The sequence below is a fragment of the Eubalaena glacialis genome, chromosome 11, assembly GCF_028564815.1.
Source record: "Eubalaena glacialis isolate mEubGla1 chromosome 11, mEubGla1.1.hap2.+ XY, whole genome shotgun sequence".
Lineage (NCBI taxonomy): Eukaryota > Metazoa > Chordata > Mammalia > Artiodactyla > Balaenidae > Eubalaena > Eubalaena glacialis.
Window position 1 is genome coordinate 21,589,111 of NC_083726.1, and position 72,089 is coordinate 21,661,199.

The 72,089-nt window shown below is 38.7% G+C and overlaps 1 protein-coding gene across 2 annotated transcripts; it reads right to left on the bottom strand.

Moving 5' to 3' along the window:
- Nucleotides 1–5,179: 5,179 nt before the first annotated feature.
- On the bottom strand, nucleotides 5,180–49,391 carry NR1H4 (nuclear receptor subfamily 1 group H member 4). Of its 2 annotated transcripts, none has more exons than XM_061204864.1 (9): nucleotides 49,283–49,391; nucleotides 43,468–43,833; nucleotides 24,197–24,337; nucleotides 22,118–22,251; nucleotides 20,520–20,618; nucleotides 20,095–20,194; nucleotides 14,912–15,058; nucleotides 7,271–7,384; nucleotides 5,180–5,519 (listed from the first exon to the last, which is right to left on the bottom strand). In XM_061204864.1, exons 1-9 carry the CDS (start codon nucleotides 49,389–49,391, stop codon nucleotides 5,281–5,283), a joined length of 1,449 nt encoding a protein of 482 aa, XP_061060847.1. In that variant the 3' UTR covers nucleotides 5,180–5,280. The 2 variants fall into 2 exon arrangements, with proteins under 2 accessions (XP_061060847.1, XP_061060846.1); XM_061204863.1 differs by having other exon boundaries at nucleotides 24,185–24,337.
- Nucleotides 49,392–72,089: the final 22,698 nt, after the last annotated feature.

The following is a 72,089-nucleotide window of genomic DNA, read 5'->3' on the forward strand; positions in this document are numbered from 1 at the left end:
TGGAAACCAGTGGAAGTCTGCGAAAAGAGGGAACACCTAACAGTCTTGGAAGCTGATGGTCAGAGGTTTGATAGGACTTGAATTTTGAAGGACGAATAAGAATCTGCCAAGAGAGAGGATAATTTGGAGTAAGGAGTGCTTTCTAGGCAGAGAGAACAAGCTTCCAGGGATGTGAGAGCAGTTGTTCTGGGAATAGTAGTTCTGAATGATTAAAGTTTGGGGATTCGGAGGTAGATCAGGCTGGAGGAGTAAGCACAGATGAAAACCCTCATAGGTATTGAGGAATTTAGATTCTTTCTTGCAGGCAATTGTGATTGATTTGTGTTTCAGGAAAAAAAAAAAATTCATTTTTGAGGATTTTTGAAGAAAGGAGTAAGACTGGCAGCAGTTCTAAAAATGAAAAGATGATAATTACATAAACTAGCTCAGAAGGGAGGGTGAGAAAGAGGTGTCTGGAGATATTCAAGCGGCTGATTTATCTGGACTTGGTATCATGTGACAGCGATGCCGCTCTAAGGAACACAGGGAAAACAACTGTGGGGGAAGAATAATGCGTTTTGGTGTGGGGTTGTGTTCGCTTTGAAATGTGAGAGGAACGTGCAGGTTGAGGTGTTCAGAAGATGGTTGGAAAGTTAGGTCTGAAGCTGGTTAAATTAGTTTGTGAAAGAGATACAGATTTGAGAAGTCAATTCAACAAATACTGTTAAGCACTTTCTCTGCACCAGACTCCATCCTAAGCACTGGGGTCCTGCTCTCACAGAGCTTACCTTCTGGGTTAAGCAGGTGAAGATGGTCATCCAAAAGTTGACATTTAAGTGGTCATTGAACCTGATGCCCAAGAGTGGTTGCTCCATTTTTTTACTGATGTCTATCTATTCCAGAACCCTTTGCTGCCCATGACTGCTATAGATTCATTTTCACAGGACCTGTTGTTCAAATCAACCTATGTTTTATAGTGTTTCTATTTAAGACTAAAGGGCAGGACTTCCCTGGAGGCGCAGTGGTTAAGAATCTGCCTGCCAATGCAGGGGACACGGGTTCGAGCCCTGGTCCGGGAAGATCCCACATGCTGCGGAGCCACTAAGCCCGTGTGCCACAACTACTGAGCCCGCACGTCTAGAACCCGTGCTCCGCAACAAGAGAAGCCACCACAATGAGAAGCCCGTGCACTGCAATGAAGAGGAGCCCCCGCTCGCCGCAACTAGAGAAAGCCTGCGCAGCAACGAAGACCCAACGCAGCTAAAAATTATTTTAAAAAAAAACAAAAAACTAAAGGGCAATTTTCCATACCATTTCATTTAGCCAAATTTCAAGTGGAGTTCTGGTTTTAAATTGGATTTGTTGAGCCCTAATATCAAAATATGTACACTTCTCTACAGAACCTTAAGAATAAGTAAATTGTGTTGCACGGATCTTGTTTGATGAACCAGTAGTTAACATTTATTTTTTCTTACATGCATACTATGTAACTAAACATTTGAATACCACTTATTAAAAATGGAAACTATGCTATTTGAAGTATGTACACATTCTCATTCAAATACACACATACACACACACATACACCACTTAATATTTCTCTAAGCCATTTGCTGAAACTTTGGCAGCAGGATATTTTTATGGTTGCTTTCTTTTTATTTTCATTGTCTGTTCGGTTTGTCTTGGTAAGTCCTCTACCTTATAAAGATACAGGACATTGTGATGGAAAGTGAATCCGAAGTCAGGAAATCTGTGCAAATCACTTCTCTTCTCTAAGCCCATCTTCCTCACTGGTTAAATGTGGGGATTGGGTAAGGAGTTCCCTTCTAGATTCTTTGATTCTTGTTGCTTTTCCCTTATGTATGAAAAAGAGAAAAGTTCCCCTTGTTGCTCTCTCAACCTCACTTTTACATGAATTCCCAGTTAGTACCCTGCCCCCTAAGCACACTCACCATCTTACCTACCTTGATTTTAACACTGCAGTTAGTAATTGAGGGTTTCACCTAATGAGCTGTAATCTACTTTCATGTGTACATTTTCTAATTGGTGGTTAGGTTAATAGCAATGTTTTAGATGTTCTCACTTGAAATTGGCATGGTTGTAACATGCAAAGCAAGACTCACCAGTTTGCTTCCATCAGATAATAAAGTATTTTAGTTCTGACTTTCCCGAGATTGTGATTATGTGCCCGCTTTAAGAAAGCACTATGCGTGGAGATCTAAATTTTTCAAGTTATTACATTAGGGATATTCGTTCATCTGACTAAACATCTCTACAGAATACAGAAGAGTCTCTTATATAACCTTTGAATATTGAAATATGATTTTTTTTCCCCACAGCTCTTCAAAAATACTCTATTGCTTAACGTTTACTGTAGTTGTTGGATATTTTTTTTCTTTTGATTGGTTTATTAGGTCTGCATTTTGTAGTTTCTGCTGTTGTTTTTAATGCTTTGACATTATTGACTATCAATCTATGGATTGTGCCTTGTATGAACTGCTGGATGAAATTTGGGGACAATAGAGATCTTGATTCATTCACAATTAAACTACTCATTCAGCAGATGATCTGAGAGCCAACTACATTAAAAACAAGACTAAGTTCTATTATAAAGGAATGTTATTGATTTACATTAACAAATATCTGTAAGTAATTCAATGATATAAAATTGTATGATAACAGTTGTGATTAATACTAAAATATTATATCTATATAGTGAGTTGAATAGTGTTCCCTCCAAAATTCATGTCTACCTGGAACCTCAGAATGTGCCCTTATTTGGAAATAAGATATTTGCAGATGATTCCCTCTTCAAGTTTGTTAATTTGCTAGTATGGCTCACAGAAGTCAGGAAAGCAGTTCACTTACCATTACCAGTTTATTATAAAGGTTACATCTCAGGAACAGTCAAATGGAAGAGACATAGGGCATAGGGAGGAGGGCATGGAGCTTCCATGCTCTGGCACATCACCCTCCTAGTACCTCGATGTGTTCACCAACCCAGAAGCTCTCCAAATCTCATCATTTAGGGTTTTTTTTTTTAATTGGAAGTTCCATTACACAGACATGAATGATTAAATCATCGGTCATCGCTAATTGACCTCCATCTCTGGGTTCCTCTCCCCTCTCTGGAGGTTGAGGAATGGGACTGAGAGTTCTAACCCTCTAATCACATGGTTGGTTCCTCTGGCAGCCATCCCCCATCCTGAAGCATCTAGGGGCCCATCAAGTCACTTTTTTTTTTTTTGCCTGCGCTAAGTGGCATGTGTTTTCTTAGTTCCCCAACCAGGGATCAAACCCATGCCCCCTGCAGTGGCAACGCAGAGCCCTAACCACTGGACCACTAGGGAATTCCCAAGAGTCACCTTATTAGCATAAACTCAGGTATGGTTGAAAGGGTCTTGTTAGGAATAATGAAAGATGCTCCTATTGCTCAGGAAATGCCAAGCGTTTTAGAAGCTCTCTGTCAGAAACTGGGGACAAAGACCAAATATATATTTCTCATTATATCACAATTCATTTTCCACATAAGAAGCATTATTACTTGCTATTATAAGGTCTTAACCACTTGCATAAATCCAGACCTACAGGATTAACTCCTAGCTCTGTCTACAGTGCCCCCTTAGTCCCAGCTCATTTCCCACCACCTTCCCCACAGATGCCTTATGATCTGGAAACCCCAAATTACACTCAGTTCCCCAAACTGGACCTACTCCCTCAGGCATTCAGAAATTTACTTCTCTGTCTTAAATGTCCTTTCCTTACCACCCTCTTCCCTGGTGGGTCTGCAGTTTCCCATTTGCTCTTCATTCATCAGCTAAATTCCTTTAGTTGGTGGGTACTGAGATCTTCATTTTGCAGTGGTGAAACTGTGACTTACAAAGGTACTGTGCACCCTGCCTCTCTTGCCCAGATTACTTGTGGTCTTTTAACATCTGCACAACTCCCTTTTCTCCCTTCTTTTGCTCCTGCCACCCCTTTCACCTTGAATCCCCTCCCTTCTTACCCTGACCCATGGAGTCCTGACTATCCTTCCAAGCCCAGGGGAAATGCCACCTCCTCCTTGAGATTTTCCCAGGTGAGCCCACCGCACTTTGCTCTTCTTTGTAAGCCCCTCCAGGCAGTTACTGTGTCTTAAACATCTTTATCTCCTATGGAGATTAGCAACAATATCTTACTTAGTGGGGACTCAAGTCTTTTTTGTTGTAGCAAATGGAATCCAACTAATGTTAGCCCCAACTCACTCCCTTTTCTACTGACTAGCCATTTTTAGGACTTCAGGGTTGCCCTAATATTTTAATACGAAAACTTCTTTGCTTGCTAAGCAAGCTCCATTTTGGCTGATTTCAGGAGAAAGGGACATATAAGCCCATTACTTATAGGTGTTTTATTGTATTCACCAAAAGAAAATGGGGAGAAGAATGCAACAGTATAACAATGAAGGAAGGAAATGAACTAATTCCTGCCTTGGGGGAAGTGTACAACAGCTGTGCACACAGCTGAAGGAGTGTTTTCCAAAAACAAACAAACAAAAAATGATTAATTATATGCACTAAAGCCAATGTGAGCACTTTTAAGAGACTAAATGGAATGTCCCATCACTGGAGTTACCTGCATACTCTGAATTTGTAAATGCTGCCTCAAGACCCTAACTAAGGAAAGAGATTGCTTGAGGGAATGTTTTATGTGAGAATAATTAACTTTTCTGTATGCTATTCTCTTTGAACTTCAAAGAATATGAAATGATCAGGGGGCTATGGAAAATGAATGAATATTCACCAGGGCTTCCAGGGATGAGAAAAGCACAATTTATGTCCTAAGAGTTTACCTTTTTTGGAAATTACCCCCTCAGATTCAAAAGGATGCCATTCATCATTTAAAGAAATAAGCTGTATATTTTTCAAATTTTGTTCCCAAAGAAAAGCCTGTTGCCATTATGTTCAGTTTATTGCCCAAATTGAAAACAACCTTTTAATAAAATATATGCAGTAAGGTAAGATGACGAGCAAAATGAGATTGTCCCTATTTCAACAGATAGACTTGAAGTAATGATTAATTTAATTAGGCAAACAGGGCATACCAATTTGAATGAAAGATTCCCTGAAGCCTTGTAGAATACAATGTAGAGAAAGTATTTCAACCTAGCCCCACATTTACAATTGTGGAGGTTATATAACTACCACATAAATATTGATGAGAATTCTTGCATAAAACCAGGTACAAATGAAATAAAGGAAAGTTATATATAGGATTTATATTATGAGGAAAATGAAGAGCTAGACCCTGCCCCTGAAATGCCCATCACTGCACATCCCAGATTTCACAGAGAAGCGGGGTAAACTTGTGGTCATTCACTCTCCATGACATAAGCATCTCTGCGTGGTGATGGTTGAATGTCCGCAACTCAGTCAGGCGACCCAGAAGACAGGCAAAATGTTGAGGATTTTCAGGCTGATGAATCTTACACAACTTTTGTAGCACATCAAGCAGTGGTTCCTGAAGCTTCTCTACTGCCTCTCTGTCCTTAATGTATTGTCTGTCTGTTTAGAAGTTTAAAATAAAATGACAAAAAAAGTGGAAAAGTAATAATTTGGCATAATTACAGTAATGTTCACGTTTTTGAAGTGTAAGTTATAAATGTACACTTAAAATGTACAAATTAAGTGTTCAAATTGATGAATTTTTACACACACGTATTTAGACTCGTGTAATCACAACTAGATCACGCTATAAGACCTTTACTGCCCCCCAGAGGCCTCCCTAAATTCTCCCTCCAATCAGTGTGTACCAGAAAGACTCCATACTGAATCTATTCCTTTAGCTCTAACCCTTGTGCTCTGTTGCCTGTGCTTAGTCATGCTGGCTCTGTGCCTTTTGTGAACGAATGTTGCCTAGAGCGTGAAATATATAAGATATCCCATTCTCAAGGTTCTGACCTTTAAAGGTATAACACTTCTCCATTCATATAGAGATAAAAAGTTGCAGAACAGAGAATAACATTTATCTTGTTGGAGATTTATGGGAACATTGTGACCAGACCCACATAGACAGCTGCAAGAACAAAGGATTCCAGCATCAAGAAGTTTGCAGCAACCAGCCATACCCTCTCCCCTTTTAGTATAAAAGAAGCCTGAATTCTAACTCGGGTGAGATGGTTCTTTGGGACACTAGTCCACCATCTTCTTAGTCTGCTGGCTTTCCAAATAAAGTTGCTATTCCTTGTCCCAACACCTCGTCTCTTGATTTATTGGCCCATCATGCAGGGAGCAGTATGAGGTTGGAGTAGGTAATAAACGCACTCAAGGTAAACTCTATGATGGGCATAAGTATCATTTCTGGTGGGTATATTCTGGAATTGCTGGGTTATAGGGTATAAATGTGTGTAACTTTAGTATGTACCGCTGAAAAGTTTTTCTTTTTTGAATTATAATTTCTTATGGTAAAACAAACTAACAACTAGCTTCTGCCTCAGTATCATGTATAAAAGTGGTTTAAGGCTATCATTGTAATTAAGCTTTACAAATCATGAACATGGCATCACTTACTCCCAAATAATTAATCAAAAATATAGACAAATTTTATGTACAAAGGTATTCATTTCAACATTGTTTAAAACAACAGCAACAACAAATCTGGAAACATCCTGAATATCAAAACATGGTAACAACTGAGTAAATGACTGTACATCATACGATAGAATATGATGTACATATTACAACAAACTTTTACCAATATAATTATTTAATGACATGGGAAAAGTACACTTAAAGACAGTATGTTCTTTACTATGTTAAAAGTATATAATTTATGTCCTTGCTCAAACTTCAACCCCTTAAAAAAGCCTTCCCTGACCACTGATTATAACAGCATTTTGCTGCCGCTTTCTTTCCTTATACCCACATCTTTATATTTTTTGTAGTATTACCACCTCCTGAAAATTATTTGTATTCATTTCTTTATTTACTGTCTTTCTCACCCTACTAGAATGTAAGCTCCATGTAGCTGTATCCTGCCTGTTTCTTTGCTGCTATATCCCACAATGTCTAGAAACATGTTTAGTGCATATAAGGTGTTCAAAGTGAAATTACTGAATGAATGAGTATGACGTTTAGAAAAAGGCTGAGAACAACTACACTGAAATGTTAACAACGGTTCAATTTGACTGGTGGAATTATATGCCATTTTACTTTCTCTTTATGTTTTTTATCCAAGATTTTCTTTAATATTACTACTCTACTTGAGGGGAAAACCAACAAATGGCATAAAAATAAAAATGTAACATTGAAATTACCTGGAGAGAGAATAACAATTGCTGTAAGCAGAGCATACTCTTCTTGAGTCATTTTCAATTCTGCAACACTTTTATAAAAACTAAACATAGGCGTAATATATTCATCAGAGATACCTATGGGGGAAAGTTGAAAAATTGCAGAGGCATAGTAAAATTTTTGAATGACTGAAAAGTGTAAAATTACAAACATATTATATATATACATACATGTTAATACTTATACCCATTTGCAGACATTTGATAAACGTCCCAGCCACATTTAAATAATGACTATATATTAAATGTCCCAGCCAAAGGTGAGACATTGCAAAGAAGATCAGTTAAAATCCTCAAAATATAACCTAATCAGCGATTTGTATGTCTTTGATTTTGGCAGTGCCTTTGTTTTAGTCACTACTGTGTAACAATAAATGATAATGTTCTCGAATTGCCAAAAGAATCTCTGAACTTCACCATGTTCTAGATGGGCTTTAGTTAATCTTTTTAACATTACTATCTATAATCAAGACATAGACAGCATCTTAACCCACAAAAAATTATTGTTCTTCAGTCCAGAAATATAAACTCTACTTAATACATTGGCTAGAATTCGTATCAGAGTTCTGATCTCTCTCTGAAGTACCAAACCTGTTTATCCATTGCCTATTAGGCAATGGTACTTGGCCCTTCTCTTCAAACTCAGTGTGTCCAAAATCAAAGACACCATGTATAGAACTAAATTCCCCATCTTCCTCCAAATCCACTCCTTTCCTGATGTTCCCATTTTCAGTGATTGGTATCCTCACCCATCCAATTGTCGCCACCTGACAACCAAGATTCAGCCTTCCTCTAACTCAGTCCAGTGCCTGGATTGAGTCAAGTCCTGCGTATTTGACCAGCTAACTCTCACTTGGTGCTCCCTCCCCTCTTCACTGCATCTGGTTGACCTAGTTTAAGTCTTTCTTTCTTTTCATCTGGATTTCTCCAGTTGCCTCCTTACTGGTCTTCCTGTCTTCAGTGTGGTCCTCTTTAATCCATTCGAGAATCACCTTTCTAAAATTCAAACCACACCCTGTCTCCCCAATTCTTACAAACCTTCAAAAACTCTCCATGGCTTTTGGCATAAATGTTCTTCCTTTTTACATAGGAAACTCGTGGACCCGTCCCCTGCCTCTCACACCGCCCAATACTCACCCACATGATAGCAATAGGAGTTCACATTTACTGAGTACTCGTTATGTACTAGGCACTGTTCTAAGCACTTCTTATGCTAGAACTCATTTAATCTTTCTAACACCCCATGAGATAGGTACAGAGAGGTTATGTAACTTGACCAAAGACACACAGCTGGTGAGAAGTGGAACCAGGATTCAAACCAAAGCTAGTAGGCTCCAGAGTCCTGGCTCTTAGTTGTGACTAAGGGGTACTATCTTTCTATCACACAGCCTATACTCCAGCCATGTTCAGGCACTTGGAGTTCCCTAAACAATTCTTATTGCCCAGTTTTGTACATGTTCTCTCTACTTGGAATATCTTCCTTCTCCTTTATAACTTACTCCTCTTCATAATTTAAGATTCCTTTGTGCCACTTCCCCCAATCATTCAACAGCTATTAGTTTGGTGCCTGTTCTGTGCATGGCTCCACTCCAGAAAAGCTTTGACTGGGGAATTGTGCAGACAGAAAAAAAAAGAAAAAAAGAAAAAAAAAAAGGTGTGTTGTGACTTATGGATGAATTAAGATGAGAATGAGTTTCCCAGAATTGGTCCACACTAGAATAGACTACTCTATTCCATCCCAAACCCGACCTAAAAGCCTTAGAGCTTCAGTTGAAACACACCAGAATAAAGTTGGATTCCAGGTGCTAAAGAGTATAATTATCATCTAATATTATACTTCACAAGATCAGAAAGCCTGAATCCTCACCTTTAGATGAATCTAAAGAATCTTCTCAAACAGAATCCTTGGCCTTTCTCTCTTTAGTCAAAGTAGCACACTTTCTTCTCCTTTGACGTTTAATCGACCCCAGTTGGCTCTCTTAACGACAGTGTCTTTGTTGAGCAACTTGGGGATGACACCATGTGGAAGATTGCCCTCTATCCAGCTGTTACAGACTGAACTGAATACCCATGACCAAACTAGATACAACTTAAAATGCAGAGGGCTGGAGTATGTGAGGCTGGGACTACTAGTCCTGGTTTCCAACAAACATAGTGGTTAAGGGGTAGTAAGCCTGAGTTTAAAAGCTGACCTATGACTTGATCTTGGGCACATTACTTAAACTCTTTAAGCCTCAGTTTCCTCATCTGTGAAATGTGAGTTATATCAATAGTATTATATGAGATAATATATGTAGAGTTCTTAGCACCATGCCTGGCTCATAGTAAACCCTCAATAAATGTTAGAGCAAATAATCATAAAAAGAACTATTAATGTTTTTATTCAGGAGAATTGGGTCAACACATTAGTTCCATCTTAACCTTCGATTAAGCTCATGTACTTTTTTTTTTTTTAATCAGTCATCAATTTTATACACATCACTGTATACATGTCAGAAGCTCATGTACTTTTGTGCTTACAAAGCTACATTTTTGTTTTTGTTTTGTTTTTGCATTCTGCAGTTTGCTAGGGATGAATACAAATTGGCTGATCAGTGATTTGCCTCAGTATTTTTCTCTAGGTATTAAAGCTAAGCTAAGATCTGTATTTGTTAATAAAGCTATTCTTTTTCATCTTCAAAAAATGGCAGTCTTCAATAGTTGGGTATTACACCCGTTAATTGTGGTTACCTAAAATAATAACTCACGACTGTGTCATTATTTTAAATAGTATATAAGGGTTTGGAGATAAGATTAAAGGCAACAGATTTGAAAATATTTATGAAATCATCTTTGACTACCTAATTTTCTGTTTTATTTGTTTTTCTAAATCCTCTCTCACCCTCCAAAGATGATACCTCCATTAGCTATCTAACTGCAATTGATAATTTTTGGGAAAAAAAAAAAACCAGGTTAAAATGTTTATTACAACTGTTTGTCTTATGCACATTGTAAAGAACAACAGTGAATACAGAGAAAATGTAGAAAATAAATAATAGAAGAGTTTAAAAAAATTATTTTCCTACAGGATAGATAAAATATAAACCTGCTTTTGGAATTAGAGTCAATAATCAGAATTAATCACACCAACATAAACAAAGGGGTGTTTTAAGTGTTTATGAGCCAGCAATTTCTAACCTAAGAAATGTAACAATAGCATCGTCCTGAAGGGGCAGTCTTTTCCTGTTTTCCTGTTTACTCCTTTCTGAAACTTACTCTTAAGTCCAATTAGTTGATTTTTGGTCACAAGAGGGGGCTATTTTCTAACTTAATCACAAAGACTACCATGGAAATGTTCAGTTGTAAAAAACCATTGTTTCTGCTTCTCTGTTTCTTGTTTGCCTTAAAAAAAAAAAAAAAGAGGTCTGTGATTGATAAATTAATTGTCCAGTGATAAGAAATATTCTCTGAGAGAATAACCATGTGATAGAATTAACACTATGCTCTTTTAAGTTATTTTAATTGGGGACAAAAATAAAGCCAAGGTGTGTATGTGTGTGTATTATACACAAGTGCACGTATACAAGGCATCCTTGTTCGGCTAGGACACCCTACCCATGTTTCAGGGCCAAGTTCAAATTTTGCTTTTTCTGTGGAGCTTTACCTGTCACGGTGAAGCAGAATTAGTTGCTCCCTTCTCTATGTTCAATTCTATTGCACCTCTCACAATTCATATCTCTCCCTCCCATTAGAGTGTGAAATACCACATCCAGTTTATGAGAGCAGGAGTCAACTGCGGTATTCCCAATGCCTGGCAGATTGCCTGACCAATAAAGATGTTTCTTATTCCTCTCTGTATCCTTAGTAACTAGCGTCCTGCTGGAGACAGAGTAGGAGATTAATAAATGCTTGTTAAATTAGGCAATGTTATGTTTTGTTTGTTCCTAGCGATGAAGGTTACATAGCTGTGAGATGTGCTAGGGGAAATGATGCCATTCAGACAATGGAAACATTCTCTTGGTGCTAAGAGATTGGACCTTGGCCTCTGTTTCAATTGCTAACTAACCTCCACTCAGTGAGTCATTTGTACCATACTGTCGGCCTTGAGTAAAAAGCTGCCATCACATTAGCAATTCAAAAAATAACTGCTTTCAATGTAAAATATTTAAGATATTTAATAAATAACATACTTTCCAGTAGTCCTACTGGCTAAAATTTATCTTAGGATAATGATGCTTAAGAGTTGCCAGGATTTGGACTGTCAAGTTCCAGATTCATCTCAATCAAATTCACCAATTTTTGTGTGCCTCATCTGTGCCAGGCACTGTGATGGTGCTGGGAAAAGTCCTCAAACAGTTTACAGATTAATGGAGAAGGCAGATACATAAATAAATACATAATGTCCTAAACTAGACAAGTACAGAAGGCTTGGGGAATACTGCTGAGGGGCAATGGAAATACTGATGCTTTTATTACTTTAATAATCTCTTTTACTTTGAAGAGGTTTCTTCCTATAATTTGACTCCCAAATTTGTCCATGCCAAAATTACTGTGTGACAACTTTAAAAAGCAACATGAGAGTTGGTAAGAATTCTAATTCTTAAATTAAACTTTCTCATAAATATTGTCATTTGTTTCTGTACATTTCCAACCTTTCTTTCAAAGACTGTCTATGAACTGATAATCAGCTTATATGGGCTTCATTAGAGAATTTAGTTCGTATTGTTTTCATTTTGCACAAGTTGCCAAGGTTAAAGCAGCAAAATCATATATATTTAAAGAGCAGAAAAAATAAGCACAATATACTATGTACAGTATATTTTACTATCTACTACAACTTCATCACTCTAATAAGCATCTCTCCTTCCTCTGAACTCATTGTCTTTATTCATTTTATCATTTGCTTAAAAGCAATTTCAAATTGCTAGCTGCTGCTTATGCATTCTCACTCAACCAAAAGGCAGGAACCATGTCTTACTGGGTCTTAATATTCCCTACCAGCTGACAGTTGGGCAAATATTATATCTTAGTGAGTGACAGGTGCAATGTGTAGAAATAGTACTGGGCTTTGAGTAGAACACCTGTGTTCACCTCCTGGCAGTCTACTGATTAGCTGTATGACCTTGGGCAGGTCACCTAGCCTATCTAAGCCTGTTTCCCCATCTATAAAATGGGAGCATAGCACTCATATTTAGGGGCCATTGGAATACTAAGGAGATGTTGCATGTAAAAGCAAACCATTGTAAAATCACAAGGTATACTTTCATCCTGATAAACACTTACTGAATTGAATATTTCACTCATGTCTGTTGCGGGGAATCAAAAAAGGCCAAAAAATACTATAAATTTCAGAGGTTATTTGTATCGGAAGTGAACATAGAACAAGTTGTTCTGTTAAGTCTGTGAGAAGTTATTGCTAATTTCCTTAATGCTAAAATGTAAACTCATTCAGTGTTAGCAAGCCCTTTTCAGTTCTATCATATTTTATGGTATCATATGATTATTCCTGTATTTATTAAAAATTCCAGCTTATAAATGAATTTTGCATAATACCACATTAGGAATAAAAAAATTGATGCACTAGAATTATGTAGAGACAACTCAGCCACAGGTTGTATCAGATATGTGTTCTGAAGCCTCAATTAATATAAATAAACCCTGTAACCCTCACTAAGTAAATGTGTCTCAGGAGACAGTATCTTTGTATATATGATGGGATTTGATAAAAGCAAACAAGAGTATGAATTTGAAGAACAAGAAAAGAAATTTCACATGATGTTCTTTAAAGAGTTCTGTAGGCTTAAACAGGGTAACTTTGAAATGTTATGTTATTCTGGAATTAAATGTACAGTAGAAATAAGAATGTGTTATATTTATATAAAAATAAAAAGTTATTCTGAAAGGTCATCTTGCAAGATCAGGTTTTTCTGTGGTGTGGGGAAGAGGCAATGTTCTGAAAATCCACTGGGAGAAGCAAATTCATAATATTAATAAATGGAAGCATCATTATAGATAATAAAATACGAAGCAGCATGTGAGTTTGGATGGTTTTTATTGTCACAATATGTGGTTGATGTTTGGGTAAAGTATCTTATTATGAGCTGGAGGCATGCATTTTATTCATACAGATTGTGTTCTGGAAAACTTCATTCTTGAACTCTTCTGAAACTTGCAGTATCACAAGTTCTGAAACTTATGTTCTCAAGCAAGTTTTTTTCTTTTTGATAACTACATATTTTTAACCTGCAAGACCCTCATGTTTTCTCACCTAGTTATTGCATTGGTCTCTTTATAGAGACGTGCCTCTGGTCTCAATTCCTCCAAACCTTCCTTCACATTACTGCTAGAAAGATCTTCCACAGTACTGCTATGGTCATATCATATTTGCTCAGAATATTACCAAGAATCCCCATTATATAAGAACTAAAGCTACTTTTGTGGCATTTGCCATCCTTAATAATCTAGTACTCACTACATTTTCAGCTCCACAAATATTATTTTCCAGCAATATCAAGGTATTTGTGAGTCCTATACACAGATGCTCTCTCATTTCTCCACATCTTTGCACCTGCAATTTCTATATTATTATGTTATAATGGCTATATCTCTTGGAATGCCTTTCTCAGGCTTTTGTGGCTTGACAAGTTCTTAATCATCCTCCATGGTTCAACTGTCAACTTTGTATGCCTTTTGTGACTCACCAAGTAGATTCACAGGAAGGCAGGCACATCTTTACGCTTCAATTTCATTTTACATACACATTCCTTATAGTCCCTATTACACTGCACATTGATTTAGAATCACTTGCTTGTACACCTTCCCCACTAGTCTGTGAGTTCCTGGAGGACAAAGACCATACATTGTCATCTCCATACCCTCCCTGTCACAGTATTCCTCCATAGTAAGTTAAATTGTGTTATTCATTCATTATTTCATTTTTATCTCTTGCGAGGCAGTAGAGTATAGTGGTTAATATATATGGCTTCTGAAGTCAGGCTTCATGTCTGTCTCTGGAAAAGTTATTTAACCACTCTCTGTCTCAGTTTTCTCATCTATAAAATGGGAATAATACCAGAACTTACAGGATTTTTGTGAGGATTTGATGAACTAATACATATAAAGTATTCAGAACAGTGTCTGAAACCTAATAAATGATGTATAAATGTTGCTATTAGTATTATTTCTTATTTTGCTTTGCATCGAGATGGATAATAGTTTGATACATAGTCATTCATACCTGAAGATTTTGAATAAATGAATCTTTTTCTAGACTGAATAATCCCAGCTCCTTTATGCTATTTTAAAAATCAGACTAATATTCCAATCTGTAAAAAATTTCTCCTTTGGTCCTTCATCTTAATGCAGTGAAAAGAGTATTTTTGGTATTTTGCTATTACAACAAGAATTTTTGAACCAAGTCACTAAATCCCCATCTATTCTTTTTAGTGTCATTCTCTATGCTAGTCACAATGGGCATATAACTGCATAAGATAGTGTCATTTTTAGTGCCATTGCTAGTCACAGTGGGCATATAACTGCATAAGATAGGCAAGAGGCCTGCCTTCATGGGATGTACAAATTCTTACTTACAGGAACAAACTTTTTACCATTAGCCAAATTACTTACCGCTCTTTCGAATTCTCTCTTCCAATAGGTCAGCATGTCCAGCTGGAAGTTTCTTACTGAAAATCTCAGCTGAACGGAGAAACATAGCTTCAACTGCGGACCCTTTCAGCAAAGCAATCTGATCTTCATGGTCCAATGTCTGAAACCCTGAGTGAAGATGATAATCAAATCAGTATCAAAAATTGTGAATGTTGTATAACAATATTTCATCGTCACCATCATCCCCATTGATAAAACCTTTCCATAAAGTGATTTTGTAATTGTTTTAAGATTGAGCAGTTAAACTGAGTCAATAAGTCTCTACTGGACTCCCCCAAATAGAAGCTGACTTTTATCTTCATTGAGCAGGATTTATTTAACAAGTCCAGACTAAAGAGGATATCAAGTCCATACCGAATATGTATACTTATATACTATGGAAGAGACAGGCTGATTCAGATGAAATATTGGAGATAAAGTAGATTCTCTTTGAGCCATTATTTTAGTCATATCTTGTCACATCAGAGAGGGTCAGAGAGGGTCAACTCTGCAGGATGGAAGCATCCACAAGCCAGAAAACATTTTACATGTATTCAGAGGTTTCAATGAATATTTGGCCAACTCGTGAGTCTTTAATCAATGTGAAGAATGGGTAGCATTCCACCCTGCCCGCCAAAAAACCAATCAGGGCCATGCTGAGGTATCTGCTCTGAGCTCAGCGCTGCGCAGGTGGGGTAGGGAAAATCAGAGACATACAGGAAAAACCTGATGACCTGAAGAAATAGAACACTGCCCAGAAAATCCAAAGTCCTTATGCAGGCTTATATGCTATAGTCCCCAGCGGCCCCTCTGACCTCACTTTCTCCTTCATCACTTCCTCCTCTGTCACTGTGCTCCAGCCACACAGACCTCTGGCTCTGTGGTGAACGCACAAGTCTGATTTTGCCTCACGGTGTATGCTCTTCCCCAGCTATCCCCATGCCCCACTCCCTCAGTGTATGCAGGCCTCTGCTTCAAGGTGACCCTACCTAAAATAGCACTCACTAGTCCCTACCTGCTTTATTTTCATTCATAAAACTTACTACTGCCTGACAGGATATTATAAGTTTATTTGCTTATTTGTTAATTATCTGCCACCTCTCCTGGAGTATAAACTTCTTGGGGACAGAGATTTTGCCTGTTTTATTCACTTTTGTATCCCAAGTGCCTGGCATATAATGGGTATCCAAGAATTATTTGTTGAATAATGACTGTTCAGCAAGTTAATAATGACTAAATGAATGAATGGGAAACAAACACAAATTTACATGCATATATGTACACACAGACACATAGACACACAAAACACAAATAGAGATAAACTAATGCCATCAGGGTCTAAATGCCCTAGAAAAACATTAAATAACAATGGAGTTCAGAGAAAAGAGTAATGTTAAGGATTAAAAGTCACTATCTTGGTGGTAGGCATTCAAAAATACTTGCTCAATGAATAAATGAATGAATTCAAGAACTGAAAACATAGCAAGAGTCCATTAATGGTGATTACTTAAATAAATTATGGTAGATCCATAGGAGGGCAGTATAAAATAAGGTCTCTAAAATCAGATTGCCTAGAATAAAATTCTGTCTCTGACACTTACTATCTTTGTGGTCTTGGAAAACATACTCAGTCTCTTAGTGTCTCAGTTTCCTCATCTCCAAAATAGGGATTATAAAAGCACCCACCCCTTAGGATTGGCAGAAGTATTAATGAGGCAATCATATTAAATGCTTAGTACAGTTCTTGACATACAGCAAATACTTAAATAATGTTAACTATTATTATTACAATGGAATACTATGCAACTGTTAAAAGCATGAGGCTGATTTACATATATGGGAAGATGTTAAAGAAAAAAAGATACCCCAAAACAAATATGTACTATATAATCTCACTTACATGTTTAAAAAAAATCTATGTATGTGTATGTGTGTATAGATTAAAATATATGAAAGAAATCAAACCAGACTTCTGTCAATAGTTACCTATAATAAAGATGATACAGATGGCTGTGAAGGGGACTTTAACTTTCTGGTCCATAAATTTCTGCATTGTTTGAATTGCATGATTGAATTACTTACAATGGGTACCAATTTATTTGGAGTTTTTGTATACAAAACTTTAAAAATGGGGTGAAAATTTCCTTCTTTTCCTGCCTGCTGAGCCTGCCTTCCGAGATGGTCCAGCTCTCTGAGGCATGATTTTAAGGATGTTTGGAAAGGTCTCTGGTAGGATTTTGTTTTTTTTTCTTCAAACAGAAAGTCACAAAAATTATAATCATCCTCATCAGTTCACTCAGTCCCATGTAATTTTTTTTTTTTTATCTTGATCTTTTGTTAGCACTTTTATGAATTCATCAGTTTTCCATTAGAGTTCTGAAAATGCTTATTCATTCAGTTCAGCAGTATCTGGTAGGACTTTTTATCAAAGTCCATTGATCTTCTAAATTCAACCCCTATGTTGATAAGCAAATATTTAAGTCCCTTTCTATAATTTGCATTTTTCCCCAAGTATAAAATCAGATTGTGAGAGTAAAGAACAGGCTTTTTCAAACTATACTCCCTGTCTCCCTCTACCCAAGATTCTGAATCACTCTCTTAGAAGGTATGCCCCTTTGTTTCTCTTCCTAAAATATAACCTAGAAACTTAAATCAGTCTTAAAGTCTCATTTTCACCTCAGTGTCACAAATGCCTGATCAATGAGAGCAGCAGAACATCTTCTCTAAGTAGCAGCTCTGCATTGACCATCTCTTTTCCTGTTGATAATGAATAACCTTCCCCTGTTCTGAGAGCTTGAGTCTTTTATTATGACTCTTCAAAAAGTCACTACCTTAGAGAACCTAAGAGCTCCTTTGAGGGCAGGAGCCATGCTGAGTCTCCAGCACCCTGGACAGTGCCTGGCACAGGTTATGCTCAATGAATTGCTGAAAGGAGTGACTCAGCTGGGTCCTTCACAAAACACCCTTTCATATTGGTATTATATATCACTATTATTACTATATATAATAATGTCATTTCTATAATTATTGTTAAAAGACTTTTTTTTTTTCTCAAGGTTTTCTTGCCTTTTATTTCCTGCTGCATTTAAATTTTTTTCCTTCTACTTTAGTCGTTAAACATGCATTAATTGTACTCTTTCTCTCCCTCAGGAAATAGGTTAGGCACTGGAAATGAAGAAGTGTGTAAGATATTGCCATTGCTTTCAGATAAGTTACCTTCTTATGAATAAGATACATTTTCGCCTTCAATTATTTCCTGATTCAATACCAACTGACCATTTGAACTGAAAAACCTTTTCCCATAAACAACCAAGAACATCATATTCTCCCTTTCCCAGTTCTCCCCCCACAGTTATCACTCTTGTGCAATTTTTTTTTTGATCATGATTGCTTTCAGCCAAATTAGCATATAACAAATTAAGTTCCTCTTTCATTGTTAATAAATAAATGAGAGAATATTAATGTTTCAATGATAACAAGAACTTTCTCCCCACATCTTATGACTTTTATATAAGCTTATGTCTATCCATGACACATTTAATAAAATAATAGCATAATGCTGACAAAAGAAAGCAAATTAAACTGTCTAATTAAAATCCTACATCAGAAGTCACCTTCTGTAATTTAATATTACAGTGTTATGCTGCTATACAAGATATTTATTATACTCTACTAGACCATGGATTTTAATGTACTAAAATATTTTAAAAACACTGAAACAACTTAAACCTATTGGCTTACAGAGCATTGATAATGTGGCTGAAAGAATGGGGGAGGAGTGGCAGTGGGAGACAAGAACCTTGAATTCCAGTTTCTGTACTGGCACCATCTAAATGACTATGGATAAGTCCCTCTCCCTCATCCCGTACATACACTTGTTCATCAAGCCCTACCAATCTTTGAGTCTCTCTTCATTTTGTTTCCTCTTCCCTCTCCCACTGCTATTGCTTTATTTCAAGCCCTCTACCTGGACTGGTGCAGTAGCATACTAGCTGATCCTCCCTTCCTGCAGTTCCTCCCCATTCAAATCCATCTTATACAAACCCAATAAAGCCATAGATCTATAACATAAATCTCATTATGTTCCTCTCAAAAAGAAAAAAAAAAAAAAGCCACGAAAAACTTCTTACCATCCAGGGCATCCTTATCAGTCTGGTACCAACTTGCCTTATGTCTAACCAAGGAGCCTACCACAGACATTATTCTATAGCCACACTGAATCTTCTCTTCCATTTCTCATAATCCTATTCTTGTTCATGCCTCATTACCTTTTCACATGCAGATCTCTCGACTTGGAATGCCCTTTCTCTTTCATACCACCGGGAAAACTCATTTTTTCTTTTACACTCAAATATGATTCTTTCTGAAGCTTCCCGGTCTTTCTCAGATACAATTAGGAATCATTTTCTCTCTGTTCAACAGCACTTTGTATACATGGTTTTTTGTTTTTTTTTAAATTTTAGCCTTTAATCACTCTCCTTGATGGTAATCGCTAGGTACTTAGCATAGAGTACATTTCAAAAAACGGTAATTAAATGAATAAATGGATGAATGACAACTTTGGAAAGTCTCAATTTTTTAATCTATCAATTTGGAGAATTATTATAAATAATTTAAAATATCCTATCTGGCTCTAATATTTCATGTCTATAGTAATTAGACACATTAATTTAAAGCAGATGTGGGGGACTTCCCTGGTGGCGCAGTGGTTAAGAATCCGCCTGCCAATGCAGGGGACACGGGTTCAAGCCCTGGTCTGGGAAGATCCCACATGCCACGGAGCAACTAAACCTGTGCGCCACAACTACTGAGCCCACGTACCACAACTACTGAGCCTGCGTACCACAACTACTGAAGCCCACGCGCCTAGAGCCCATGCTCTGCAACAAGAGAAGCCACCGCAATGAGAGGCCCGTGCACTGCACGGAAGAGTAGCCCAGGACTGCCACAGCTAGAGAAAGCCCGCGCACGGTGACGAAGACCCAACGCAGCCAAAAGTAAAATAAATAAATAAATAAATAAATAAAATTTAAAAAATAAGTAAATAAATAAAAAGCTATAAAGCAGATGTGGCATTATTCCCTTTTTACAATGAACAGACCTCCCTCTCAATGTCACAAGAATATTGTACAGTGTAGTAGAAAAGTAATTACATTTAAAAATACCTGGAAGTTTTTTTGTGAATTCTACGAGAATCTGTACATGACTGGTAGCCATTTCAGTTAAAATGAGAAAATTTTCTTCTGCACTGAATTCTTCTTTTAACTAAATTTCAAGAAAAAAGTAAATGATAAGTAGATAGAAGGAGAAATCAATATAAAATTGTTAGACTATAGAACCATATTTAGATAATAAATTTTAAGACCCAGCTCAAATTTTTCATATCCTTGGAGAACAATTACTATTGCCAAGCTAAGCATGAGACTTCTTACTCTTTGCTTAATGCTGCAAAAAGTTTAAATGTACAACTTAAATTCTAAGCCCTAATCATTTAAAATAACATATTCATGTATAAATTTGACCCCCAAGGTAGTAAAAGCTCCAGAAAATATTAACTTTAAACCCATGTATTTTCAGATATTGTACATACAATTTTATTTGTTATTTCCTGAGGCATCCTCTGCTTGCTGTATGAATCCATAATATAATGAAGAAGATTCTGTTGATCTGGGGTGAGTTCAGTTTTCTCCTACACTGGCAAAAAAATGAAAGGTGTCAGGGAAGCAGGTTATAAGGCATGTTTCCCATGTGTACTCTCATCTGGAGTAAACCACTAGCAGAAATTGTTGAAAAAAGCCCTAAACATGGCAGAAACTGTGCATGCACTCTGTTATAATGTGTAATTGCTTTCTCTAGTTCCTTGGGCAAGCCACATCATATTTCACTGAATTTGTCCCAAGTGGGTAATTTTCCTATCTATAAAACAGGGATAACAAAATATTCCTTTCATGTATTTCTTGTGAATAAATAATAATCAGGATATGAAGACTATCAGGCCTACTACCATAGCAGAGTTGAGTAGTTCTCATAGAGACCATGTGGCCAAGGCCTAAAATATCTGGCCCTTTACAGAACTGTTGCCAACCCCTGAAGTAGTGAGTCATCAATCTGGACAATTCAGACCACAAACACCTCTTTCCCGCTGATTAGCATCTTTTGATGAGTGTGAATAATAGTGTCGACTCGTTGCTTCCTTTACCGAAGTGTTATTGATGAAGCACTATGACAAAGTAATACAGCTGACCCTTGAACAACACAAGGTTTGAACTGCGTGGGTCCACGTATACACGGATTTCTTTTACTAAACATGTTCTACTGCACTACAGAATCTGTGGTTGGTTGAATTCACAGGGGCAGAACTGAGGTTACGGGAGGGCCAGACTGTGAAATTATATGTGGATTTTCGACTGCCCGAGGGTGGACATCCCTAACTACCCCACCAAGTTGTTCAAAGGTCAGCTGTACTTTTTAAGTAAAATTATTTTTTCTGAAATGAACACAAAATAACATATTTGCAAAACTAAACATGGATGAAATTTTCTTTGTCAGTAGTATAATAAATTTTGAGAAGGGTGTGACTTAATCAATCATGGATTATTGGTTTTTCAACTAATGGCAAATTAAAATTCCTCCAAATGTTCTGTGAATTATCACAACACGTTTGGCTAAGCATCCAAGATGCTGTTCCTCTATTTTGTCCTGAGTCACTCAAAGGATTTCTTGAGTAATTTGTGACCTCAGGGAGAAGGGCCTTTCTCTATTGACCCACAGATGTGTATTCACCCTGTTTTACCCCTTGATAAGGACTAATCCACAAACCCCTATTGAGTCCACATCCTTTCCAGTCTGAGCCTCCCTTCTCATTGACAGGGAAAAAAATGTCATCGACACTCGTTTTAAACCCCAAACCATTCCCACTGGTTACCTCTGGGAAGCAGGAGGAGAATGGGATCAGGGAGATGGAGAACTTTCACTTACTTTACTTCATCCACGTTTACATAACTGCTATCCTTTGAATCTTTACATGGAAGCATGTATTACTCTCTTGACTAAAAAGCACTTGATGCACACTTGAAATGAAATTCTGCTTGTGGCTGTGGCCCTGGTGTGAAAGCCCCCCGCCCAAGTCACAACATCCTAGAAGCTCAGTGGCCGCCGGCTATGGTGGACGCGCTTGCCTGTCATTACCCTGCATGACTTAGTTGTCGAGGTCACTTGTCGCAAGTCACGTCCTTCACTGTCTTCATTAATGGTCTGATCTGCGTGCTGCTTCACGTTTTTCCTCAGTCTTTTAGATTTACACTGAATGTCAGTTAACAAGCCTGAAAACATAAACAGAGAATCTTCGCCATCCAAGGAAAGTCCTGTTGGGTGTGTGGTCACGAGGCGGCTGAGGTATGGTCGGCTCAAAAGGTCTCCTTTGCCATTTAGCACAGAGCTAATTCTAGCCCTACTGACACTTTAAGACTTGGCTTTGAACAAGAAATGCATCTCCTGTGAGCCTCAGTTTCTTCCTTGGTAAAATGAGAATAATATTTACCCCACAGAGTTTTCTGTAGATTAAATATCATTAAGTCATTTTTTAAAATGAGCTTTCTGCAAAGAATTTGTAACACCAGAGCATTGTACGAATGTAAGGTATTCAATAAAAAAGGTGAATGACACTCACCCTCTTCCTGGCCTAGGGGGCCTTGAAAGCTAGTGTTTCAAAACATAGGATTAATATTGTTTTCCATCGATGTTTACATAACTGTACTGTAAGAAGTAGATCCAATTTCACATTAAACACAAAAGTAAACGTGTTGAGTAAAATGATATCAACATCCTTTAGGGAAAAATTTTAAAGTCCTGCTAATTTTCAGAACTGTATAAATGATTAAGAATATAGTTACAGATGAAAATAACTCCAGGGGACTTTGAAATTTTCTTTTGAATAATCATACAATAGCATCATAAATTTACACTTAAACAGAACTATTAAAATAATGAAGAACAATCTCCCATGTTCCTATTTAACTTCCTTATTCTCTCAATGTTAATGAAACGAAGTTCCAAGAGTTTCTTTGTCCAGGGCATTTATTTTACAGGATCATACAAAAGCTCTTATATCTGTTACTAGATAAGTTTGTGTTTTCATAAATAACATTATAGACTCTTGTAGGTGGAGTCATGAAAAATGTCCTCAGGACTTTGCTGGAACAGGTTCATATTTAAGTGATAAGGAACATGAACCACCCAGGATCGAAGTAAGTGTTTCCACTGCAAGATTGGATTCCAGCCACAGCCCCTACCGCAGTCTCTTGTTTCATATACGCTAAGAAGAGATTGTGATCGGGCACTATAAAATTTTCATCCATCCAGAGCTGGATTATTTACACTGACCTATTTTTCCCCCCTTCCTGCACGCGTTATTTCTTTGGGTCCATCCCAGTTGCCTGCAGTTGGGGAACAATAGAACTGGATTCACCTTCCAAAGGCTTTTATTTCATGTGGCATTCCCTCTCTGAATGTTATCATCCCCTTGGTGACGTTTGTTTGTCTATTTTGTTTTGAGCAGGAATAGGACATATCTCAGAATCTGAGTGGTCTGTAGAATTTGCAGAATGAAAAATTAATATGTTATGTACTAGCATGCATTCCAAATTTTGATGAAGATTATGGTTTCTCACAAAGCCAGCAGTTAATACAGTGTCTCTTTATCTGATTGAAGGACCGAATTATATTAAAATTCGGAGTAGTTAATTTCCTGTGTAAACCTATACAAATTGGTTCAAAGCCGCACTAAGAGAAAAAGGAGTCTTAATAAAATGACTAGGTTTAAAACTCTATTTAGACAATTCACAGGCAGTTACACCTTAGAGAGCATTCTTAATTTTTCCCACAACTGTGAATTTTTATGCTGATTAAACAATAAATAAGAAGGATATTAAATCCTATTTGGAGGAAACATTTAGACTGTCATTCTTTGTAGCTTATTAAAACATGTTATTTTGACTGTATGTTAACGCCATTTCACTTCACGTATAATTCATTGCAACAATGGACACCAAAACACAGCTGTTTCTTTCAGGTGCATAAGAAGCTCTTTAGCTGACAGTTTCGACAATTTCAGTGGTTCATTACCCTTTCCAAGAACTTAGATGGCTTAGTAAGTCTCTTCTTTAATATGTGACGTACAATTCTAATCATGTGAGTTACCTGACATCTGCCTCCTTAAGAGATTTTTAGTGGAATTTAATTGCTTGTTGCGAATACCTGTATACATACATTCAGCCAACATTCCCATCTCTTTGCATTTCCTTAGTCGACACTCTTGGCACTTCCTTCGCATGTACATGTCCATCACACAGTTGCCCCCGTTTTTACACTTGTACACAGCATTTTTGGTAATGCTTCTCCTGAAGAAACCTGGGGAAGAAACGCAGAAAGAAGTAAGAGGCTCCTAACAACACACTTGGATTGAGAGATGCCAGAGCATTTTTCTCATGAACCCCTGCGGGGCACCCAGGCCATCCTTGACCATATCGGTGACAAATGTACTTTTGGCTGTGCTGCACGGTCCAGATGGCTGCTGTTGTTAATGATTTGTTTCTCAAAAATAAAGACACATTTGAATTATAGCCTCTCTTTGGAAAAATCTTGTTTGTTTTAAAAGATAGATTACTTTCATTAGTGTATCTTTACTGGGAGACCATTATATACTAATGAGCTCTAGGTGCTGGTGGTACAGGGGTGAATAAGGTATCACTGCCCTCTTACAGTTTACAGGTTGGTTGAGAACAAAGAGAGGCAAACAACCAAACTAGTGAAATTCCGTGTTACTGGGCTGTGCTGAGGCAGAGAGGCTGACTGAATGATCAGTTCTGGATGCAGAGGTCAGACTCGGAAGTGAGTATTGAGGTTTCAATTCAGTACTTAATATACGCAGCTTGGTATAATAATAAACATGCCAACCGTGCTTTAAAATAAACATCTCCCCGGAGAGGATGCAGCCACAGCTACAGCTGCTACAGTTCAGCTTCCTGGAGGTGGGGAGGGGACTGACTGGCCTCCTTTCTGCTTCTCCTCTTCCTCCTCCACCCATAGACCTGGATGACCATGGTTCCTGACACTTTCGGAGTCGAGGTGGAGTGGTGAATAAGGAGAGGGCTGGGGGAGGCAGGGGAAGAAGTGACAGGAAAGAGCTTACTTGCCTGGTGCTGTTAGAAGCTGGTTTGTATCTAGCAAGTTTCGGAAACTGACTCTTTCTCCCTTGGTTTGGGTTCTTTTGAGAACTCCTCCCATCACTGGGATACTTTCCTCTGCAGTTCCTTGTTGAGGGCAAATATGTCTCTCTTCTAGCCCATGGCTTGCATCTCCTTCTTCAGCATCTAGGAATTTGGCAATTCACCTGCGTCCTCTTTCTTCTGAGGTCCCTCCACTCCATGGACTCAACCCCATGCCAGTTTTCTCTGCTCCAACAAACTCAGAGAAAATTGCTCCCACCTACCTATGAGCAGTCAGCCACCCACCCTCTTGCCCTTTCAACTTCTCAGGTGAAAGACGCCCATCTTCAGTGTCCCTCAGCTGCAGGGAATACATGACAATCTCCTTGAGTGATCCTGTTGAAGACCCTTCCATTGGGCCTGGGGCAGCAGGGCCTCCTTAGTGTACAGATTTTATCTGGGGAAGGGGGACACCTTTTTCTAATTCTCACAAAAGTCCCATACTTTCCAGCGGTGGCCCCCAGGGGCAGACAGCCACACCCCACCCACCCCTTTGCAATGGGAATGTGGGATTCCTAGCACACTAATCACATGTTCCAAAATCTTTAAAGATCACTCTCTAATTTCCAACTCCTGCTCACTTCATACCCTCAAAGTAAGCGAGGTATTTAACTAGTTCTTAACTACCCACTGCAAGATGGACTCACTTTGGAATGTAGCATCTATTGTCTTCATGCCTTTGCCAAAATTGAGACAGCAGTGTCCTTCCTATTTTAACAGCCTGTTGGAATAATAGCTGACATTTACTAAGCACCCACTCTCTGTTGTTCTAACCACTTCACCTGCATTTAGTTATTTAATCTCCATATCAGTTTTATGATGAAGATAATATTATGTGTCCCCATGTTACAGATGAAGAAAAAAGTACAGAGAGGTTAAGTATTTTGGCCATGATCACATGGTTAATAATTGGACTAAAAAGATTCCAATCCAGGCAGTCATGCACCAAAGCCCACGCTCTTAACCACTATGCTATAATTACCCCCCTTGCATTACAAGAGAGTAGAATAACTTAATATTAAATACCTACTACCTGAAAGCTGCATCAGAGAATGCAACGGAGATACCACGATGAAGAAAACATTCCTTGTCCCTCAGAGCTTCCAACTTAGGGGGAAGACAAAGAAGTAAAATCACAGCACAATAAAAATGTAGAGTGATAGGATAGCTAATTAAGTAATAAATTATTGGAATGTAGATGAAAAAGTGATCATTGCATGGCCACACTAAATGCTTGTGAAGGATGTGCCACATTAAAGGGAGACAGCAATTCCGTCATAGACTTGGTGATTTGCACATTTGTTATGACAATTTTCCAAGCAGAAGGCAATAAAAATTGTCCTAGTAAAATAAGTATAATATGACAATTTCCCATCAGCTAAAAGTCTAGTGTTCGAGGAAAAGGCATTATATGGGCTGGGAATGGCCCTGATTAATTCCAAGTAGGGGGAATCACAGAAGAACTCATGAAGGAAGTAGAATTTGAGCTGGACCTCAGAGAATAAGTAGGATTTTGAAACATGGACTTTGAGGGAGGAAGGACAGTCTGGGAAATGAGCAAATGCACGGAGTTATGGAAATTCCAAGGAAGGGTAGATAATACATCTTGATGGGAGGGTAGAGTGTGGGGAGAATTAGTGGGAGCTGGATGAGGGCATGTAGTGGGACAGAATATGGTTAAATGCCCTTGAACGCCAAGCAAAGAAGTTGAATCTTTATATCAAGTAGAGAGAGAGAGAGAGAAGCTTTTAGAGGGTTTTGGCAGGGGAGGGTCTAACCTAACATGCATGTTGGGAAGACTCCTTGGGGCAAGGTCAAGAAAGGTGGGACAGGGAGACCGGAGACTGGAGGCAAGAGGCTGTTATGGCCAGAGGGTGACTGATGCCTGACCTATATGGGGTGGTGGGGGGGGAGGAAACAGAGGAACATTCAGGACTTGATAACTAACTCAATATGAAAACAGGCTGAAGAAAAAGTTAGAGATGTCAAGGTTAAAAAAGTCATAGACTTGCTTTTGAATTTGTGAGCTGGTATAACTTTCAGTAGGAAAGGTATTACCATTTTCCTAAATGTCAAATCCAACCACATAAAGTCTAAAAAAAGACTGTGCTTCAGATCAGTGTTGATATTGGGAGTGCAAACACCACATCATGCAATTCAAAAGAAACTACAGACAAAAAAAGAAAGAAAGACAAGAAAAGAAAAAAAGAAAAAAGAACCTTTTTCCTGATACCAAATGATTGATCTCAATGACCACTTTAGCTTACTTGAGTCAATCTTCCCACTAATTTTCAGCCCCTCCCAGGAACAATTCCCTTTAAAACCATGATAGATCTTGATAGCTCAATAATGAACTGAAATAAAATTCCTTATTCCACGATGAGTCAAAGGAACAGTGCTAGGACAATTCTGCAGGTTTTTTTGCTCTGGTATTAACTGAGAAAGGAATCCTTATCATCTCAATAGCTGAATTAATTAGCTTTCACTCTGAGGTGGCAACACAATATTATCATTCTATCATTTAAATAAGGCTACATATACTGTATTTATACTTATGCAAATCAATCCATACACATACCTCTGCCTCTATCTTGTGCATATTCAACAAGGCCCATATCAGAAAAGTCATTTGAAAATGAATGGAAAGGAAATTCACTGAGGAACAGAGGCTCCCTGGTAATCGAAGATGAATAGACAGGGCTGGCATTGCCCTCGGGGGGAGTGTGTAGCGCTAGGGGGCTTCCTGGGGTGGCACGCGAATAAGCTATAGGATGGTAAAATGGATTCCTCAGTTATGCAGAATATTGGACATCCTGCTTTTCTGCTTCTTTATACAGATAGAACCCATACCATACCCTACTCCCAACTCATACATACATACGTGCCCACACAGACACACATGCACATACTGGACTCCAGGGACTGACAGTAGGCCACACATTACTTTGAAATCAATAAAATGTTGGTTGATGTTTAAACCTCTAAGGGTCTCCTGACTTTTTAAACAGCAACAAACACATAGGACTGAGGAATTAGTTATCTTAACACCCAATACGGCCTAAAGAAAGTCTGCCTTTAGTTCTGCCTCAGCAGACCATAGAATAAAAAGGACTCCACCACCCACTTTTACAGAACTTATTTTGTAGCAGGCACTTTTAAACACTTTGCATATGGCATTTCACTTAACACTAATAACAATCCTATGAGGTAGACCTATTTTTATCTCTCTTATAGATAAGGAGACTGAGTTACACAGAAATTAAGTAATTTGCTCAAGGTCCTACAGATAGTAAATGGTAGAGCTCAGATTTGAACGCTGATAGGCTCAGTTCCATACTCTATGCTCTTAACCACTATATTATGCTGTCCTTCTAGTAAGGAGATTACATTTCTAAAAATTGTCTTTTGACATTAATCTCCCCAAATCCCATTTTGCATGTGAAGTGCTCCACAGTTTCATCCCTATCTCCAAAACTTCTTTGGAAACATCCTATTCTCCCTCCCCACTCCAGATGTCTGTTCCACCTCTGTCTCACTGGTAGAAAACTGCAAAGTAGCACAAACTAGAGAGAACAGCTGCCAATACTAAACCAGGTAAGCTTTGGTCTCCATCACACAATTTCTTAGACTTTAGGATCTCAATTCCTCTCTTTGAGTTGCCTGCTGAAATTTTTAGAACTCAGTAATAGACTCCTGATCACCTGGCAGGAGCTGTTTTAGATCATTGTTTTTGAAAAAGCAAACTCTCAAACTTTTGAGATGCAGTTGATAAAAATTATTCTTGACTATTTAGTTCTTGTTAATGTTGCTTTTAAGGTTTTCTCCCCCTTTATTTGTTAGGGAGCCACAAAAAAATGTCTACCTGATTTTCCAACACTTACTTTTATCACTATAATTTCTAATTTTTTTTCTTAAATAAGTTTAAAAAGAACTGACTTTGAATTATTTTTGGAAGTTGCCTAATGTCACTCCAAAGTAGGCAAATCAACAAACAACTTAGTAGTCAAAGGGCATTCATCAAACTTCTATACTCCCTCTGGAGAAAAAAAAAAAAAAAGTGTGAAATAAAAGTTCATTAAAATAACGTAGTCTATAAAAATGTTTGAATACTACTCTGTCAGTGTATCAAAAATGTTGATGAATCTCAGAGAGACAGAAAACGGAGTAAATTTATGAAGAAACATGGCCCAAGACAGGTGCAGAAGAATGCAGGAGTAGGAGCAATGGGGAAGTTCCAAGTTCAGATACAAGGAGATGCAGGTGGCCCTGAAGCGCTGATAGGGAGCATCCTGTTAAGCCAGGAGTTGGCTAACCACAGCCTAAGGACAAATTTGGCTCCCTGCATATTTCTGTATGGCCCACAACCTGAGAATGGGTTTTACATATTTTAATGTTTTCAAAAAATCAAAAGAAGAATATTTGTGATATGTAAAAATTACATGACATTTAAATGTCAGCATCCATAAATAAAGTTTTATTGGAACAAAACCAAGATCTTCATTTACATATCTGCTTTTGCACTACAATGGCAGAGTCAAAGAGCTGAGACAGAGACATTAGTACTTGCAAAGCCTGAAATATTGACTCTCTGGTCCTTTACAGAAAAAGTTTGCCAACCCCTGTGCTAAGCCAGGGATAGCAGTAGTATTTGCATGCAGTCTCAAGCAATGAATATGAGCCAGTGAGGGAGGGAAATGCCCAGGAGGAACAGGGAGTCCCCAAGCCCAGAAGACATGGACCAGAACATTCTGTCTAACAGCACATCTTGTCCTCCCTCCTGATGGGTAAAAGCAGGCTGCAGAAACACAAAAGAGCATCCTTAGAGAGGTGGGCAAGGAATCTCCTTGTCTACTCAATGAGATTACTCTTTCTAGACTCATTTAGGAATTGCCTTTGCGGGCATGTGCCCTGGAGGCAGCTCTGAGTCTGTTTCTCCTTTTGCCTTAACCTATTAACAGAAAGTACAGGATCAAGGTGTAAGACATTGCCAGGTACCATGTGGATAAGTTGATTGGCACAAGCTACAGGTTAATGGTTTTTAAAATCTTTCTTACAAAGATAAAAAATTATTTATCAGCTCAACCACATAACTGAACTGGGAAAGAAAACAAATCTACCTCATTTTAGCAACATAAATAAACATAATCACTTTTAACAGTTTTTAAAAGGTCAGATTATTTGGCCTAATGATTTTGAATAACCCAAAAATAAATCACCTCCCACTCAAGCTCAGAATTAAAGGCATTGTAGTTAGCTGTAATTAATCATAATGATGATGATAATAATAAAGAAGACAGAACCCCTCTCATCCTCTATGTCAGCTCAAGTATCACCACTTTATCTATAGCATACCCTTCATGTGCTCTAACCATGTTTTTTCCATTCTGTTTTACATTCTTCACATCACTTATCTGTATCTAAAATTATCTTATAACTTATTGAAGAGTTCATTCTTTTCTATGGATCAAAATTCAATAGATATAAAAGAATATAGAGTAAAATATCTCCTTCCCACATTTGTCCCCAGGACACCCAGTCGTCCTTCCCACCGACAACCAATCTTATTTGCTTTTTAATTTTAAAATTATCTCCTTTAATTCTTTTTTTGTTGTTACTTTTTATTGGAGTATAGCTGCTTTACAATGTTGTGTTAGTTTCTTCTGTACAGCAAAGTGAATCAGCTATACATATACATATATCCCCTGTTTTTTGGATTTCCTTCCCATTTAGGTCACCACAGGGCATTGAGTAGAGTTCCCTGTGCTATACAGTAGGTTCTCATTAGTTATCTGTTTTATACATAGTAGTGTATATATGTCAATCCCAATCTCCCAGTTCATCCCACCCCCACTTCCCCCCTTGGTATCCATACGTTTGTTCTCTACATCTGTGTCTCTATTTCTGCTTTGAAAATAAGTTCATCTGAATCATTTTTCTAGATTGCACATATAAGCGATATTATATGATATTTGTTTTTCTCTTTATGACTTACTTCACTCTGTATGACAGTCTCTAGGTCCATTGATGTCTCTGCAAATGGCACAATTTTGTTCCTTTTAATGACTGAGTAATATTCCGTTGTATATATGTACCACATCTATCTCCTTTAATTCTTTTGATTCTGTTGAATTTGATTAAACCCAACTCTTCACCTATTCCATGCCTACACTTGAGTAGCCTCAATGTGCTAGGAAGAAACACACAACCATACTAATAGTTTTATGTGTTCCTGACAGCAAATCTGGGATGGGGTTTCCATACTGCAGGCAATCCTGTCATGTCCCTAGTCAGCACCCTCTCCTGTCCTAGACTTTGTTACAACTTTTCCGTTTCAACCTCTCAACACCACTTCTCCACCTCTGACTCTCAGCTAGCAACTGAGCTTTTTATTTGACTGAGAAAATCGAATATATCAGAAGAGAATTCCCACGTGCACCACCATGAAATCCATCAGTCTATCTGTATCTGCACCACATAATCTGCCTTCCTTCCTTTTACTAAAGATGGACTGGTCCCCTTCTAAACAAACCCCACCTTAAAATAAAACTCTCCCTTGACTCCCACCCTTCCATCCATTGCCCTGCTTCTCTGCTCCTCTTTATGATAAGACTTCTTGGAAGAGCAGTCCATATTGGCTGTCTCTACTTGATCTTCTCCCTTTTCTCTTAAACCCATGCTGATCAGGCTTTACGCCCACCATGCCACTGAAAAGGATCCTCCACTTTGCTTCAATTCTCAGTGCTCCCCTTCATTGAACCACCATCAGTGTTTGACACAGTTATATGCTTCTTCCATTTTGAGTCAATCTCTTTCACTGGCCTCCACGAGTCCACTCTCTTGGTTCTCCTTCTTCCTCACTGGTCCCTCTTTCTCATTCTCCTTTTTAGGTCATCTTGATCTTCCCAACCTCTAAATATTCCAGCACTCCAGGGCTAAGTCCTCAGTCCTCTAACTGAATTGAATCCTTATGTGATCTCATCCACCCCTTTGGCTTTAAATGCAGCTTAAACACATTGATATACTGAGACCCCTCAAATTTATATCTCTAGCCCAGGTCTCTTTAATGAACCCTAGATGCACAAACCTAACCACCTACTCATCTTCTCCACTTGGATATCTCACAGGCACCTTAACCTTAACCTGTCCAGAATGGATCTTCTGCTTTTACATCCCCAATCCTGCTCCTCCCCAGTTTTCCCCTTTCAGTAGATCTCACACCCATCTCCCTGTTGCTAGGACCAAAATTCTTGGAGTCATTTTTGTCTCTTCTCTTTCTCTCCCACTCTACATCCAAACCATCAGCAAGTCACATTTTATTTTCTTCTGTCAAACTTTGTTTTATTCACTGTTATACCCTTAGGCCAAGAGTGGTGCCTGCACCTACCAGGCACCCAATAAATAGTTGTTGAATGAATGAAGGGAGAGAGTCTACACACTATTAATAGTTATCTCATTAGCTTAAGTAGGTTAAAAATTAAATGTTCAATAATAACACACGATTGTATGGTGTTCCTCTGAGGTGAACAGTTTTATAAACTTCAAATAGATCACCAATCACAACATACCTTTGGCTGGGACGAAGTGAGAGAGTGGCATGGACATATATACACTACCAAATGTAAAATCGATAGCTAGTGGGAAGCAGCCGCATAGCACAGGGAGATCAGCTCGGTGCTTTGTGGCCACCTAGAGGGGTGGGATAAGGAGGGGATATGGGGATATATGTATCTGTATAGCTGATTCACTTTGTTACAAAGCAGAAATGAACGCACCATTATAAAGCAATTATACTCCAATAAAGATGTTAAAAACAAACAAACAAACAAAAACATACCTCTGCTTCTTAGCCTCTCCCTGCATCTTTCAAATGAGGTTCTCAAAGTATATCTTTTAAATCTCATATGTACCACAATTAGAAATGAAGATATCTAGATGCCTTGTTTTTCTCTCTGATTAACTATATGATTTGAGGTATCCAATTTTTAATGGTTTGTATTTTGCAAATAAAAATCCAGAACCTACATTCTCCTTTACACTTACCTGACATTTTATAATAAAAAAAATATTATATTAGTTGACAATGTGTATCCTATATTTCCCAGAATGGTTATAGACATAGCTCATCTAAGCCTGAGCAAAATTAAAAGTCAGTATAATACAGGGGCTTCCCTGGTGGCGCAGTGGTTGAGAGTCTGCTTGCCAATGCAGGGGACACGGGTTCGATCCCTGGTCTGGGAGGATCCCACATGCCGCGGAGCAACTAGGCCCGTGAGCCACAACTACTGAGCCTGCGCGTCTGGAGCTTGTGCTCCGCAACAAAGAGAGACCACGACACTGAGAGGCCCGTGCACCGCGATGAAGAGTGGGCCCTGCTCGCCGCAACTAGAGAAAGCCCTCGCACAGAAACCAAGACAGCCAAAAATAAATAAATAAATTAATTAATTAAAAAAAAAAAAGAAAAGTCAGTATAATAGACTGACTTTATTTCATACTTGAGGTTTAAAATTTTTTCCATATTTACTCATATTTTGTTAAAATGTGTGATAGTGAACAAACAAGATCTTGTCTGTAAATGTATAAATTTCTATATTTGATGCTGTTCTTTATTTTTAAAAATATGACAGATGCTTCTCATTTCTATGTGTGGAAGGGACTGATAACCTTAGTTATTAGATGATGTTTTATTTTGTACACGGTGAATGTTGTTCACTAATTTATAGTTATGACTGCTTTTGGAAAGTATGTTGGTGGAAAACACCAGGAGACCATTCTGTCAAACAACCAATGGGTTTGGATTTGCCATCATCTAGGCTTTGTTTGTTTTTTCTGTGTTAGTGTTTTTCCCAACAGAACTGACTTTTAAAACACTGATTTTCCTTGTATGTACTTTAGTGCTGACTGTCTTTGGAAAGCCACTGACAGCAGGATGAAGGGCAGGATGGTACAGAGGAAAAAGTGTAGTTCAAGAGTCCTGCAGATTTGAGTACCAGTTCTACTCCATTCTTTCACAGCTGTGAGATCTGGGCAAATTTCTGAGTGTTGGTATTTTTATTTGGAAAAAGGAAATGATAATACTATCTCAAGGAGCCACTATAAGGATAAATGAAATAAAGAGTCTCCAGTGGAAACTGTCCAGCCCATAACGGAGAATCATTATCTTCCCCAGTTTGTCTGAGTCCATAAATGTGTATTTTTTCAACAATTTTAGGAATTTTAATGTGAAGGATGATTTATCAAGTGATTCATGTGTGATTTATACTTGGTCCTATTGTTTTGGGGTCTGGGGGTGTTGTTTTGTTGTCTTTTGCTTTTCTATCCCATCCCAAGAGGTTAGCCATCATTTTATGCTCACTTGCTAAGACAAAAGCTGAAGTTATTTACCTCTAGATAAAGATAACTCTTGGATAAGGCTTTTGTTTTCAACCCCTCATTGAAAGGGTTATAATGCATCATCTCAAAGATGATGGAGGTGGAGGCCAATGCTTTTAGAGTTGGGGGAGCAGAGGCAGCTTAGCTGGAAAGAGGTTTGGGGAACTTCACCAGTGCCTGAGAATGGGATGAGTCTCACAGGTTCCCTGAGTATTGGACCAGCACCCATAAGGAGCCTCTAGAGAGGTGACAAATCTCTAATGGGATAGCTCTGAGATGAGGACAGGAAGATACTAATAACCATGACCTTGGAAACCCTGAGATAAAATACCCATGTCAAAAGGTGGCTGAGTTGTCCACTCTCAAGGGATCAATTCAAAGGTGAACAAGGAGCATATCAACTAATACCAAAATATTCCACCCTGTGTAAGACCCCTGAGATTTGTGCATGTTCCTGGGGAAAAGAGCATCCCCAAATATTTCCCCGGTGGAATTTCTCATCAGCCAGGGGGATTATGAGCCTGGGAAAGATTAAATTTGATTACAGAAATATGGAAATATGATATGTCTTACACTTAGTCCTACCTGTTTCAGTAACAAAGCGTTTCTGAAATGTTACACATAAAGTACATCTAAAACACGGAGGTGGCTATCAAAGGAAAAAAGTAGAAATGAACTAAATGAAAATGAAAATACAACTCATCAAAATTTGTGGGATATAGCAAAAGCGGTGCTCAGAGGAAAAATTCATAGCATTAACTGAATACATTAGAAAAGAAATACATAAAATCCAATAATCTAAACTTCCACCTTAGGAAACTAGAAAAGAGAGCAAATTAAATCCAAAGTAAGCTGAAGAGGAGAAATAATAAAAGTTAGAACAGGATCAGTGAAATTGAAAATAGGAATACAACAGAGAAAATCAATGAAACCAAAGCTGGTTCTCCAAAAAGATCAATAAAATTGAAAAATATCTAACAAGGCTAACCAAGAAAAAGAGAGAAGACACAAATTACTAGTATCAGAAATAAAAGAGAGCCATTACTACTAATTCCATGGATATGAAAAGCATAATAAAGGAATATTATTTTTAAAATTATATGCCGTCTCTATATCTTTAATTCTGTGTTTGTAAGGAGGGGAGATGGTTCTGTGGAAATAAAGCCTATCCAAATGATCAAAAAACAAAATGCAAAACACAAAAACACAAAACCACTAGTGGTTATCAGTAGTTACCTCTGTGGAACAGGACTTGGGGCGGAAATGTTTGGGCAGGGGCTTTTCTATCATTTGACTTTTGAATGACATGTACTCATTGCTTTGACAAAATGTTTAAGTGACGAAGTTGTCTAAAGGAGTTGAAGGCTTCCCTGGTGGTGCAGCGGTTGGGAATCCGCCTGCCAATGCAGGGGACACGGGTTCGAGCCCTGGTCTGGGAAGATCCCACATGCCGCGGAGCGACTGGGCCTGTGAGCCACAACGACTGAGCCTGCGCGTCTGGAGCCTGTGCTCCGCAACAAGAGAGGCCGCGAGAGTGAGAGGCCCGCGCACCGCGATGAAGAGTGGCCCCCGCTCGTCGCAACTAGAGAAAGCCCTCGCACAGAAACGAAGACCCAACACAGCCAAAAATAAATAAATTAATTAAAAAAAAAAAAAAAAAGCTTAAAAAAAAAAAATACTTTAAAGGAGTTGAAAGCAAAAATCCGTGGACACCCTCACCCCTACTGGGTATCCTTGGGAGATTGAGGGCAAGGGTAACATCTGCAGGGGTTGGGCTTTTCAGGCCTTTAACAGCTGTTTAAACTCCCAGGTAGACAAACTCCCAGGAGCTGGAGGCTTATACTGACTAGTGGCCTCTAGTTACTACTTTCCTATTTATATATTGCTTATATATTTAGTTTAAACATTTTTTCTTATTTAAATCTAATTTCTATTGTCTTCAGTTTGTCTTACATCATTGCTCTATATTTATTTGAAATATCAACCTTTATTCATTGGAAATCACCCTTCTATCGTTTCCTTTTTCTGTACGTTCTTTTAGATACCACTTTATTGCTTTTGTATTTTTAATGTTTTTTGTTTGTTTTACTGGTTTCTCTTTTTGTCTATTTTAGCTCAATTATGTAAAATGTTTTCCTACTTTGCTTTAAAATGGTGAAAGCGAGAGCAGGAATTTTGTTTTGTTCACCACTGTATCGCATAGGCTTGGAATAGCGCCTGGCATATAGTTGGTACTTAATAATATTTACTGAAAAAAATTGAATTAATTAATTCAAACTCCCAGCAGCTAGAGGCTTAATTAGTTAACTAATAGGAAGAGAGATAGTTTTGAAAATAGTATATGATCCAAATTAGGGGGGCTGGATGAAGAGAAGAATAACAATGATAAAATAATAGGAATTCATCAACAAAACAACAATAGTGAATGCTTTATGAGCACTCAAGGTGTGCCAGGTACAGAGCTGGAAGTTTTAAAAACCATGTCTCTATTCACAAACGAATCAATGCACAAAGGATTAATCTCCAAAATATATAAACAGCTCATGCAGCTCAATATTAAAGAAACAAACAACCCAATCCAAAAATGGGCAGAAGACCTAAATAGACATTTCTCCAAAGAAGACATACAGATGGCCAAGAGGCACATGAAAAGCTGCTCAACATCACTAATTATTAGAGAAATGCAAATCAAAACTACAATGAGGTATCACCTCACACCAGTTAGAATGGGCATCATCAGAAAATCTACAAACAACAAATGCTGGAGAGGGTGTGGAGAAAAGGGAACACTCTTGCACTGTTGGTGGGAATGTAAATTGATACAGCCACTATGGAGAACAGTATGGAGGTTCCTTAAAAAACTAAAAATAGAATTACCATATGATCCAGCAATCCCACTACTGGGCATATACCCAGAGAAAACCATAATTCAAAAAGACACATGCACCCCAATCTTCATTGCAGCACTATTTACAATAGCCAGGTCATGGAAGCCACCTAAATGCCCATCGACAGATGAATGGATAAAGAAGAGGTGGTACATATATACAATGGAATATTACTCAGCCATAAAAAGGAACGAAATTGAGTCATTTGTTGAGACGTGGATGGATCTAGAGACTGTCATACAGAGTGAAGTAAGTCAGAAAGAGAAAAACAAATATCGTATATTAACGCATATATGTGGAACCTAGAAAAATGGTACAGATGAACCGGTTTGCAGGGCAGAAGTTGAGACACAGATGTAGAGAACAGACATATGGACACCAAGGGGGGAAAACCGCGGTGGTGTGGGGATGGTGGTGTGCTGAACTGGGCGATTGGGATTGGCATGTATACACTGATGTGTATAAAATTGATGACTAATAAGAACCTGCAGTATAAAAAACAAACAAACAAACAAAAAAACAACTAATACTAAACTTTCTTTAGGTTATTTGTATGGAAATATGTTAAAATAAATGTTTCAGACATTACATGAAATTTCTAAAAATCTTATATGTTCTGGTATAATGTTATAAGTCATAATTCTAGTTATTACTTTAAAATGTATATCTCAGAAATAACTAAATTTCCTTGTCAATTGCATTATTATGAACTTTCATCAAATCTTTAACTGTGGTCATTTTTAAGTCTTTTGTCATTTACAGACAGTTCTGGGTGTACTATGATGCTTTCGCAAAAATGTTCCTATAAAAGGGTTTCATCTTCAAGGAACTCATGGAAAAGACTCTGACAAGTACAGGTTTCTGGTAACTGACTATACTGCTGAACTGAATGAATAAGCATTTTCAGAACTCTAATGGAAAACTGATGAACTCATAAAAGTGCTAACAAAAGATCAAGATAAAAAAATTAATTACATGGGACTGAGTGAACTGATGAGGATGAGTATAATTTTTGTGACTTTCTGTTTGAATAAAAAAAAAAAATTCCACAAGGACTCAGAGGCAAAAAATATACAAATCCATTTTCACTGCAAAGTAAAGGAGCTGTTGCAGTGGAGGATTACTGGACTGAATGTCAATATTATGACATAGTATGGGTGTGTTTCGTGTTTGGTAGTTGCAATCATTGTTGCTTTTGTTGTGGTCATCCATTTACAATGCTTGGCATCAGTTGATTTATCTCTTGTAAAAATAAAATACAGTGTGTGTGTGTGTGAGTTGTGAAAAAAAAAATGAAACTTTAAAAAAAATAAAATAAAATAAAAGAACAAAAAAACCCCAGAAAAACAATGTCTCATTTTTTCTTCATGACAACCCAGTGATAATAGTAATAATAGCGGACACTTATTGAGGGTTTCCTATTGGCAAAGACTATGTTAATCGCTTTACACACATTACCTTATTTAAATCTACCTCAAAGGGTTTTCTTGAAGATGAAATGAGTTAGTACATGTAAAGTCTCCTGATAAAGCCTGCACAAAATAATCACTTGATGTATGCTATTTATCTGTCTATCATCATCACATTGCCATCATCTCACCCTCCTCCTCCTCATCTTTATTATTATCCTCATTTTACAGGTAAGAAGTCTGAAGCCCAGAGACATTAAGTAACTTGGAAGAGAATCAGCTGGGGTTGGAATCTAGGTTATCTGCCTTCAGAGTCCTACTCTTCCCAAGACTTTTATAACAAAAGGCTTCCAATGCAATGAAATCATTTAATCCCTACCCCTTGGATCACACTCTAAGATAATTTGACCTATAAAGTTCACAGGGATCATTATTAAATTTTATAAAATCAGACCTCAAAATCAAATAGGATTTCAGTAAGTTTATAAGTAAGTCAGGGCACCTCAGCTCTAACCCATAAACCAAAGGCCCATTGGAAACTCTCTACATCTATCCTACATGTCACAATTGTTTCAATAATTCTAGAATCTTTTCTAAAACTTCAGAACTAAGTCTAATGCTAGTTCACTATCTTATACAAAAATATGTTCCAAAGGATGAAAAGTCCCCCATTTACTCATAAAATGCCTTTTAAGCGTTCTACCATTCTTTCCTGGCATGGAGACAGTTGCGAGTGACATTGACATTGACCTATTTGGGAATGCAGCCATTTGAAATATCCAGTCAGATGCAGATCAGTTTTGTCAGTTGAGGTTTGAGGTTTGAATCAAAATTCATCCAGACCGTAGCATATTTCCATATGCGCCACACTGATAACCGAGGAGGAGGGACAGCTCTCGATTTAATCTAGTGCCGAGCAAATGGCTATCATTGTCACTTGGCATTATGCTTGTGTTCTGCAGTTGTTATTTTTTAAAAAAATCAAAATTTATCTCATTGATGCCATAAATACCTATAACAAATAAAACCTTAAGAAAAATTAAAGTATTTCTAACAGAAACAGAGACCAGTGAAATCAGGAAATTTAACCGTGATCTTTGCTATGGCTGCCAGTAATCTTTTCTATGGCTATGGCATCTTTGCTATGGCTCTGGAGCCAGTAATTGCAGTGAAGGCAACTTCCTGATCCCTAAAGGTCAACTAAGGTGCCATCTTCCTGGAGTCAATAATTCTTATGTTAGCTTCCTGACCCCCCATCTTCTTGAATAACAACTGCCCTGGCAAACCAGTTCTGCAGTATGGCTTGGAGCATCCTCTTGGAGACTCAGCATAGAACCTGTTCCTCTGCCCTTTCAAGTTCTCCTGTACTGATTCTTCTCTGCTTGAAATTTGGCTTCTGCTTTACTTTGTTGAACTTTGACTAATCAATATATTAAGGAACTTGCTTAGTCAGCCAAGAGGTATAGAGCCTAGATTCAATTCATGCCTGTCAAATCCCAGAGCTCATACTCCCTCTGATGGAAAGTTATGGCGTGAAATTCATCTTGTATCTGGTAAGCGCAGATATCCAAGGGGTGTGGGGCGGGGGGATGAAGTTGGCCAAGCTGTTAGGCCTGCCTGACCCAGAGGCACTGGTTCTTTGGCTTGAACTCTACCTTATTCTGTGCACTTCCTCCCCATTAAGCTAGAATGATTTTCATTTGTTTTCTCGAGAGAACATCTAAAAAGCACAAAGGAGCCAATTATTGGCTTTTCAATCACCAAAGCCTAAGCCCCAAGATCCCAGACACTAACAAAATTTCCCCAAATTGGGAGAGGCAGACAACCAAAGAGTTAAGACATGTTAAGTACATGAGAAGGTCCTGAACTCTGTCCCTCCCACCCCCTAATCATCAGACTGAGTCCTGGGATTGGGTTTGCAGAAAGCTTATGGGAACTCCACATCACTGGGAAATCCTAGAACAGAGGGATTCTTGTGCTCTTTCTGGGGGAGAGTCAGGGGAGGCCCTTGGGGTTCCCTGCACCTCACAAGGCACAGGAACGGATGACGTGGCCATGTGGTTTCCCTGGGCAGCCAGGCATTCCAGGTGATGGTGCAGCAGCATCAGGAGCCCACCCATCTGAGCAGCAGGGAAGCAGGTGGGGCCGGATGGGAAGCAGGAGTGTGCTCAGGATGCCAGGATGGCACTTCAGAGACCTTTCCCACTGGTGAGCGAAGACCAGAGAGAACAGCCCTCAACAGATGCTGGACTATGTTAAAGCACCAAGAAACAGAGCCCCACCTCCAGGGTCCAAAAAACTCAGTAGATTCATCCTGAATTGATGAAATAAAGTTTCCACCAGGGCTTGAAATTGGATTAAATCCAATTATACAAAAAAGGTTATTTTTCTTGCATATATACCCTGAGTGCTGTGCTCTCTCACTGCATAGTTTCCCGTTAATTCTGATTCTGACCATCGAGAGTTATGGGTCTAGAACAGGGGTCAGCAAATTACAGCTAGGCCCTGGGCCAAATTCGGCCCACTGACTGTTTTTTATTGTCCTGCCTATTTTTGTAGGCTAAGTAAAGCCACTCTTACGTGGCTGAGTTTGCGAGTTGCGTAATCACAACAAGGCCGCTATGGTGCAAAGCCTACAATATTTACTATCCGTCTCTTTACAGAAAAAAATTGCCAAACCCTGATGTAGAACATGGGCCCTGCCTGGCTCTATCTCATCTGCTCTTGCACTCTTGTCCTTCTGCTGTCATCATGGGGGCAAAGTCTCAAATCAAAATCAAAGAAAAGGCTCTGCCTTTCTCTGCTCTTAAAAATATACCTATGTTCAGATCCAGCTTTTCCTCCCTGAGCTCCCCAGAAGACCGGTTCTCCTTAGACCAGTTTTCTGTCCCCTGGTCTCCTGACCCTGCACTTGCCTAGTAGCTTCCTAGCTTTGACTTCTATTTTCTATCCTTTATGGGCTTCTCATCCTCTGCCTGTCTTTGAGTCGCTGTTTCTTAGGGTTGTCCATGGCACTCTGGTCTCCCTCTACTCACCCTGCCACGCCCTGGAATTCTCAGGACGACCAGGTTTCACTCCAGCATTCACCTGTAAGGAGGTGAGCTGGCCCAGGTTACTAACTTCAGGGTTTTATCCCCTTGGTTTGGATAATACCGATACCTTGACACCTAAATGGAGCACTTGATTCTCTTCCTTTGGCCACCAAGTTAGTCAATATTAGCCTTGAACAAATAGCTCAGAGAGCAGAATGATCACTTGGTGGTTAATAATAGAGGCTCTGGGGTTAGATTTAGGAGCAGGAGATTTGAAGCTACACCCCTTCTTAACTAGGAAGCGATGAGCATGGATTTTCATTATGGCATTCCAAATTTACTATGCTTTTATTTATTTACACATTTACTACGTACCAGACACTGTGTTAGATGCTATGAGGAGTAACAGAGCTGAAGAAGACACAATCTATGTCTTCAAAGAATTTATACGTAACTTTTACCCATATAGACTTGGCTCTCCACAAAAAGGATGAGTATTTTAAAGGCCATAAACGAGATCTTTGAAATTTTCTTTATAGATCTGTTTTAATTTTTAAATTTGGGGCATAAATACTACTTTGTTTTTAAAAAATCTAATGAAATCACACCAAGTTTTAAAGAGCTGACTAATATAATTTTAGACAATCTGATCACTTGAACTTTCAAAGGTTTGAAATGTCCTAGAGCCACTCTTATGTGGCCGCGTCCTCTGTTTATTTTTATGGCAATCATTGGCATCTGGGAACACCATTGGCATCTGGCAAACTGGCTCACCACTCAACAGATTCTGCTCCGGGGACAGTTCTTTATCAGCTTTCAAAGTCCTGGAGGCTAACAGAGTGCCTAATACATGGTAGGCATCCCATAAATACTTGTTGAAAGAAGAAATGCAAAAATAAATACATGAACCTACTAGTCCGTTAAGTTCTTTCCTCTGAAATTTTACAAACTTATCATCTGTGTCCTTATCGGGAGAATGATCACATAGGGCTTTATATTGAGTCATTTTCATGTTTCATGTATTATACTTTATCCATCCTAAATGGATTGCAATTTCATTGATTTCCCCTACAGCATTGCTCACAGATCTATTTTCCTGCTAAGTGAAATATTTGTTGAATATAGGCATCATTACTTCCTTTTTGTTTTCTTTTGTTTGTTTTTCTTCCTCTGTCTCTTTCTCAATTAACTAGAGTACATGAAAATGTATGTTAAAATATTTATTGAATAAAATCTTATTCTCCTTGACCTTAATTTTAAAAGAGATGAGTTCAGCAATTTCTCTTTCTTTTAAAAAACAACACAAACAAAACCCACAATCATAAATTCCTTCTAACTATGTGTGAGGTTGTGAATAGGAAAAAGTTTACTTATATCCAAGCTAAATACTCTAATAACCTTTCCCTAGAAATCTATGACATCCCAATGAAGGAGAAGATGTAGGAAGAAGTAGGAGCAGAGGAGGAGAAAATGGGAAGTTATCTGGGAAAAGGGAAGAATCCAATTTGAGGGATTTCAACAACCAGTAGAGAAAAATTTTAATAAGGAGAAAATTGCCAACCAAAAGAGGCTTACCTTTGCACCCCTCACAGGTCAGTGCATTATAGTGGTAACCGGATGCTCTGTCTCCACAAACAACACATAGCTCATCCCCTTTTATTCTCCCTGCTGATGCACCCAGTCGGGCCTTCTTTGTCACAGGAATCTCCACTACCTCAGTCTCTCCCTGGTAGAGAGTCTCAGCAGGCATTCGCCTGAGTTCATATATTCCAGGAGAGTACCACTCTTCAGGCTGCTGGGGATAGAAACCCAGGTTGGAATAATAGGAAGATGAGGAAATCTGTGGTTGAACTTGGGGAAACTGAATGTTGTTGTATTGTGAGTATGGTTCCACTTCTAGATTCTGTCCCAGAGGACCTGCTGCTTGTTCTGTTAGTACACCTGAACAAAAGTGATAACAAAACTGGAATTAATGTCATCATTCTATAAATAAGAGAGGCAGTTTAGCATATGGTTAGGAGTACAGGCTCTAAGGAAAGATTGAAATATTTACATTAAAATTTTAATATAAAATTAACTTTTTTACAGTAAAAGAACTATTAACAGATTAAATGACAAAATTAAAAGCTCAGAAAGATATCTGCAACATAGAGAACAGACAAAACACTCATATCATTCATATGTAAAGAGCTTTTGCAAACCAATAAGAAAACATTCAACATGGAGAAAAGGAAAACAAGAATGTTTAAAAGAAAAAGAAAAAAAGGAAAGTTAAAAAAACTATTCAACATGGAAAACATTCAACAATCCACAGAAAACAAAGATAAAGGACAGGCATATATACAAATGCTATCTTTTGTCATTTCTGTCTTACAAAATCCTATAAAGTGGGTAACAGTATTATCCTCACTTAAAATTGAGTAGTCAGAGTCACAGAGTAATTAGGCAACTTTATTCCTACACACCTAAGTAGCTGAGATTTGGACTTTGAGTCTGACTTCAAAGCCCATGTGCTGAATTGCTCCTCTCTGGGATAATTTCAAATGTGTGATGCTTTAAAGCTTTTCTCTTCCTCCCTCTGTACTTGAGTTTGTTAGTCCCTTCAATGTCTCCGCTTGCAGGTAACCTATAGCTAGGCCTGCAAGACCCTGCATGATCTTACCCTTTCTTTCTTTTGCAGCCATTTCCCATGTTCCGACTTCCATATTCCTTAAATATGCCTTGCTGCTTCCAGACTCAGGACCTTTCCCACATGCTGCTTCCTGAGCCTGGAACTTTCCTCAACAGCCATCCCCTCCAAGAACGTCATCTCACTATTCTCCACTTATCTCTAAATTTCCCTTTAAGTATAGCTTCTTTTGGGAAGTCTTCCCTAAACCTAGGTCCCTGGGTGTCTGAACCCAGTTGTATAGTACTTACCTACCCTTCATGGGCCTCCCTTTACTTATCTGTAAAGAGAAGACTCCATGCTGCATGATGATATAGTTCTTCTTTATGTCTAAAACCTCTATAAGTGTATGACCAACAGTTTATGGGCATTAGAATTCAGGGCCTTTCTACAACGCAAAGTGGAAAATATGTATGTTAAATGTTTGTTGAAAAAAAAATGCTTTCTGCATTGATACAGGAAATCACTGATGAAACACAAAGGATACAATATCTGTGCAAAATCAATTTTGTTTCTTTCATGCCCAACTTATCCATATAAAACCAGCACTGAGTCAGTATATCTGACAGTCAAAAAATTTTGGCAATGGTGCTTTGTCTTATGACTGCAAAATGGAAAAATATAAAAATATGGAATTATTACAGAAAAAAGAGAAGCTAAAATATGAGCAAAATCTTGATCTATTTAATAACTAAATATGGTTAAAATTTCTGGAATGAATACAATTGAAAAGAGCTAAAAGCATTAAAATCATTAGTTTCATCTAGATTTTATCCTGCAACCCATCTTACCCTCACTCAACTTCCCATCCCCACCCCCAGCCCCAGTTTCTCTCCATCTACAGGTCTAGTAAAGTTAAGCAACTTGCCTGAAGTCACATAATCAATTAATGACAGAATCTGGATTCTGTAGTATCTAAGGAAATGTGTAGTTGTTTTCTCCTCACAAGACAATTCCAAGATCTCTGAGCATTATTTCAACAAATCTATTAATAATCAAGAGACACAATGGAGTCCCAACTCAAGTCAAATCATGTTATCAATATCTGGAATCATCTCAATTAAAATGGAACACTTTCACACAGACATCAATTCCACTATATGAAAACAACACAAAACAGGGTAAGAATATGAGATCAGTACACAATATTATTAAATAATGCCTCTATTCCCAAAGCACATCCACTTCTAGTATTTCACAGTGTTCCCACCAAATTTCCACAGAGTAGAGACAATAAATATACAGGCAACTTACAGTAAAAAAACCCAGCATGGACAACATCCTCCAAAATGGTGGGACAAGAATAACTTCCATGAACTGACTGTGAGACCTTGAACAACTGCCTAACATTTTTCTGTTTCTTCTGTAAAATGGGGCTACTAACACCCAGCCTTGCTATCTCATAAGGTAATTCTGAGTATAAGATACAGTTTCTGAGAAAAAGTTTTGATAAGTTGAGTGCCATAAAAAGACATGTTTGTTTCCTAAAGAACCTAGCAAAATCTTGATTGTAATGATAGTTAATTAGTAAATATTAATACACATCAGTCTGTTTTGATGCTATAAGTTATAGGATACTTCTTTCACTTATAAATATATTGAACACTTACAATTTGCCTGACACTGTCCTAGGTTCCGAGGATACAACAGTGAACAAGACAGATAGAAAACAGATAGAAGAGGTTCCAGACTTTCTCTTGTTTGTGTGTTTGGGGTGGGGAGGGGTGGGGGTATGTCAAGGGCTGGGATAAAACCAAGTAAACAAATACAGAATTTTCTGACAGAGCATAAGATGTGGAGAGGGCAAAGGTAGGTCAACTTTAGAGTGTACTTTCGGAAAAGGTAAATTCATTTCTATTTTAATACAATTTATGAGTGATTTTTTAAAGAATCAGTTTATCAAGAAATAGGAGAATTTGGGTTTCTTTATAACAGAAATTCTCCATGGGAGTTTAGGGAAGAGTTCTTAAATGCGAACACTTGAATGGACTCCAGGAGAGTCTGAGACCCCCTGTAAAGGGAAGCAACATTTTTCTGGGTAGAGAGTCATTTGGCAGCATTTAATAGTTTCTCTAAAGGAGTACCATCAAAGGGAAATTTCTGAGATGCAAGCATTCTATACCTTTCAACATGGTAGCTGCTAACCATATGGAATATTGAACATTTGAAACACGGCTAGTAATAATGAGGAAATGAATTTTTCATTTTATGTAACTTTAAATAATTAAACTTTAAAATTAAATAGCTACATGTGGCTAATGACTGCCATATCCGACAGCGCAGCTCTAAGGAGTTTGTGACCAGAACCACTGTGTACCCAAATGGGAGAATCAGGTTCATGTACAAAGGATGGCACTTCTTCATAAACCCACAGTTTCTGATGAGCCCGATAAAGGGTTCAGATTATATCCAGTTTTTCATCCCTGGCACAACGCTGATTCTAGTAAATGTTTCATTAATGTTTGTTGAAATGTTTCATGAATGGAAAAATTGCCTTCTCGGCCTTCCTTTATTTCCCAATCCATGGTTTCTTAATAGATGATATGACTTGGTTTATGAAGTTGTGTGCTGTTCCTGGTGCCAGGCCTTTGTGATGTTGGTGCCTCTCCCCACCTGGTTTGTCAACCCATCACCTCCTCTGTGAGGCCTGTCCCAGTTTTCCTAGGTAGAATTAATCTCTCCTACCCTCTGTACACACTTCTACTGCAGCACTCAGCAGCATGTACCATCATTTTTGTTGGTTTACAGGCTTATCTTTCATGCTATATCATTTGAGGTGGTAGGACATACTCGTTACAAGCACTTCCGTGTAGACAAATCTGGATTCAGTTCACCTGCAACTTGCTAGATGTATGAACTTGGGAAAGACATTGAACTTCTTTAAGCTTCTGTTCCTTCCTCTATAAAGCCAGGATAATATAATACACTACTATGTATAAAATAGATAACTAATGAGAACCTACTGTACAGCACAGGGAACTCTACTCAATGCTCTGTGGTGACCTAAATGGGAAGGAAATCCAAAAAAGAGGGGCTATATGCATACATATAGCTGATTCACTGCTGTACAGCAGAAACTAACACAACATTGTAAAGCAGCTATACTTCAATAAAAATTTTTTTTAAAAAGCTGGGATAATATAGTAATTGAAACAAAATATAGTATCTACGTGAAAGGTTGCAATAAAGATAAACTAAGACAAAGAATGTAAACTGCATAGTGCCTAAGCATAAACATTCAATACATTTTTGTTGTGGTGGTTAGTCTGTGAACTCCTGGGGAATACATTAGATTACTATATATTACATTCCCTTTTCTCCTTCATTCCTGGCACCTTACACAAAGCCTGATACAGTGTAAATCTTTAATAAATGTTTATTAAGTTGAAACGATGGAAAATTTACTTCCCCAGCCTTCCAACTAATTTCCATCTCTAAATACAGTGTCAGGGGCTTCCCTGGTGGCTCAGTGGTTAAGAATCCACCTGCCATGCAAGGGACACAGGTTCGAACCCCGGTCCGGGAAGATCCCACATGCCACGGAGCAAATAAGCCCGTGCACCACAACTACAGAGCCGGCACTCTAGAGCCCGCGAGCCACAACTACTGAGCCTGTATGCCACAACTACTGAAGCCCACTCGCCTAGAGCCCGTGCTGTGCAACAAGAGAAGCCACCGCAATGAGAAGCCCGCGCACCGTAAGGAAGAGTAGCCCCCACTTGCCACAACTAGAGAAAGCCCGCGTGCAGCAACGAAGACCCAATGCAGCCAAAGTAAATAAATAAATTTATTTTAAAAAAATACAGTGTCAGTCATTTTTAAACAATACATTTGAACAAAATAACATGCTGCCAAGTCTACAACCAGAAATATGTTCAAAATTGTAATTATTATAAAAATGATTCGAGTTTCTCTTTTAGCTGGAAATTCAAAAGGTAAGATTCTATTCTGAAAAAAATATTAAAACAGATAACATTATATTATACTGTTTATGTTTTAATTATAATCTATATTTTACTTCAGAGAAAACAAAGCAGGCTTAAAGGTATACTCTTTACTTATCTGATTTTCCATTGACTATTGGGAGAAATCTACTGTGAAACTAGTTCAGTAAATTAATGTTTTTTGATCTCTTTTTATTTTTCTCATCACAACGCATAGTTTGAAATAAATCTTATATCATTACCCCATACACACTTATACATATGTGTAAATAATTGAAACAAAATTTCCGTGAAATAACACTTATCCTTACCTCTTGACGGGCACTCTGACATTTCTATTGTATTCCTATTCTATTCTGTTCTAAATTTTTAATGCTGGTCACAAGTCACAATATAGATATCATGACCCACTGGGATCTGAGACTTGCCATTTTAAAAACACTGCATGAAATCATGTACTTTAAAACGTTTTTTCAAGTGTCCAAGGCATTAATGCTAGAACTGCCTAGTGTTTAACTTGGAAGAATGGTGATAATTTTACACACTATCTAGTGAAGAATTATAGGGAAAACACACTTAGATTTAGTCTCAATGAGATACTCACCTGCCTGGAACCCTATAGAAATCTCACCACCCCAGCTTCTCACCCCAGTCTTCTGGTTCTGACTGAGCCATCTTTGACAGAGATCTGTTACTGGAATCTCAAGCAAAGGTGCCCCATGTTTCCTCAGTCCAGTGGCAGAAGCCCCACCACCAGCATCTGCGAACCTCCGCCTACCTTTAGCAGGCTTCATGCTCATCATTTCCATGGCAAATCCCAACGACGTGCAGCTGTGACAAGGACTAATTTGACCTGGATTTTCTAACTCCGGAAACTGCATTACCATTCTTAGCTTACTCACAGCAACTGAAAATGAGACTAGGTAAGGAGTGACAGAGGCCAGAGGTTGTGGGGTTTACTGATTAACTTCATTACCGAGCAGAATATTTGTAAATGTTTATGAGAATAGTCCTCGATGCCAAATTGCCTAGTAAGCTGGAAACCAGTCTCTTAGATAAACATTTTTGGGGAGCACGTTCCAATTTAGGAATTTTTAGAGGACAGATTTTTGTTCAGTGGCTCTAAAAGTGGATTTGGGGGTCAAATGCCATGTTCTACGTCTTGACATTTGTTCCTCTCAAAAGGATACAGATTGGTATAATTTTGTAATGTCAGGAAGCATTAAAGCATAATACTTAACAGCGTGAGGTAAACTAATCTGGGTTTATATCCAGTGTTATGGGTGGAAGTGTGTCCCCTCCTAATCCCATAGGACCGGTGTCCTTATACAAATGGGAAATTTGTATTTCAGAGACAGAAACTCATAGAGAAAAGACAATGTGAAGATACACAAGGAAAAAGTCATCTACAAGCCAGGAAGAGAGGCCAGGAACAGATCCTTCCCGCTCAGCCTTCAGAAAGAACCCACCCAGCTAACACCTTGATTTTGGACTTCTAGCCTCCAGAATGGTAAAACAATACATTTCTGTCATTTAAGCCACCCAGTCTGTGGTATTTTATTACAGCAACCTTAGCAAACTAATACATGTAGGCTTCCTTGGCACTCACTAGCTCTGTGGACCATGGACAAATTCCTGAACCATTTTCTTTTCTTTTTTTAACATCTTTATTGGAGTATAATTGCTTTACATTGTTGTGTTAGTTGCTGCTATATAACGAAGTGAATCAGCTATACGTATACATATATCCGCATAACCCCTCCCTCTTGCGTCTCCCTCCCACCCTCCCTATCCCACCCCTCTAGGTGGTCACAAAGCACAAGCTGATCTCCCTGTGCTATGCGGCTGCTTCCCGCAAGCTGTCTGTTTTACATGTGGTAGTGTATATATGTCCGTGCCACTCTCTCACTTCCTCTCAGCTTACCCTTCCCCCTCCCCGTGTCCTCAAGTCCATTCTCTATGTCTGCGTCTTTATTCCTGTCCTGCCCCTAGCTGAACCATTTTCTGCCTCAATTTCCTCATCTGTAAAATGGGACTGATAATCATGCAACCTCATAGAGTTATTATGAGGATTAAATAAAATAATATTTATTAAATGCTTAGCAGAGTGTGTGGCTACCCACCATCATTATACCGATATTATAATTATTTAGCCTTGGACTCTTGTTGTAGGGTGGCTTGCTTCCTGAGCAGGAATAATTTCTGCAGCATAACTTGTGGATACCAAGCTTGTGACTGTTGGGTATTTTTTGGAAGGGAGGGCTTCAGAATAGGACTCAGTAGGTCCAGGGTTGAGCTTAGGGATAATGCAACCAGACACACTGTGTCACCTTAGGACAGTCTCTCAGCTTCTGTGGACCTCATTTGTCTACATCAACAGATGGTAAAACAGAGCTAATAATTCCTGCTCTACTTCCCTCATGGACCTGTTGTGAAGATAAAATAACATAATAAGTGTGAAAGCAGTTTTAAAAGGCAAATGTGATCTATATAAACGTGATAATCACTGCTAAGCCATTTCTACAGCCTTTACAGGTTTACAAGGTGGTTCTACATGCATTATCTCATCTGATCCTTACTTGCATCCTTTGAGGAAGGTATAATTTATGATGCCCACTATCTTTTACCCTATTTTACAGACATGGAAGGTCAACTCAGTGAAGTTAAATGATTTGCCTAAAGTCACCCAGCTATTAAGGGATGAAGCAAAGGCTTTAACCAAGGTCTTCTCGCTCAAAACCTTGTGGTGGAAAAACTAAAGCACACTTGCCCTAGTTGCCAAGAAAAAGGAAAGAATGATGGTTCCTAGGTGTATTTCAGCTTGGATTGCTCAACCAGGAATCACCATTTGCAAAGCTGTTCTCAATCCTCAGTTTACTTCTGACCTCATTCTCCCCCCCTCACAACCCAAGAGCTATACTTGCCTTGAGGGCCTCTAAGCTGAAAGAGCTACCCAAAGGCTAAGAACCAGGACAAACTATCTTTGAATTTTATATTTCAAGAATTCTCTACTGAGTTTTTCACTGGTCAAACAGATGAGCCTATCTGTTGCCCTCAGAAACTTCAATACTAAAAAAGAAATGAGCAGGATAATTTAGCTGACCCAGGAAACCCTTGTTGCTGAGTGAAATTCACACAGGATGTTCTCATAATAAGACTGATTGAATCCCTTTGCTTTTGTAGTGAGGACCAACTGCTTCCTGCTATTTTTTTTCCCCAGGGTACATTTTTCCCCTACAGGTCTGTGCTGTTTGAAACAGTAGCCACTAACCATATATGGCTACTTAAATTTAAGTTAATTTAAATTATGTAAAATTAGAATCAGTTCCTCAGTTACACTAGGCCCATTTTAAGTGATCAGTAGCCACATGTGGTTAGTGGTTACTGCATTAGACAAAGTAAATCTACAACACTTTTATCATCACAGAAAGTTCTATTGGACAGCACTGTTGTAGACGGTACTTGGGGCAATGTGAATAAAATGCCAGTCACGGCAAGGAGGGGCATTAGATATGATGCTATAAAAAATAGGGAAGTCCCAGAGCAAGTGCTGGCAATGCTTTTCTGAGAACTATCCCTGAGAATAGACTTGGCTAACAGACTTTGAGTGAAATAATCTCGCTGGAAAGACCTTCTCCACTGAGAAGGTGAACAGGAGTGTTCTCTTAACCTGAATCCGTAATCATCCAATTCCGATTCCTTGTCCTGACTATACTTTGGTTGTCTACTTACTATCTATGGAAATTCAGCAGATTCTTTAACATCTTTAAATCTCCATTTTCTCAGCAGTAAAAGGGGAATAGTAATGGTATCTACCTTATAGGAGTGTTATGAGAATTAATATTAATGGCAAATAGTTACAGAGTACTTACAATGTGCCAGGCATTCTTCTGAGAATTCTATTAAATAAGACAAGTAACTTGCACAAAGTTAAAGAATTTGCCTAAGACCACATACCAGTAAATGGCAGAGATGGGATTGAATGAGAGTCCACTAACAAATGTAAAATGTGCTTAGCATGACGCCTGACATATAGAAAGCACTCAAGAAATGGTAGCTGTTATGATCACAATTTTTTTTATCACTGTAAATGTATAAATTTGCAGTCTGTTTTCATAGTCAACCTTTCTCAGTTTGGTTATTCTGAGAGCCCCTGAGACCTGTTTCTTAGCCTGCAAGGTTGAGAGCCAGGCTCTGGATGGCAATGGATTTGCCCACTAGCTGGCCAACATGCACCTCATTGCATGCATTTTCCAAACTATGCATGCCCTATCTAAAAGAAGCAGTAACTTATGTTGTAATAAGGAAAGGCTCTTCTGATATTTCTTTTCCTTCTCCCATTTCTTAACCTCACTAACAAGAGTACCAGATCTGAGAATCCTGGCAGAGCAAAAACCAAAGCCACAGGGAATTAGTAAAAAATCTTAGAGACTGCTTCAATCTGTGGAAGAGATATGGATAAGAAATGGTAGTGACAAAATATTTAAATTATGCTAAAGCAACATTCCATTTTGTCTGAGACAGTGGTATCTTTCCATCTTCTGGAAACTTCTGGCTTTGATTGACCCATCAAGTCAGAACTACATTCACTTGTGTTAAGCTCAGTGAGATGGAAAAAGACTTGAAATCAAATGTCAGAAATATTACACAACACTGCATCTCAAGACCTTTAATTGTATTTTAAAACATCCAGCTGATTCTGTAACATCTGAAAGATTGTTTTAATTTAAGCAAAAGACATAGGCAAGAACCAGATTCCAATAAAAATAAAGCTACCCAGAGAAAATGAGCATGAACAGCTGAGAAAAGCATAACGTTATGAGAAGTAGCTAAAGGAAATGAAGTGTGAGTGAATAGGATTATATAGAATCTGCCCTCCTGCCCCTTGCTAGGCCTCATTCAGAATGGGGCTTTGGAAAGACTACTAGAAACAATAATAAAAATTATACAAAAACGTGGATTCCATAGCTGTTGTTAGCTATGCTGTAATGCCAAGGTGAGATAGAACATGTGTTTTTTTCTTAGAGCACCCAGAAATTTAGTTCCATATTGTTGGTTTTTGTTGGCTCCTTGAAAATTCTTAGCACTCAACAATGATAAGATTAACAGAACTTCCTCCCTTTATTAAGTAGAGTGGTGTTTATCATTCTAACAATTTAAATAATAACAACTACATTTCAAACCCTGGAGTAGCGATACTGCTTTATGATGGCTTGAGATTTACAGAACACTTTCCACACAGCCATTCAATCCTCCAACAAACTGTGAAGTGAATGTCATTATTATTCCCATTTTACAGGGGAGAAAACTGAAGTTCAGAGAGTCTCAGTTGCCTCTGAGACTTTATTTCTTTCAATTTCATTGCTTATTTCCACTCACATTCATTGAACGTTTCCCAGTATCACCAAGCTAAAGGAACTGGACCCATTGTACTGGAAACATTTGGTACGGGAACATAAGATTGTACCTTTTCTTGCTTATTCTGTGCTATTATTAGAATGCTTTTCTATTTACTGAGTCTTTAAAATTCTGTGATTTTTTTTTCTTTAGTTCTTAAACCACAATTTGCTAAAAGAATACATAGATTTTAATTAACATGCCACATTCTACCTATTCACTATGTTAAACCATGGGAAGCTGTGGACTTTGTCATTATTACCTTTTATTATGCACTAATTGCATAAGACCCTGCCTTCTTCATTCATCAGAGAAGCCTTTATTAACCCACTAAATTAATCTTTGACCAAGTTTCCTGGCTTTCAGGATCTCCCAAAGGAAAGCAGACTTGTCTCTCTTAGGTCACCACGTCCTTCCATCCTGCGTTCTGCATGTGGATTGAGTTACCAATGAGCTAGATTCCCATCTGGATTTTTAGGGATGTGTGGCAGCAGAATAAGTTAAAGGACCTCACAAGGTGACTCCAGCCCCATCTCTGTAATTCTATTCTAAGTTTCTTTCCTTCTTTTCTACAAGGGCCAGCCTAAGGAAACAGAGCTATAGAGCAAATCTCCACCTTTTCCCCTCACCTATCACCCCCCCCATCTTAGCTTTCCTTTAAACATTCCAATTGATTTTGGGGGGAAATCACATTAATACTGTGTGGCAGCCCCTCTGGTGACGATGCACATCCTTGGACCCACCTCTCATTTCAGCTGCAGCTGTAGCAGATAATCACGCGAGAGCTCAGACTCACTTCACATTGGCACTCTGCTGCACATCTCTTTGCTTTCTTCCCAGAGCTTCTCCAATGCCACAGGAGACCACTTGGCTTGATTCCATTGGCAGCAGCAGAAGGACAGCCCAGAAGTGCAGGGAAGTTAATGCCCCCAAGGGCGACCCTCAACCAATGGGAGCCAGAGGTCGGTTAATAACTGCCCCCATGCCCGGTGCCTCAGTGGACAATTCTCTCTGCTTCTCCCAGTGGAATCAAGCTCCCCTTGCCCACAGCAGCGATCTTCATAATTCATCTCGTCTTGGTTTTCCCTCCTTCCCTGTCTCATCACCCCAGTCCTTTGTTTCTGCTCCCTGGGATGACCTCTCACATAAACTGCCTGCACACAAGTCGTTGCCTCAGACTCTGCTTTTCAGGGTAACCATTTATATGGGTGGAGATGCTTCCCCTTCTTGAGCAAAGCCTTTAGACAGTGAGGGGTCCACAGCCCTCTCTAGAAGCAGCTGAAAGGTCTCACTCAAGAGGTCATTAGTGTCTCCACTGCCCATTAGTGAGTGCCCATCAGTATTTGTTGAGTAATCTTTATGTCACCTTCTCAATGTCTTAAATTAAATCCCAGTGTCTTGGGATTTAATTATGGCCTTTAGAGTAACCTGCAGGAAGGGGGACCATGCCCAGGACCACCTTGAAAGTCATGTCATGTCAGGTGAGTACCACTGAGTCCAAGTCACAACTTCCTGACACGACAACTGTAGCAATTTGTGGACTCAAATGCTAATTCTAGGTTGTCCTAGAATTCCCAGCCTAATAATCTCCTTTTACCAGCGCTGATTAATGGAACTATGGGGTCCAGAGCCAGTTCTCTAGACTCTTTCGACTTGCCTAAATAAAAACGAGAAGACAAGGCCCTTCCAAGTCATTCTAGACTTTGGGCCTTTGCATTTGCTATTTCTTCCACCTAGAATGTTCTCTTTGGCTCTGTATTTCTCAGCTCAGTTGTCAACTCCCCAGAGGCCTCCCCTGACCACACCAGTTAGAGCAGGCTCATTCTTCCAGTCACCATGACATCACCCTGTTTTGTTGTTTCCATAGCACTTACCACCACCTGATATTATTTCATTTACTCATTCCTTTGCCTGTTTCTTTTCCTGTCTTCTTCCCTGCTTTATTCCAACATCCAGCATATGGTCAGTGTTCAATGTTTGGTTGGAAGAAATTATAGCCATCCATATGCAATACAGTAAACCTCACTTGCCCTTGTTATAACAACATGATGGCTGTTTTTGATTACAGTTAGACCACTGGAAAAGAGTACAGCTCTCTGGCTAATGGAGCCCATGAGTTAACACTTCTGAATCTCGGGCACATTTCAAGATCTAGGAGTGGTGAGTTAGGCACTGTGGGCTACTCATCCATGAGCCACGGTCCTTTCCCTGGTGCTCTGTACCCTAAGCTCAGGGTGGGAGGTCCATAGAATCCATCAGTGTCATCAGGACATAAAAGACGACGGGCAGGAGGAATAAAGGGGTCAAAATGCTCTTTGTTCTCCCCTTTGGTGGACCTTTAGTGCAAGTATGTTTTCCCCTGGGGGAAAGAGGTGTGGGGAAAAAAATGCTTAGACCTGGCTCTAGAACTTAATGGGGAAGAGGAAAAGGAGTCCCAATGGTCACATGGCTCTGATTAGTTTCCCAAGAGAGGTGGACCAGATGAAGATTTGAGGAAACGGCTCCAGCTGGGAATAACAGCTATGCATTGCAGCTTATGCATCTTGTGCTATATATTCTAAGAAACCTTAAAAGAAGTGTTAGGAAACTGTAAAAGAATGTGGTCCAGCAAAGGAGGGATGAGGGAAGAGCACCACTGAAAGAAAGCATGAACCACGGTGCTTCCTTAGCAATCATTTTCAGATGCTTCTAACTTGACAGCTCCTTCACAATTTTTTCTCTATCTACTTACATCTTTTTCACCTCATGACAACTGAGGTCAACTTTCAACCTGATGGGCTTGCTTAAAGTGGGCTAGAAAGATCTTACCCTTTCCTCTTGATGTATATACAAATTAGAGCTGAATGGATTTGTTTCATGATGATGACACCAGAGTTTAGATTTGGAGATCTTAACATGCAGTCGTAAAATTTCAGAGCAGGAAATGGAGTTTATATGTGAAAAAAATCATCTCAAGTGTAATTTTCTTTAGTCTGTGATATGCACCTACAGTCCTAATCATCCTATGAGTTCTGATGGGTAGATCACAAATTATAAAGATGTCCATACATTGATTTTTTTAAGGACCCATAGAAGGGTAGGCCAGAAGCAAATGGTCAAGTGTCCAGACATGGAGATAGGTGTCCCACTGCCCTTGACTGTATCCACAGGATGAAGAGAAGCCAACTGGAAGGAATAGATGTAGCAAGTATGTCTGAGAACTAGCATTGCATAAATAATAACTGCTGCCTTTGATCTCTCTGAGAGTTACTGATAAACATCTCTTTTTCCCCTAAACCTCTTTTCTCCTTCCCTCTATTATTTATTATTTGATTCTTATTTATCAAGTACATACTAGGATTAATAAAATACAGTCACTGTCCTTAGATACTCTTATACTGAATGGTGGCTGGTAGACATGTAAATAGATAATAAAATAATGACGCCTCCTTGGAAATGACCTGATAAACCATTGCACACTAAAGCTAATGACTGGTAGGTAATCGTATAAGCTATTGATTAATGTCTCCCAGGGATTTCTGCAACCAAATAGGGGATCGTGCCTTAACACATTGAATTTTGTGAATTTCAAGTGTTTGCATTTTCACTATCATCATCAATCATGGTTGATATATTAATATAGAGTGAAAAACTTGGAGCATCCAAGCCTCCCAGCAGAGTTATAATGCAGAAGGGAATTATTTTAAGAGTGGCAGAAAGCTGCCCTGCCCCACCCAAAATATTGCCCCTGCCGGCATTTTGCTGATGTTCTCAGTTCAGACTTTTTATAATGAGATGTTATTTTATAAATGCATAAAGTGGAGCAATAGATCATTTTATGGTACCATCTAGTTACAGATCTACTGAAAACAACTTAGTACAATTTGTCCTCAATCCAGCTTAAATGACTAATCCTGACACTGTGCCATATTTCCTGCAGCACCAGAAGAATGGTGGAAAGGAAACCTATCGCAGAGCTATAACCTAAGTAACCTCAGACTTCAATAGGTATAATATTAAACCATAAGAATCATGATTTCATAATTTAGTACAGGCTATAATAATATTAGAATTAGCCCTAGAACGGGAATGCATTTCTACTCCCAGCTCTGTTAATTATCTAGCCTCATGGCCTTGGACAAGTCACAAAGCTCCCTGAGTCTTGCAGTCCTCATCTATAAAAAAGAAGACCATTAGGTTCAATGAATCCAAGGTCCGATTTACCTCTAACCTTGCATAGTAGCTAACATCCATTGAGTACTTAGAAGGAACAAAAAAATTTTCTGGACTCTCTGTTGGACTTAGTCAGGTTTTTTTTCTTATGTATGTCTAAATTGCAGTTTGTTTTTACTAATATTCAAATGAACTTGACAACTTACCAAATAAGTTGTCAGAAAGAGAAAATTCATCTGTGGCAGGTAAGTGGGAGTGTTCAATGAGATTCATTTTTGATCCCATCCAAACTTTTCTGTTTGAGAATGTATCTTCGTTATGGTGGTCTTCAAAAAAATCCCCTGAAAGGTAAATAAATACATAGAGTGTTTGGGGAGGGTAGGGAGGTGATTATGAAAGAGAGGGAGAGAGAGAGAGCAAGCTAATCTTAAAAAGCACATATGGCTCCCTTTGTAGACATTTTATCATAGCTTTTCTGTACATACCTTTCCTCAACATTTACCATTTTTACACCTCATTTGGACTTATAAATATCTAATATATATGCTTTCAGAATAGATACTCTCTAATTTATCTGGGAAAACACCATATGTTTTCATTTGTTTCAGCACTTGGGGGATTTGGGCAAGATATGATGATGTTTTGTTATGTCCTTATTTCTTTTACATGTAGAAAGAACAGAAACAGATATAAAAGCCTTGATTAAAATGGAATGAATTGATGATTTATTATCTTAAATTTTATTCTAAAGTTGAACAGGTCTTTGCAAAGACACAAAAGTGGTTCAAGACAACTTCCTTCCTTCCTTCCTTCTTTCTTAAGTCGAGTAGGCATCATATTAGCAGATAAAAAATTCAGAAAGTGTTCACCCAAGATCATCTTTATTTTCACCTTTTAGAGAAAATTTCAGGGGCTTGTATTTTCACTCTCATGGTCTACCTTGATCATATATTTATCTAGGGTAAAAGAAGTTATGGTAAAAACAAAACAAAACAAAACAGTGGTAAATCTCACCAAAATGTCTGAAGTTTCATCCTGAGGAGATGTCCAGAATGCATCCAAAAATCCAAGAGATGCAGTGTTCACTTCTAGCTATATCTCTAGGTCTTGTTTTCTTCCTTCCTTCCTTCCTTTCTTCCTTCCTTCCAATGTCTCCTACCTCCCTGAAAAAGTAATGAGAAAAGTTGGATAATGAAAATGTATGCTATCAGAACTTTTGTCCAAGGCTGTTTTCTGAGGATGATTTTTTAAACCTTTCATCCTATCGCCACCAAGAAATCATTTCGTTTACAAATACCTACTTATACTTGCTACTCAGAAAGAGAATACAGGGTTTTTGTTGGACAAATATTTATTTCATTAGAACTTCCCTACTATTCATGTCTGTATTTCTTTCTCCCTCACTCAGCAAAATGTTCCAGCTCAAGCAGAAGTGAGAGCTCAAGCAGACATCTGGCTCATAGTAAGGTAGTCCACCAGACTACATTTGCTGCGTTCATTCATTTATTCATGTTTTCAACAAATATTTATTGAGGACTTACTCTGAACTAACCTCTGTGTTGGATCTTTGGAAATAAAATGGTTAAAGGAAAAAAAAATCATCCAAAATCTATGACATCAAGCTTAATGAGGAAAAAAGACATTAAAAAACAATCACAGGAATACATAGATGATTACGTATTAACTTGAAAGCTGTTGATGAAGGCAAAGATGAGGATGCTCTAATGGGGAGAGGCTGGGTGTGAAAAGGAGTTGAGGTAGAGAAGTAGCTGGAGGAAATTGTGGTTTTGAGGGCAATTTCTAAAGGTAGGCAATACTAGGTCACATATAGAATACACCAGAGAAGTTGAAGAAATGAGAGAGAGAGCAGCTCCTGTGAAACGATACAAGCTGTGTCCACTGTGGGAATGCAGACATATCTGCGTCCATCTGGGAACCAATGGCCTGGCCCTACCAAAGTCTACTGTCCAGTAAGCCAAGGGGCTTGTTAGGAGAAAAACCATCCTAAAGTCAGAAGGAACCAGGAACCATGATCTTCACCTGAAAGTAAAGCCTCAGTCCTTAGAGGAATGTGTAATTCTCAATGTGGCACAGTGTTTGACCAACCCAAACTAGATTCAAGAGGCCTTCTTGCCACCCTGAGGTGAGAAGGGAAAGGGCTATAAATATATATGAGTCTGGAAGTATTGAAGTGTAAGATAGATCTTCCAAAAGAATGCAACAAGTAGCAGAGAGCTCATTTCAACTCCACCCTCACCCTCAAACAACTCTGCCATGTATCACAGTGGAGCTTTGACTCCAAGAGGACTCCAGGCCTTTCTGGGGCAATTGTGAAACAGCAGTACCATGCCAGGTATCACCATAACCTGTGGAGATGTGCCCAGCAGAGGAACCGTGACCACTGGTTGGGCACTGCTCTCCCCCATGGACACAAAAAGTAGTGGAAGAAGTGGCCAGAGTAGACTTGATTATGAAAAAACATAAAGAGACTCCAGGGCATTCCTGAAATACCTGCAGGGGGTGGAGGCCTCTGATAGGGAACTGGAGGTCCTGAGGAATAAGCCAGTAAAAGGTCAGTTGTCACTATTGATGGGACCTCATTCATACTCATAAGCTAGCTGAGAACTAGGGAAATTCAACTTTCACGATGTGCATATGAATTGTATAGGTATCTATTCAATGTGTATATTTTAATACATATATGAATTATGTATAACAATTGTGTATATGTGTCTGCATATCATATAATAAGTAGGTTGAAAAGCTCCCCCAAATTCAGGCAATTATTGTTTTAAATAGTTACCCTTATCTTTGGAGTAGAAAATTCAACAGTTTCCCATAATAATAATTTCCAGGAATCCACAAATGAGCAAAGTCAGGAATTTTTCCTAATATTCAATCCAAAGTTACCCTCTGTCATTTAAGACCCATTTGCTCTGGTCTTTAAAAAACAATAGGAGATTTCAGCTCTGTGACTCTTAACTTTGGGTTTCCCTCTGTGCTTTTTCTCACATTTGTCTTTTTTAACTTTCCATCCTGGTCACCAAGCTCCCCCATACTTCCACAGCACATTACAACTCTCTAATATTTTCCATGTATGCTCATTTTCATTCTGGATTCTTATATTTTCCTCTATATATTCATATAAACTTGGCATCTTTAATTCAAGTACCTGGCACACAACAGGCCCCTAAGAAATATTGGCTCAATCAAATGATCTGTATTAATTGTTTCTACTGCTTAGTTCTGCCAAACTCTCTGACATTAGGCATGCTCTTCCTGGAGAAATGGCACAAGACTAGGATTTCATTCTCTTATTGGCAAAAGGGACAAAATTTACTAGTTTCTCGCCTGAATGAAAGTCCAATTCTCCTAATTCTGCATCATTTGGGTTATTACCCCTGGCTGGAGATCCACTACGTGGGTGCCCCTGCTTAGCCAATAACAAAAAGCCCTCCAGAATCCAGACGGTTGACCGAGTTTGCTCAGATCAGGTCTGTTGGTTTATGATTCCTGAAGGGGTTTAATAAAAAGGAAACTCTTTCATTTTTGAAATGGTAACACAAGCACATGGTAAGCAATTCAAACAGTAAACTGAAAAATAAGTCTTCCTTTTAGCTCTGTCATGCATTTCCCTTACCAACCGCCATAGCTGGTTTCTTGTGTATCCTTCTGATACTATGCCCTCTCTTAGCATAAAGGGTCCCATACCTTAAACTGGAGTCTGGCACACTATTGCCCGCAGGCCAAAGCTGGCCCGCCACCTGGTTTTGTAAAGCCTGTGAGCTAAGAATGGTTTTACATTTTCAAATAGTTGGGAAAAAATCAGAAGAAAAATAGTTCATGATGTGAAAATTACATGAAATTCACATTTAAGTGTTTGTAAATAAAGTTTTATTGGCCCACAGCCACATCCATTTGTTTCTGGACTATCTATGGCTTCTTTCTCAATGGCAGAGTTGAGTAGTTGCAACGCACACTGTACGATCCACAAAGCCAAGATTTACCATCTAGCCCTTTGCAGAAAAAGTTTAGTTCCTGCCTTAAACAAATAACAGAAGAAATTCAAAAAAAAAAAAAAATCAAAGTAACCTCATAGGTAGACTATGAATAACTGTAATGAGTACCTTGGAGATGTAAATCAACTTAATTATATACATCCCATGATAGTAGGGTCTTCTTTACCTCTTAACAGCTCCTTCCTGGGTTTGGCAGCTTTAGCCTTAATTGCCTTAAGTGATTTAAATGAGCACCTACTATGTCCCAAGAATTTGGCAAGTGTTTCCACTTATGTTATTTCTTTCATGAGGGTTAGGTCTGTGTCCTTTCTCTAATACTCTTTACCCTCTTGTTAGGGGAAGAAATGCAATAGGAGAGTAACTCCCTGCAAGTTCTAAGGAAGATCTTAGCTCTGGAGTCTTTTTTTCCCACTTTGAATCCTCCCTTTCATATAAAGAGTCATTTTATAGGTTGAGAATAAGCAATGGGTATTCTCTACTCTAGTGGCCTTTGAATTTTTTTTGTTTCCCCCCTAAACGAAGTTTTAAAAAACACTATGCTCCCTCAACACATTTTTGGGTTGACATCTAAAGTTTTTCACTGAAAAATAAAATAGTTGCAAAAAATGTAATTTCTGACATATTGCAAAAATTGGCATTTTTACATGTCATTACATTACTCAGATCTATTCAATTAAATCTAAATACCACAGCAACTTAATATCCTTCTTCATCCTTCTAAGAAATACAAGAAAATGTTCTTTAAAATTTGGAAAAATTTTTAACTACTCCTGTCCTTTTTTGAGTTCCCATTTCATTCCACTTCACTGCAGAATTTTACCCTAATGTAGCACATTTTAATGGTTGAATGTCTATTATTGATCATTCTATCACACTTTTCTATGACTAAATTTTGTATATAAATTTGGATTTTAAAAATTTCTAATGACTTTAAGATTTTAAGTGTTTAGATAAAAATTTTTCTGGATTAAGTTTATTACTAGCTATTATTATTAATGCTTATTAGACTTTCTCTGCAAATAAGGTGGTTCACTCTCTCCCATGCCACAGCACAAGTGGAGAAAGCAGTTTGGTATGGAGGAAAGAGCGTGCAGACAGAAGACAGGATTGTTGGGCAACAGCCCTAGCCAGCACTGGCAGAGCACACGCACTAGGGGAAGAACACCTTCTTAGAAATACAGGTAAAGGTTCTGATTAAATAATGAACTTTGAGCAACTGCAGACAGAGAGCCTAAGAATTCTCTGGAGTTAGTAATAAAAGCCCAGCTAGCAGGGAGCCATCATTTCTATTCAGGTGAATTCATGTATGTGTTAACACACAAAGTATTAAGTTTGGAATCAGAGCAGATAAAGAAAAATACCTTCTCTAACTTCATGCACTGTTTTCCTGAAAATTTGTTAAAATTTATTTTCCAAATGCCAGGTGGCATTCTGTAATTTTGTTCCAATTTACACTCCCACCAGCAGTGGATAAGAGTGCCTGTCTCACCACAACTTCATTGGCATTATATACTCCCACTTTCAACAGTCTTTTCTAATTTGCCAGTGACAAATCTTATCTCACTGTATTAAATTGCATTTCCTCGAATATGCGTGAAATTGAAAAAAAATTTTTATATTGTCTATATGTGATAGTTTCTTTCTATTTTTTATGTCCTTTGTCATTTTTCTATGGAAGTGTTCTCTTTTTTAAATTGACTTAGGGGAGTTCTTTGTATATTGAATGTATTAGCATTCTGGTATATTTACTACAAACATTTTCATTTGTCTTTTAATTATCTTTACTTGAAAAGATTTGCATTGTATGTAGCTAAATATATTAGATTTTTTTAAAGCTTACTTTTATTGCTTTTTATTTTTAGTTTTTAGTACAGGGTGAATTTTGTCAGAATTGCTTGTTGAATACTTTTCCCCTTTCCCATTGATTTATAATTTTTCTTTTATCGAGACTGAATTTGGTTTTCCATTGATCATACAGTTACATCTGTTCCCACATCATGTTTTCCTGTTATTGTTCATTCTTTTTCAACATTTTCTAAGCTATTCTCACCTTCTCATTCTCTGTGATAAACTATCACATCTTGTATCACATTTAAAAAAAAAAAGTTTCTTTGGGAGTTTGATATGGTACCAAACCCCTATATATTTAGGTAGGAAGATTTATATCTTAATAACATTCAGTTTTGCCTTTCAGGGGCAAGGTATGTCTCCATTTATTCAAATGTTTTTTTTTTTTTTATAAATTTATTTATTTATTTATTTATTTTTGGCTGTGTTGGGTCTTCGTTTCTGTGCAAGGGCTTTCTCCAGTTGCGGCGAGCGGGGGCCACTCTTCATCGCGGTGCGCGGGCCTCTCATTGTCGCGGCCTCTCCCGTTGCGGAGCACAGGCTCCAGACGCGCAGGCTCAGCAGTTGTGGCTCACGGGCCCAGCCGCTCCGCGGCATGTGGGATCCTCCCGGACTGGGGTACGAACCCGTGTCCCCTGCATTGGCAGGTGGACTCCTAACCACTGCGCCACCAGGGAAGCCCTCAAATGTATTTTTATAACTCTCAATTTTGTAGATTTTTTTCCATTTATGTCCCAACTTCTCCATGGACGCATCCCCTGTCATTTATCGTCCCCCTCCTCATGTGGTCATTAATGATTTAACTTCATCTGTTGTCTTCTCCACTATATTGTGAACTCCTAGAAGGCAGGAATCATAGCTTACATTACTTTTGTACCCCCCATCGCAGCTAGCAGTGTTATGCATACACAGAAATGATAGCTGTGATCTAGTACAGATGTCAAGGAGGATGAAGCATGGGACTTCCCTGGTGGCCCAGTGGTTAAGACTCCGCATTTTCAATGCAGGAGGTGCAGGTTCAATCCCTGATCGGGGAACTAAGATCCCACAGGTCACATGGCGCGGCCAAAAAAAAATTTGGGGCGGGGGGGCAATGAAGCATGAGGCGATTAGAAAGGAGAGGGAAGGAATGGGAATTTGGGATTAGCAGAGGCAAACTATTTATATAGAATGGATTAACAACAAGGTCCTACTGTACAGCACAGGGAACTATATTCAATATCCTGTGACAAACCATAATGGAAAAGAATATGAAAAAGAATATGTGTGTGTGTGTGTGTGTAACTGAGTCACTTTGCTGTACAGAAGAAATTAACACAACATTGTAAATCAACTATCCTTCGATAAAATTTTTTTTAAAAAAGGAACATTAGAATGGAGAACCAGTGTTGACCTTTCATAGCTTCACGTATGACCTGCAACTATTCACTTAACACCCTGCCCTCCTACTACACCCTGAGCCTCAGCTGCATGTTTAAAAATCTAAATAATAGGACTGCTGTAAAGATTAAAAGGTAACACTTCATAAGTGTTCATATATATAGGGTGACACGAACAAAATTTTTACTGCATTGTTTCCAACAGTAAAAAGCTGGAAACATCATAAATGTCAATCAACAAGAGATTGGGTACAATAAAGAAATAATATATGCATTATGCTGTAAGTATATTATATTCGTAAGTGCTATATAGCACTTAAAATGAATGAACTAAGTATTCATATGGATAAACTGAGAAACTTCATATTGAGCAAAAGAATCAGGCTGCAGAATAATACAGACAGTTTGATAAAATGTATATAAATTTAAAGATATGCAAAACAATGCTACATATTACTACTGACACCCTAATGCAAGGGTCAGCAAACTATGATCCACAGGCCAAATCCAGCCCACCCAGGACCAAATTTGCCCTTTTGTTTACATATTGTCTATGGCTGTTTTCACACAACAATGGCAGAGTTAGGTAGTTGCAACACAGTCCACGTGGTCTGCAAAGCCTAAGATGTTCACTCTCTGGCCGTCATAGAAAAAGCTTGTGGGACTTCCCTGGTGGTCCAGTGGTAAAGAATCCGCCTTCCAATGCAGGGGATGGGGGTTCGGTCCCTGGCCAGGGAACTAAGATCCCACATGCCGCGGGGCAACTAAGCCCGCGCACCACAGCTACAGAGCCCACGCGCCCTGGAGCCTGTGTGCCACAACTAGAGAAAACCTGTGCGCCACAACTAGAGAGAAGCCCGCGCACCGCAACGAGAGATCCCGCATGCCTCAACCTAGATCCCGTGTGCAGCAACTAAATCCCAACACAGCCCAAAATAAATTAAATAAATAAATAAATAATTAATTAAAAAAAAAAAAAAAAAAAGCTTGTGATCCCTGTCTAACCTATAGAGACATGCATGGAAGTGTTGAACCCACATTCAGAACAGTGGTCCAGAATGACTGGGCGGGTACACAGGGAATTTCCATAGCATCTGTAATGCTCTCCTTAAACTAGGGGGTAATTACAACGAAGCTGATGATATGACTCAGTTTTGCGTGTTGGAAATACTTCATAATAAAAAAGATTGAATGAAATTCTATATGTGAAAATGTTCCTCATCTATAAAGATATGCAAACTCCTACAGGGATTCTCTGTTTCTTCCATACTCTTACACACACACACACGCACACACACACACACTCTTGAGGCTTTGAAGAGGAAGTAATTCCTTCCCATAAAATGTCTGGGGACTCAGACTGTGGTCAGTGAGGTGCTGTTGGAGATTTTGAGTGGCACGATGAAATCGATGTTCAAGAAGATTACTCTTACGAGAAGGCAGGATGAGGAGGGCAAGCAGTGAAAGAGGAGGAAGATTCAGGAAATTCTCATTCAGGAAGTGAGATGATTAGGTGCATAGCAGGGTGGTTTCTGTAGAGATGGAAAGGAAGAGACCTGAGTACAGTATACAGAGAGGAGGAGGAAGGAGAGAAAGCAGGCTGATGATATGAAGTTTAAGCCTTGAGTATGGGTGGAAGCAGGGACAAAATGTTTATTTTACTTTATGTTTATTTGTACTATGGTGTAATGTAAGCCTTAACTTAAGACCCAGGATTAATTTCAGAAGTGGTAAGCACTGTTTGTTTTTAATGTGATAAGACACAGAGTGACTGGTAGCTTGGACTCCTACTCTCTGGTTATCAATTTGTACTTGTTTAGATACTGTGTGTCACAGGGAGTTCATGGTGTATGGAGTTCCTCTGATTTAGCACAAACCATTTGCAAGAGACCTTGGAAAGACCCTGCTCCAATTAAATAGCCTTGACTCTGATTTTGAAGAATCTCAGCTCTCAGAAGATGAAGATAAAAACCAGTTACTTGTGCTGGTACCCTATGAACTCTCCACGCCCAAAGTCACCATTCTTGGTGACATTTTTCTCAGATGAACCCAGTTGTTGGTGGCAAAGCATACATTTTGTTGGATATCTATGTAGTCCATTCATAAAGGGCAGGAAAAAACTAAACTTTTTCTAGCCATCATAATTTCATGCCCAGGGGAAGCCCTGGATTCAGCCCAAGGCTGGAAGAATGTTCCTAAGGGAAAAGAGAAAGGAGCCCTAGAAAAAAAGGTTTTATCTTTCCAGGGATTTGGTCTTCCCAGAAGCAATCAAACTGAAGTATCAGGCTGGCCAAAAAGTTCACTCGGGTTTTCTCTACAATGTTATGAAATTTTTGGCCAACCCAATAATTCTTTACAGGGCAAAAATACAGATTTAAGAAAATAGATCCTTTCCGAAGTGCAGAGAGATTTAAGGGACAACGTGTGGTCAGTAGTGACCACATGTCAGACATGATGTCCTCCAAACAATATGGTCATTGTGATCACATTATTCTGAGGGAGGTGCCCTATAGGAACTAGATGGCCTTTACTGCTATCATAGTAAACTTTAGGGCTTCCCTGGTGGCGCAGTGGTTAAGAATCCGCCTGCCAATGCAGGGGACACGGGTTTGAGCCCTGGTCCGGGAAGATCCCACATGCCGTGGAACAACTAAGCCCGTGCACCACAACTACTGAGCCTGTGCTCTAGAGCCTGTGAGCCACAACTACCAACCCTCTGTGCCACAACTACTGAAGCCCGCACACCACAACTACTGAAGCCCATACACCACAACTACCGAAGCCTGTGAGCCTAGAGCCCGAGCTCTGCAACAGGAGAAGCCACCGCAATGAGAAGCCCGCACACCGCAACGAAGAGTAGCCCCTGCTCACCGCAACTAGAGAAAGCCTGCGCACAGCAACGAAGACCCAACGCAGCCAAAAATAAACAATAAATAAAATAAATTTATTAAAAAAAAAACAACACAGTAAACTTTACATTTTTTGTGGAGATAGATTAAAATAATATCTACCATTTTATGAGTGCTTACTATGTGGCAGCTTTCATGCTATGTTATCTCATTTAATCTATAATAAACTAAGCGAGTATTAATATACACACATTATAAATGAGAAAACTGAGGCTCAAAGAGATTAAGCAACTTTTCCAAGGTCACGCCACTAGTAAGAAGCAGAGTAGGGATGTAAACCCACCATCTAACTCTAAATTCATGCTTTCTCACACAATGGTCCCACTGAGACTGTCACTAACTGCTCACCAATGCCTAGTGAGGGTGAACTGGCATTTCTGCAAGGTCACGTCTGCCTAAAGCATTTCAACATCAGCTGATCGCATGCAAAATTAAGTAAGACTCTCCAGGGTTTGCCTGTTATATTATTTTGTTTCTTTTCAAACTTCTTTTGCTGTTTCTGAAGTCTCCATTTAAAGGTATGCTTCCTTCAGGTGATGTACAATAAAAATGCTTTTAACCCAACAGACCTCTACAGCTTTTTGAGCTTCTGTGCTCTGGAGGTTACACAATGGGGCACAAAGAGTGGCTGACCTTTATTTTTAACTAGATGTAAAAGAAGCACTTGCAGTAGAGGCCCCCAGGGCCGTGAACCTGAGAGTAAGGGCTCCTTACATTTTGTACCCTAGGCAACTCATTTGTCTCACTCAAGTCCCCTTGCTTCTCAGCCTTCTTGACTAGCACTAGCGGTCAAGACTCCAGCAAGACTTTCATAGCACTGGGCACCTCTTTGAGTGTGTGTCTGGTTGTAATTCTGCCTTTGTTTTTTTGGTGATTTGGCTGTCTATCTCCCCATTGGACCACCAGCTCCAGGAGAGCTCACTCTGGATCTCCAGTTCCTAGCCCACTGCCAAGTACATATTAGATACAGAGTTAATACTTATTGATTGAATGAATAAATGGATGAATGAATAACTAAATACATAAATGAATGAATGAATGAATAATATACCTTACTAGATACCCATTTTTAGAATCAGTCTTGTTTAGCCATAGGATCAATAGTAAATAGAGATGTAGAAGGACAGCACACATAAGAGCTGAAGTAGGACTTATTATTTTTTTTAATCATACAAAAAACCTGACAACTAAGGCTGCTTCCCCACAATGTAGCCCTAATCAGTGAACTGAATTTGTTCTTGTTGGAAATCTCTTAAGCAGTGAGCCCTGCACATTTTATATGTGAATTGACCACCCAGGAAATAGTTTTAATAATCCTCCCAAATCTCCTTTTGTTAATTTCTCTTCCTTGAGAACTACCAGGAATAGTTTTTTTATCTTCTTAAGATTCACTCTTCATAGTCAGGAAAGTTTTTCCCCATTATCTGCTGTAGTCAAAATGGTCAAGAATTTGGAAAAAGTTATACTTTCTCCATGACTGACCTGTCATCTTTTTTCAAATAATTCATTAGATCTTCTGAAATTTTATGACTATTATTTACATAAATTATTTGTTATTTGCAAAAGCGGCCACCACAACTTCTTCCATTCCACATGCCCTTTTGCAATGAGAGTTTGCCACTACCCATCGATAGGTGAAGGCTATTTCCCCAGCCCTTGAACTGGTCTGGTGACTTCCTTGACCAATAGAATGGTGGAAGTGATGTTGTGAGACTTCTGAGCTAGGCCTTAAGAGGCCTTGCAGCTTCTGTTCTCTCAGACTAGGAATGCTGCCCTGAGACTGTCATGCAACAATGACAGTCTCAGGGCAGCATTTTTTTTTTTTTTTTGAAACTTCAAACTCATTCCTGAGATATTTATTAAAATAACACATTTAGGGAAAAAAAATCAATACACCTAGACGCCCCAGATACAAAACCTAATGGAGAGAGAAGTCAGCTACCCAAACTGTCTCAGTTGACAGCCACACCAAGACTCCAGACAAGAGTGAGTCCACCTTGGACCTTCTGTTCCATTTGATCGTCCATCAGAAAGAGTCCCATGAGTGAGCCCAGGCAAAACCAGCAGAGGAACTGATCTGCCGACTCACAGAAATATGAGAATTAATGAATCATTACTCTTTTAAGTCACTAAGCTTTGCGGTAGCTGTTACAAAGAAATAAATAATTGCTACAGAAATTGGCACTTAGAAGGGGGATGCTGTTTAAAAAAAAAAAAGGAGGCTAAAACATATGGCTTTGGCTTGGGGATTGGGAGGTGGGCAGAGCCTGGAAGGGCAGTGAGGACACTGATAGTGAAAATTGGAAGAGTAGTGAGGAAATCACTATAGGAAGCTGGAAGAGGAATGGGTCATATTTTGCAATCACAAAACAATTGGCAAAACTGTCCAACATGTGGTAACTTGGAAGATACAAAATTTCCTAAAGAACCTGTGAGTTTTTGTTTGTTTGTTTGTTTGTTTCTCTCTGGTTTGGTTTGGTTTCAGGAGTGGCAGAGCCTCTTTCCGACTGAACTCCAGGTAACTCTGTGGCTCAGTTTGAGATTAAGGAGGTTTCCAAGTAGTATGGTGAATGTGTCAGGTGGTATTTTTAGCTGTTCATGATAAGGTAATGAAGAGAGAGATGGATTATGGAAGGAGCTGTTCATTTTGAAAGCAGAATTTGGAGTAAATATGAAAGGTCCAGGATGTGCTGGGTCAAAAAATAAGACTGTTTTGCATTTTTGGTCTCGCCATCTGGCATAAGAGTCTCAAAGTAAGAAATGACTCCATGGTAGATATCAAATCATGGGTGCGGCTGTAAGATCCTTTGCTAAGAGCTTAAAAAAAGTAAGGAGGTACCTAGGAGACCCTCTCATCCAGGTAAAAGAACTTCTAAGAATGTCGGGGCATTATCTCACAGCATTATTTCGCAGTAGTTTAACATGTCCAAAGTAGAAAGTCTGTCTCAAACAAACAAAAAAAATTATGGATATAAGTTTCCAGGCATGGAGTGAGTCCCAGAAGGACTCATAAGAAATCCACAAAGTGTTTGAGCAAATTGCTTTAGTGAGACCAATGCCATCTCAAACTAAAAGCTGACTTTGCGATCCCTCTCATAAGTAAGTAAAGTCTATTTTCCCACCCTTGAACGAGCTGTTATGATGACTTGCCTTGACTAATAGAATTGTTCTACTTCTGAGGGTAAACCTCAAGAGAACCTTGTGACTTCTGCTTTCACCCTCTTGGAATGATGTCCTGAGACCACCATGCCAGGAAGAAGCCAGGAATGAAGTACTCTAGGAGAAAGAGACTGGGCCGTTCCCCTTAGCCCCATTGACAGCCAGCATCAAGGCCCCAGTCATGAGAGTGAGACCTACTTGACCCTCCATTTGGTATCGGTTATGTGAATGAGCCCAGGAAAAACCAGTAAAGAGCCACCTAGCCAACCCACAGAATTATAAGAAATAATAAATCATTATATTTTAAGCCATTAAGTTTTGGGGTGGCTTGTTACATAGTACTAGATAACTGATACCATCTCCCAAAATGAACAGTATGGCATGTGGTCTTTTGTCCTATTGGGTCTCAAAAAGAGAGCACTTGCTTAAAAATACTACATTTACTCTTTGAAAAATGGCATTTCAATGTCAATTTCCAATATCAATGCCAAGTAAATTCATTCACTCATCTATTTATTCAGTCAATATACATTTATTGACTCTGTCAGGTACTGGAAAGATAAAGGCAAAAAAAAAAAAAAAAAATCATGATCCTTCAAGAAGCTTAGTAGAAAAGTCAGGTAAGGGCAACCCAATTAAAATGGTATGGGAAGTGAGAGAGTGGCATGGACATATATACACTACCAAATGTAAAATAGAGAGTTAGTGGGAAGCAGCTGCAT

What these genes read in the sequence shown, in the direction of transcription:
- NR1H4 (XM_061204863.1), bottom strand. Translation starts at nt 49,391, where the DNA reads ATGGTAATGCAGTTTCCGGAGTTAGAAAATCCAGGTCAAATTAGTCCT. An exon ending in CGACAACTAAGTCATGCAGG is followed by an intron (nt 20,619 to 22,117) that starts GTAATGACAGGC and finishes TTGCCAGTGTAG; the next exon opens with GAGAAAACTGAACTCACCCC. An exon ending in AGAGAGAATTCGAAAGAGCG is followed by an intron (nt 7,385 to 14,911) that starts GTAAGTAATTTG and finishes TTTCCCCCATAG; the next exon opens with GTATCTCTGATGAATATATT.